The following is a 72,089-nucleotide window of genomic DNA, read 5'->3' as shown; positions in this document are numbered from 1 at the left end:
AGTTGCCCTGTGGGCAGAGCGCCCTAAGTCCCGGATAGGGTTCTGAGCACTATTTAGTCGCCTTTTACGACAAGCTTAGCGCTGCTGCAGGCCTATTCTTTTGACACCCGGACCTGCACTGGTCTTTAACTTTTCGTAGTTATTTTGTCAATTTATGTCTGTTTATATGAGAATATTGCTTTGAAATTCATGTTTATTTGTTAGCTTGTGCTCTGGTTATAGATAACTATATAATATTTTACAGGTAAAAGAAAGCTGTGATTTTGGAGCACAAGTTCAACCATCTACTGTTGATACGTGCCTTCTATATAACAACCCATTGGAAAATTACCAGATTGAGTGTCCAAATTGTATTGCAAGGTTACACGCATTTTGTGTAGTGAAAGATCATATTTATGCTCAGCAAAATTCAATCAAAGCCTACCTAAGAATACTCTAATAAATGAAGATAATTCAGAAAAAAATCGAAAAGACATTGTTGCAATTGTCGGACTTCATAACTCCTACAAAAACCTGTAAATCTGATCCTCTCTAGACTCCTTCTAAAGAATCAGATGCATCTCCATGTTCTCCAAATTAAAATGCTGTAGACCATCATCTTACATGCAATACAAGGATCCTGTTCAAGACACCAAGCTAAGGCCAAGACTTCATAAATTGTAATAAAATTTCAAGTTGTATTTTTAGTCATTATCGGAATCAGATTTATATTCAAATCCTTCATTATCACATTCTGTATCTACACAGGAAAATAAGACAATACTTTTCGTTTTTCCGAGGGATTTTCCTCGTCTAACCCAATTGACAATTGCCTGTATGCCATTAAATTTATTCTAAAGCTTAATAATGTTCATTTACATGAATCAGTTCATATAAATTTTGGTATAAGGTACTTACACATGACTAAGGACATGTGAAACTCGACCAGTCTGTTTTTATAGCGTAAACAAGCAACATAAGCAGTTTCCAGTACGGCTCTTTTAAGACAAACTAAGGAAGTCAGGATTTTTACTTTTATTTATTTCTACATCTGCAGTTGAATTATTACTAGTTTTTTTCCATTCCACTCCACTCTTCTTCAGTACATTCTGGTTCCCACTGATATCCATTTTGTCAATAATCATCATTTTTTTCAATATCACTTTCATTAGAAGACATTTTGCTTTATTATTGTTTTTCCAGCTATATATTTTATAACTGTTTACTGCACAATTGATCTTATGGGGTACATTAAATTTCTTGCATAACAGACTAGTTTCAAATGTGCTCCAACGGCATTTACTTTATTTTGGAAAAGCAATCAATATTTAAAACCCATTCCTGAAATCAATTTCAGTATCGCACCGTCACTTAGTTTAGCTATGTATATGAGATAGATGACAAAACTTTGTTTCCAATCAGATAAATAAACCTAACCAAAACAGACATACACAACAAAGAACATAAAGTAACTAAAATCATACATACAAAGTAACAAAAGTAAATGAGCAACTCGGACTCCACTAAAAACTGGGAGCATGGACCAGGTGCACCGGCAGGGTAAGCGTCTAGAAACACCCGCCGAGAAATCAATCATATAATGGACGACAAATCCAGCGACATGCAGTGCATGATGACAGACGTCAAAGACAATAAAAGATTCACCATTCGACCATTTCAATTTTGAACAGCATAATAAAGTTCGTGAAATTGGAAGATCTCCGAGACGCATATTCAGAGGAGGGTTTAATCGACATTCATGTAGGCGTGGTGGTCAGTACATGGAAGATAGTGATGAACAATCAGATAGACAAAATATTTCCGACGATTGGCATTCATATACCTATCAGAATCGAAGAAATCTTCGACCATGGGCGAAAGAGAAAAACAAAATACTACAAACATGCACCGATGAGGATAAATGTCAGGAGATAGGACGACATCGTGGTGGAAGAAGAGGAGGAAGATGAAAAGAAGCTTACAAAAACTAAAAGTCGATTATTTTCTGTAAACTGTTAACCACTTTATTTTCTCGTTTCGTGATATTGATTCAAGTATTGCTGCTATTTATTTCTGCATGATTACCTATTATCATTCTTATAAAACTATGAATTTTATCCAAGAACTTAAGAAGTTGTTTACATTTCTGAGTCTGTGTTAAAAATGAAGTTACCACAACTTCCAGTCTATTTCATGTCATTCATGACCGCCCATTAATTTGGGTCCCAAGAGACCATTTTAGCCAAATATTTACAGAATAAAATGTAAATACATGTACTGCATGTGAAATATGTCTTGTCATGTAACTGATCCATATCAATCTAATCCTTAAATTGTTCTTTGAAAAATGATATAATCCACATAAAGAAAGAAAAATCAAAGATAGATGAATACATTTTCCTGAAAATGTGTCCATTCGTTAAACACATATGTATACATACATTGTTTCTCTGTTAATTCAAATTAAATGATCATTTTGATTATGATTTTTTCTTATACATATATACCACAGTCTTATACATATATACCACAGTCTTATACATATATACCACAGTCTTATACATATATACCACAGTCTGATACATATATACCACAGTCTTATACATATATACCACAGTCTTCAGTTGTCTTCTTTCTCCTTCAAAATTTGTAGACTCTGTAACATGTACTGTTGCAAACTTTACGTATTTTTGTTTGCATTGATAACATCATATCGCAAACATTTGGGATATATACATGATAGTAGTAGTAGTCATATAGCAGTATATAGGACGTGTAAACTGATTGTTGTATCGTTACTAACATAGAACGTAGAGTTTAATATTGTAGTTACGTTACATGTGCATTATGAATACTTTATAAATACTTTAGTATGATATAAGTTGAGTGAAAAATACGCATCTTTTTGATTTCAATCCAACACAGCAGTGTAATGAACCTACCTAACATCTTATTACATACAATTTAGTAATCTACATTTGCTTGTTTATCATTACAGTGAATCCATCGTCACCATGAGAAACAATTTGTTCACCGCGCCATAGTTTGCCGTTACTCTTACGTGTTCCTGGGTTTAATATTTTTTTAAGCAACTCGGTGCATGGTTCTTGAAATGCAGATGCACCAGGTGCATGCTCCCAGTTCGAGTTGTTGCTTGTTTACTATTGTTTTTTCGTACGGGTTGTTTGGGATATTTCATGTTCTTTCTACGGTGTGTCTGTTTCCTGATAATAAAATATGTGACTCCCTAAAATGGTAATTGCCATGAAAAAATTACCGAACTGATAAAATCTAAGCAGTATTCAAAAGGAAAAGGCAAATAGAGAGTTCGCAAAACAAAGGATAATATCAAGGTAAAAGGAATTATTTTACTATTGACAAATGATGTAACCGAATATCGCTATTTTGATTACTTTTCATAAATCGAAAGAGTTCATTGTAGTAAATCGTAACAAATGCATTTGCGTAAAACCTTAATACAAAGTAATAAATACTTTCAGATATCACCAAAAGGTCTAAAACAAGTATACACACACTTTAAGTAAGCTCCAAGGTTTACCACATGCTTTGATGGATTAAATAATGTGACATAAAAGACGTTTATAGATGCAATAAGTTGTCCTGCAGTTGATATTTCATACACACAAATATATTTATTTCTGATACTACTTTTTATTTCCTTTTATTCTACCTTATGCTGTAAGGTTTTAAAACTATCGTCAAAGTTATGAAACATTTTACTACAGTATAAAAACATTTTCATACTGATTTGACAATTCTCTTATTTGGTCCACAATAATATACAAAAAAAAAATATCCTTTTTCATTAATCATGTTTTGTAAGCAAACTCATATAACAATTTCGAAGCTTAAATTAATTAAAATTATTTTCTGAAGTAAATGTTGTAATAATTGTTAATCCATGTCATTGTATACACAATTTCCAATTGTTTGTGTGAAGTTGGCGTTACACAATAAAACTTTTTGGATTTAATTTGTCTTGACTATATATCTTATTACACTTTTCGTAGCTCCGATCCAATAGTACACCCGTCTTATCGTTCGTTCAGAGGTTATATTCAATATTTTATACGCATATTTCCTTTGGAATATTTTTTAATTATGTAATTTAAACATGTACAAGTATCTCTTCTACTAAATATTTCGTAAATATATAAAGGTTTAGGAAATAACAACTAGTGATAGACTCAGAGAGATTTTCTTCCAGTATGGGAACAGAAATGTACAAAGCCTCAATGTTTCTTGTATTAGTAGAATTTATAATGGAAATATTATGTACGCAGTCAAACATGCAAAACAGTGAACTGTTATCTAATTTTACTTTGTTAAAATGATAAAAGAAAAAAAACAATAAACAAATCATAAATCTTTGAAATAATTGCCAAATTAATTCTCGCTGATTTTTGGCAATACACTTCAAGTGAGGTGTTTTCGCAAGTTACTAGCAATGTCCTTTTCGTATACTGGTTTAAATGTTACATTTATTTGAGGCTTGCTTCCCGAACCCATAACACTGCTTACTAGAATTTTTTTTTCTTTGTCTTCAACTAAAAGTTCTTTACACTTTTTATTGTAATGTGACATTTGGTAGACCAACTTTTCATGTTGTTTTGAACTCATAACAGTGTTATACCATTCGTCGTCGAATTCTTCAGTTCCTTCAACGGTAAACCCAACAGCCATTTTATTACTTGAGAAGTAAGGGCAATCCCAAATTACAAATACACGTCTCTTTGTACAATCTATCTGCCAAGAAACTACGCCATTTGTACCGCTTAAAGTATACCCACGCTTGCGTGCTATCTAAAATGAACAAAAACAAATAAAACAAGAGCAGAAACAAATATAAATAAAAAGAACAAACTTATCTAAACAAAACAAAAAAGTAATATTTTGTGAGAAAACGCACTTAATTAAACTATATTATAACGATACCACATGAAATAATTACTAGAAAAAGGAAATTTCACGAGATCGCAATGATGAATATAATTTATAACGATATAGCAATTTGTACCGTACCTACCATAACTTCTGTTACTCCTGATGGGATACTAGTGGCTGCTTTTGGATTAAAGCCATAAATAGCAGTTGAACTTGGTGATTTTAGATCATATTTCGTTACATTCGATATCTGAATACCGACGACTATGCTGTAATTATGATGTGTCATTAATGTTGAAAGGCTATCCACCCTTTGTGACGAAAAGGATGATCCTTTGGTAAGGGAATCACTCATCGTTTTTTTCGTATGTTCATCAAAGTTGGCTATTCTCTCTCCATGTGCCCCTATGTCAATATATTTTGGAACAATTTAGTAACATGACAAAGAATCCATGTTTATTTTCTGCCAAAAATAATTGGAAAAACTTCGTACGTAAGAAATGCGGGTTGTATTTATTTTTATTACAATGCGTAAACACATTGTTTTAGTAAAGAAACAAGTGTACTGCCGTAATTAACAATATTGCCCCGGCTTCTCAATCCACTTTCAGTTCTTTTGTTTTTGTTATTTGTTTTTGTTAAGCATATTTTTCTATATGAGTCTCGCTTTTGTCTGTGATTTGTTCACTAATTTAGAAACACAGAAAAAAAGAATATGTTAATTGACGAACTAAATGTTACCAAATTTATTTTAACGTACTTATACAAGAGTAATTTCTTAACATCGGGGAGAGCTAATAACGTACCATAAACGTATCATAATTAATATCACCGGCTCATCCTCATCAGCTGAGTTGACGTACCAATATTTGTATCATTGTTGTACGTTAAGACACCTTCGTGAACGTTTATATATAATTATATATGATTTACTAGAATTAACATAATTGTTGTCTTCCTGAGAGTAAAAATTAACGCTATGTCTTATTCATAAAAAAGAACCTAAAACCTTTTTATTTCAATTAGCCTAGAATTCAGCTAGATCAAAGTAATAAGGAAACTTGACAAAAATATACTTCAAGTATCTTATTTTAAACATCAATTCGGAAATATCGTCTTATTATTATATAACTTAAACTTTCAAGGTACTCTGAAACCTGAAATGATTAATCAGACGTGAGAGTAATCTGGTGGTTTGCAGGGATAAGTCGGGGTCCGATCTCCACGTGAGCCATCTAAACCCATACTTAAATTATACTGTGAGAGATTTGTCTCAATAATACCTACGACTGTCTTCATGATCCTCAGTATAATCTGACGATTTTTCCATACTTCTAATCATCGGATTTAATTATTATCAGAATCTAATCAAAATAAAACATACATATTTCTCGAATCAAATATGCATCAGTACTTAACTACAAATGTATATAATCCAATATCAAATCATAAATAAACAGAATAGGAATAAAAAAATATTAGAAAATTAAACATGAAGTATGTAATACTCATTTAAATGCCTCTATTAACATTTGTCAAAAATTTCAGCACTAACATATTTTAATAAGTAATACGCGATCATTATGTTTTATTACAAATTTCCAACCAATAAAAAGTGGACGAAAACTGATTATTTAATAAATCATTTGCATTATAATCGCATGAGATGAACATCTATTTCTTTGACCCCATATATTCAAGAAGATATTAAGACAACTAGTCCTCTGCAGTATCTTAAAAAGACTGAAAGATTCTTCTCCAGACGCATGTAAGGAAACTAAAACTATCGAAAGAGAAAGCCAAATCCACCACCGAAAGGTTCTGCCATATGCATTGCAGTAAATGTTTTCAATTTTGTTTATAACACTAGCTTATATTATGTAGAAATCGATATATCGATTGTGTGTCAGTCTTTGTTCAAACAATGAATAAGATTGAATTAAATCAAAATTAATTACCTAAAAATGAATAATTGAACAAAATTTTCAGTATCAAATAGCCAAATAATCCTAATGAACTTTGACCTGAGTTGGAAGAAAATGTTGTACTAGACAGAAACCGATGTCATGCAAGAATGTCAATAACAATAACTAGTCAGAGTGAAGTGTATTAGAGACTTTAGAATCTTTAGAATGTCTGCCAATGATGGATAAAATAAAATATATACATAAGAGTACGTTTTGTAAGTGAACCAAGTAACAGTTCAAGGATAATTTTGGTGTTCAGAAGGGGAGAAAAGAATAAAAACAAGAGCTTGAGCAACGGAGAAGTAAAAAGTGTAAAGAAGTAATGAAGAAAACCAATATTTTAGCTAAATAAAAAAAAAAAAAAAAAAAAAACGCAATTCAGGTACAAAGGCCAGACATGAAAAACAGGCAAACACAGCAATGAACATGAAGCAATTAAAATATTATAATTAAATGCTTTTTTTATATGGGCAAATAGCTGAAAATTGCCCCTATTTGTTATTTTGTTAAATCAAAGGACCATTTACTCTTCAACAACATTAATCGAATACAAAATTCGTATCAAATCTTATGTATTAATCATTTTAAGTGATTTTGAATTGATACTCAGTTGTTTATTCAAAATTTTGTAGAAAAATATACCCCGACTTCAAAAAAAAAAAAAAAAAAAAAAAATAATTAAAAAATAAAAAATAACAAAACAAAAAACAGATATTGTTCAGTTGGCTGGTGATTCAGATTTTTACAAATAGTATTTTTTTAGACTGTATGGTCAAAATTCGCATGCTGAAATTTATACTACTACAGTTTCATGTATTGTAATATGTACAAATTAAAAGAAAATTAAGTCATGGGAAAATTTTTTGGTACTCCAGGTCTACTACCTTAAAGGTTACCTCAGCATTTGAAGATTACTTTCACCGAAATGTAATTGTGGAATTAAAAAGTGGGAAGTATGTTTAACTGCAATGTTGAAAGTAACACGTGTCAAGATTTAATAAAGTTAAAAATGAATATTTATGTCAACATATCAAAATGGTGCTTTAAATTAAATTTTGTAAGTATAAGACAAGGTCCGGGTGTTAAAAGAATAGGCCTGCAGCAGCGCTAAGTTCGTCGTAAAAGGCGACTAAACAGTGCTCATAACCCTAGGCTGGGACTAGGGTCCTCTGCCCACAGAGCTCTGGGTTGTGTGCCCCAGGCGGTGGAATGGGGTAACCCTGACGTGTTACATGCTGGGGTTGTCATGCTATAATACTGAAAACCTGACCGCAAATCGTATTGGTGGAACGTGTTGGGAAAGATGCCACGTTCCTCGCACGATAATGAACCCTGCTGTTGTATTCGATAGGAGCAGGAACCTTTGCCCTTCTCCACAGGAGGCTAAATTGTCCGACCTTACCCATCCCTCCCTTTTTCTTGTGGCAATCAAAATCGACCCTACTATCCTTGTGTCCTATCCCATTTTTCATTTCATCATTATTTCATGTTCATTTTATCATCCATTTCATGTTCATCCTCTCAGTATAGCTGAAATATCGCTGCTCGGACGTTAAACCCCAATAATCAATCAATCCATCAATCGTAAGTATAAGTATCTATCGTTTAGTACCAAAATCTTATGCGACCGGACAGTTCTGACTGACAAACAAACAACACAATAGCTCATTTCAACGGAACGAAATGCGACCGGACAATTCTGACTGACAAACAACACAATACAAATATACCAACATCATCATGATATTAAATTCGTCCCTTTTTTCCATGTTGTCGAAACGACTGCATAAATAAAATATAAAACAGTTACAAACCTATCATTTATGCTAGAGAAAATAAACTTTCAATACCTTACGAAGTCCCGATTGCGAAGTTGTCTTCATATCATATACGATTGGTGACAATGCTTGAGTCCATATTTTACCTGTGATTTTATTTTTGTCGCCTAGCTCCTTTTCATGTTGATAAGTTTATAACCTTATGCTTATCAAACAATATACCAACCTTGTGTATACTGAATCAATACACCGCACAAAATAAGAAATTACACTTTTCATTTGACATCGTAGTATTTCAACTGTCTACCTGTTATCACTGTTATTAAGGAATAAGGAAGACATTAAGGAAGACATTAATTCGGAAAAATCACGTGGTAATTAACATAACGTACTAGTAATCTTAAACTTGTATTATCATATTTTGCTTTCATTTTAGTAATTATTAATTACAAAAAGAAGTTATGAAGAGTTTTCATTCTGAACCTAAACAACAAATTATGGACTGTACCACACATTGTGATTTTCTTTTTAATTAAAAAAAAAAATGCAAACAGACTAAATTAACTGACACCATTGTCACACTATCAAGCGAGAGAACTGATCAATATACATAGTCAAGTTTTGCAGGTTCGAGGTGAATGGGGTGTATTATTGATCAGTGTTTACACGGAAGGTCATACTACACAGTTGGTATATTTACATATTTGAATATCAAAACTACATATGTATATCGCATGTTGAGATGTTAAATAAATAAGTATAACTCTATAGACTGTATGTTTCTTATGTCACCCAATCTCTTATTAATATTTTTTATAAACAACTTTTAATCGTGGTCAAGAGGGGGAAAAGAAAATTGATGATCATTCAAAGTTTCCTTAGTAAGTAAATCCAGTCAAACTTGTCTGACCCCGAATTATATTCTATTCTATCAACTCTATTTATGAAACATTTTAATACAATATGAAATATTGCAGTATTCCAAATTTGAAAATACGTTAAACACTGAGGCTTCATTCACAGCATAATACATGTATATGATAGAACCTCTCGGTGATTGTTCGACTTTATTAAAACCGTTAAAAGGTTCTCTTTAATACATCTATTTGGTCATTCGGGTGTGGTAATTAAACTCGTAGTTTTAGTGTGATTGATCATCTTTGAACATCTTTATTTCTATTTTTTCATAACATTAAACAAATCAAAGTATATTTACACACAAGGATGACATGAACAAGAAAAAAGATACACATCGGCAATCCTGAATCTCATTTTTAGACAATATTGTCATATTTGAACTCATCATGTATTTCAATCATGTAGTTTGAAATGTGACACATATGTCCGAATTCAGAGCTTGAATTGCTTGTGTCATGCCTAAAAAAATTGATATTACCATATCATCATCGTTTTGGTCGAAGAATACTACGAAATCGTTCAATGATAAATGTCTACTTTTTATAAAAACATTCAGTTGGTATTTTGAGAAGGTATGGTCAGGCTAACACATGATGCTTCAAAAGATTTGGTTCGTGTGAAGTGCATATAGAATATAGTCCTTGTTTTGAGTCTATTTTAAGTAGCGTTAAAAATCCTTCATTCAAAGCGGGAACAGTAACTGTAAATTTTAAGAGTCATGTCATGTTAAGCAAGAATGCATTTGGCAGCAAGTTTCAAGTCAGCGCGGCGCTCAACAGTATATCGGTACTATTTTTCTTCAATTTTCCTCAAACAATTCAATGATTCACAATGTTTTTCCATAGTATTTTTTTTTTGAAAAAAAGCTCCTGAAAGAACAACTTTGTGATATCAATGTAACCTTCAAATGGCGACAGTCCTACATTCTTATAACTTGTATCGGAACGACTCCTTTTGAAAAACCGAAGTGTTGATCGAATAAAATATCTTTGCGACACCAACATTTGCTTTCTTGAAAAGTGATGTTTCACACGCAAACAAAGCTGTTGGGTGATTCCTCTTGAATCCATACCTATTGTAAATAGTGAATGATACACTGCTGGATAAAAATTCGGGGATGCAACAATAATCTATTATTTGCGTCCTTATTCTAAAATAGTAAAGTTGAGACCTTTTCTAATTGGTAACATATGTTTTCATCTGTTCAAAAATTGTTTTTAAGACTTAAGTTTTACATCTGAAGCATCTTGTTTATATCTACATAAAATTACCCCAAACAATTCTAGTCCCGTGCAGATCCGGGTTTTAAAAGAATAGGCATGCAGCAGCGCTAAACTTGTCGTAAAAGGCGACTAAATAGTGCTCAGAATCCTAGTCGGGGGCTACGGCGCTCTGCCCACAGAGCAACTAGGTTGTGTGCTCCAGGTGGTGGAATAGGGTACCCCTGGCGTGTTACATGCTGGGGTTTCATGCTATAATGCGGAAAACCTGACCGCAAACCATAGTGGTGCACCGTATTGGGAAAGTTGCCACCTTCCTCGCAAGTTAAAAAACCCTACTGTGGTAGGGGTAGGAACCGTAGGGCTCCGTCACAGGAGGCTAAATTGCCCGACCCTACCCACCTCTCCCTATTTCCAGTGGCAATCAGAATTTGTCAACCCCATTATCCTTGTGTCCCATCCCTTTTTCATTTCATCATCATTTCATATTCATTTTATCATCCATTTCATGTTCATTGTCTGAATATAGCTGAAATATTGCTGCTCGGACGTTAAACCCCAACAATGAATGAATCAATCATTTATTCTATCATAATAACATAATGATAAATCTTAACATTGAACATATACATCATGAGAATGATTTGTAGATGGACAAAGACGCATAAAATACACGTTAATAAATTTTAGATTATAATACAACACAATACATTCTTTTTCTCAGTATATCCATTTTTTAAACTCTGTAGCCTTATAATTTCCTTAACAACAGTGTAGTATTGACCCCTATATATTGATTAAATATGCATTACTTGTACCTTATGTTACCTGAATATCTTCATTGAAAATTGTAAAAAATCTCACTTGTATCACTTTACAAGTGTTCAGTAAAAAGACAAATATCAGAATTCTGCTATAGAATTTGAAAATAAATTATGTCATACATGGCTATCCTTTTATCCAAGCATAACAACCGAAATATCAAAAATAATTCAATGAACTTTTACATTTGCTCATGATCACCATGACGAGTTTTGCTATACGGTTGTTTTGTACATTATCATTCAAATTGACCTGGAACACTTGTTCGTAGCTTAGGTGATAATTCTGGTCTTTCCTAGTATACATATAATTGCCTGTAAAAGTTTCATCAATCCGGCCATCTTTTTGTTCATCTACCACAAAATTTTCTTCACACTTTTTTCTCAAAGCTATTGATCGTGGGTTGATCCGAACCTTTACAACATTGTCTTTTTCGGTTCCGGACCATTTCGTTTGAATTTTCGTTGATTGCATCTAATTTACTTATTTTTTGTAGAAACACCAACACGAGTGTCTGTATCTCTATTGTCTTCTTCTTGTTCTTTTAATTGTGAATTTTTTAATTTCAGCTATGACAAGTGTCTAGAATTGTGATCTCACAAACCTTCTATTTACGTTTTTAGATTTAATATTTCTTCGTCCTTAGTCTTCAGACTGACCCTTATTTATTCTATATCTTAAGCATGATTCTTAATAATTTGTTCTCGTTTGTTACCTGTTTATTTTACGCTTTATGTGAAAACTTGTTTCAGCTCAAGAATAATGGCTAGTACCACGGCATTATCTGTATGCTTGATATTAGATTAACTGGTAACTTTCGTACAAATTTCGGGTATAACTATCCCGCTTTCATCATACCCGGTTATAACGCGTTAACATTGCCGTAATTCTGTCGCGTTGTTGGCCCCTTTTAGTACTAGAATATAAATGTCGTCGGCTATTTTGTTCACTAATTATTGAACCATTTTCTCTACTTAATCTCTCTACCTGTTTGATCGTTGAAATTTACTGTCTTGTTTACGTACAGTATATTCGCGAATTGGGCACATATCATTTGTATAAGTACATTTTATGAGCTCACTGTTGAAAGTTTTTTTTCTATCTATTCGAAGTTTGAAGAATATGATACATGTCTTCGTCGTTGAATTGACTGTCAGATATTTTTGAAATTTCACTTTGGAAACTTTGCGCATTTTGATTTTTCTGTAAAGAGGTCATTTTCGCTATCGACGTCGTTGTCATTGTTTACATTGTTACCGTCTATCGGGAGTCCCGGGTACATTAACAACAATATATTGGTGCAATGTTGAAGAACACAAACCAGTAGGGATAGAATCATAAGAAATTACTCATTTACTTTCTGTTTCTATACACATATAGTTATTTTTTTTCTTTCTGTGAGCTAAATATCTGCTGCCATGTTGGAATATCTTAACTCATGTAAATGCTCGAACGTGATTTCAAAAGACAGGCGACATCTACATACCCCATACGGTGAACCGGATAAAATACACTTATATTGAAAGACTGAAGATAAGGAAAACAAAATGTCACACATGAAACTAAAGCACTGGCATCATGAACGCACACACAAAAAAAAACTAGGAATGACATCAAGTTGCCAGGAAGGTTTAGCATGACCTGCAACGCAAAGAGTAGCTGTTGTACTGCGTGTGAGTAGAATCCAGTTCTTTTTTAATAGCAGCTACACAAATTAGCTCTCAACGATACTGCGAAGACACAGATATAAAAAGAACTCCGGCCTCAGGTCTCTGAACTCTACATTAAGATCAGACACCTTTTGCGAAAAATATTTTCGTGCAATTCAACACATTTTCTTCAGATGAGTATACATAGTTTAAATCTGAACAATAAGATACGGTTTACAAAATATCTTGGATAAACAAGATTTATTGCTCACTTTGCTAAGTTAACAAATGTATCTCCACCAAAGAACTGATTTGTTGACCGTATCATGGTTTTCTTTGATCTTTATTCTAATCCTGACGTGGCAGTTTCTAGGAAAGCGTACGTTCCTGGTCAATACTGTCAGTTTTTATTGGAGTCTGGGTTACGTTTGTTTCTTTGTATGTGTTATTGTTGTTTTTTATGTTCTTCGTTATACTCGTGTTTATTTTCCTTGCCTGGTTTTTGTCCGTGGATTGTATTCCTTTGTGAAAATTCAATTTTTTGTTCCCTTGATTACTCTTTAACCTCTTTTTGTAAATATATGGACATGAAGAAAATATAAAGCATCCATTATCTCTGGCATTTAATAGTACTTGGAGATTTGATAATAATATATTCGCATTGAAGAATGACAAAAATATTAATATCAGCCTTATTTTTCAGGTTATATGACTCTTTCTCATTAGCGAACACTATGTTCAAAGTCGTCTTAAACTTAGAACTTCATGAGTCCGACCATACAATAAAGTCGGCATCAGAGGGATTTTGCATGACAAAAAACGTAATTATATGATTTATCATTACTTACATATGTAAATAAACTAAGTGAGACTTATTACTTGAAGAAAAAAAAAAAAAAAAAAAAAAAAAAAAAAAACGTTTGGAGCACATACAGATGACTCTTATTGTTAGAAAGTATAGATATGCTTAAAATTTCTCATTTTTTTTGTGAGAAGCTATATTGAACCAAAAAATAATAAAAAAATGATGGTATTCTTTCTTTTATAAAGAAATTACCTAGCTGTCGAGGATTTACCTCAAAAAATATTTTTGAATCCAGATCTTGTTTAAAATTGCGTCAAATAAACACACAGTTATTTAATTCTGAACAATCCAAAAATCGATGAATTTCACTATTTATTGCACTTTTTTCCTTTCGAATATTTTACATTATGTAATATAACCATGTACAAATATTAAACATTCTCTTGGGTATTTTTACTGTGTTAAGTTTTTTGAAATTTAAACTGAAGAGAGATTTTGGAAAGAGAAATGTAACGACTTAGTATCCTATTTTTCCATTATGCATAGAAGTTGTAATGTATCTGTTCCAACCAATGTCTTTGAATAACGAAAAACTCCACGTGAGTTTGAACAGTCTTTCTGCAACGAAAACATAATTTGCGAAGTTTAACATGCAAAACACTGAATGGTTATTTAATTTTAGTTTTTTGTAATGATCGAAACAAATCATAAGTTGTTGGTGTAATTGCCAACTAACGTCTTACTGATATTCGAAAGCACATTGTGTTTTACCAATAGCCTTTCGTGAAAAATAATAGCAAGGTCTTTTTCATACATTGGTTACATTTTTAGGCTTGCTTCCTGAACCCATTATACCGCTACTTATATTTCTTCTTTGTTAACAACTAAAAGTTTTCCACACTGTTCTTGTATTGACATTGTATAGATTAACATCATGCTACTTTTGTCTAATGACAATTTTATACCACTCGTCTTTAAAACTTGTTGTTCCGTCAACAGTAAACCCAACAACAATTTTCTTACTTGAAAAGTGATTGATCTCCCAAAATGACAAATACTCGTTTGCTTGTATCACCTATTTGCCAAGAAACTACACTATTTGTATCGTTCATTTTATACCTATGTTTGTCTGCTATCTACACATTTACAAAAAAAAAAAAGCGAAGTAAAAGAACCACACAAAACTTAAAAAAAACACAAATAAAGCAGTCAAAGTAACACTAAACTTAGGCACCCCCCCCCCTAAAAAAAAAAAAAAACAAACAACAAACAAACAAACAAAAAAAAAACATAACAAAACAAAACAAAAACCAAAACAAAACTCTTTATTATTTGAAGTACACCGAGTATTAGTTTGGTTGTAAGGAAAAATACGGACAGAGGCAATGATCAATTACACCAAACTGAAATTGAGGGTTTACAACGGGTCATAATTTTCCTTTCCTCGTTTGTCTACCCCGGACTTGACTTTTTATGAGCAACTCGGCGGGTGTTTCTAGAAAAGCAGAGGACGCTTACCCTACCGGTGCACCTGTTCCATGCTCCCAGTTTTTAGTGGAGTCCGAGTTGCTCATTTACTTCTGTTACTTTGTATGTATGATTTTAGTTACTTTATGTTCTTTGTTGTGTATGTCTGTTGTCCATGTCTGGTCTTTGTCCCTGGATTACATTCTTTTGATTACCGCTATAACCTTGGTTTCCTTGATTACTCCTACAGTCAACCATTACAGTTATCTTACATATCAGAACCTCTGTGACTCCAGAAGGAACTACTCTGTATACCTGTTCCATTTATCTCATTGAAATGCACCTGTCCTATTGACTGCTGGAAGGCATCAAATACTTCCTTTTTCTGGGTTGTTAATGGGCTACATCTTTACCCAAAACCAGAATGTTTTTCTGTTAAGTTCCTCTTGCAACTCAGGTTTGAGTTAAATGTAAAATCTTGACACATGCGATACCGGTACATGGTGGTCTGTAATATATATTTCCTAACTGATTTTCATCTATGATTAATTAAATATGTTTTGTATTTCTGTGCTGATAAGATATAGATAATATGTGGTAGAACCTCATGCTCCCTTACAATGATACAATAATCATGGAACCAAATTGGTATATTATTATTATAAAGTTTCTTTCTATATTGATGGACCACTTTAGGTTTGGTTTCTGGACTCTATGTACTTTATATATTACATTATTTATTTTGTTTATATCTAAGAAATTTAATAACTCTGTAACCTGGGACACGTTAGTCCTTTTTCACACGTGAGTTATGCAGCGACTGTACAGAACACCTATCAAATTTTTGCATCCTAGACCCCACATCTCTATTTTTTTGCATTCTGTCGCTTAGCAGTTTAAATTTTTTTCGGGCAAAGCCATGTTTTTTTTTTAAATTTTCTTGGACAGTTCATGTAGATAAGTTGATTTCAAGACAATATTGTACTCTTAGTAGGATTTGATCTTTCTAACATTTCGCAAGATTTTGGTCTAAATAGTGTGGTTAGTTCATGTACATAAGTAGATTTTATACATACCCAAAAGAAACACTTATGACTACAAATTAAATCCTTGATCCGAATGCAAGGACAATGGACCCCAAAAATAGTACGAATCTTATCTATGAAGCTTTGCGCGACTGTTGGTGCTTCCATAGCAGGTATTGAAATATTATCTCCCTTGTATTCCCATTAGGTAACGATTATTTTTAAAGCTATTCGGTGACGGACCTTAAAATTCGATTGCTACACTCTTCAATGGAGAACCTACTATGTATTGATGCATGGATGCTTTAGGTTTATTACAAGAGCTTTCTAAGAAACGCAGGTATCACATTTCTCATACCAGGATTGAATTGAATTTTTATCCCCATATTTTACCAAATACATCTAGTTTTGACTTTTGAGAAGCATTTCTTAAAACGATGGTGTCACTAAATTATATGATTCATAACCAACTTTTTGAAACTTTCTGGGATTACTGAAAGCAAATAATATTTGTTAATATGTTTTTCCTGTTTCTTTTCGTTCAGTTTAAAGTTTGCATACTTAAGTCCCTGAAACTTCCCTAAGTTCCTTTGTATATGGGCTGAGAATGATTTTGAATTAACTATTATGACATCCATTGTCTTGAATTGTCATAAACCTCTCCCTGAAAATAAACATGATGTTTTTGGACACTCGCTCTCGGTAACTTGGATCTGTAAATATCTTGCATTAAAATCAACATTTGAAAAAAAAATCGCCCAAGATAAAGCATTTATTGTGTCATATACTCTGGTTAATGTATCGAAGTTCTCAATAGTTGCCCGACTGACTGCTGTAATATTTATGCAGAACCACTAAGTGTTATCCGATTTTTTCAACAATACAACATTAGAATTTCGAGATTGAAGATGGCTATATCACATCTTGTTTTATTATTTTTTGAATTTCAGCTTCGATGTTGGCCATACAGGCTACTGGAATTCGTTTAGATTTTTGCCCGACTGGAGGGTGCTTTTCTGTTCTTATAGTACGTTTTACAAGGTTTGTTAAACCAAAGTCATCAGAAGTAAACGAATATATGTCATTTCATTATATCACAAGATTAAAAAAAAATATTATCTTTGGTTTTCGTCTAGATCTTCCTGGCCAGATTCATACACATCTACCGAATGAGGTTGTAGTTGACCCCCTTTGGGTTCTTATAGGCTTCCCACTGCACTGTTGACAAACTCAGAAGATTTATAACATGATCCCCTATTTTATGACATCACTATTTCAGGGTTATTTTTGATCATTAATCAGCCTTACTGGAATATTATACAAATAAAGTTTTACAATGACTTTTATGCATTTATCAACAAACATTTCTCAATCAACATTTTTCCTTTGTAAATCTACAATGAATCGCCGCTTTCGTGTGACAGAAAAGGAGCGCAGTGTACCTGCGAAATAAAGACTGTACCTATAATTATTTTCGGAAAAAAGGATTTTTAAATTTTGATAAATATTAGTATAAATGTTTGAATAGCTTTATGTCAAGTTTGGCACGCGATTCTTATACAGTATTCGACAGTATTTTCTTAGTTTCAGGTTTCGTTTGGTTTCGTTGGGATTTCGTCTCGTTTATCAGTTAACCGATACCGGCTTTATTTCGCAAGTAAACTAATCCTTCTTTTGTCAGTAAATCTGCGATTTATTGTAGATTAATGTTGACTGTGAAATCTTTGTTAAGAAATGTATGGAATCGAAACCGAATGGAAACTAAATATCGGACATTTGATGGTAAAAGGCAATGTTTAATGTGCTCCTATATTGAGTAAAATGTTGATGAATGACAGAGCAAAACTTCAGAAAGCTCTTTACTTTCCATACAGGATGCTTGAGAAAGATCATCAGGATATTTGTGGCCCCAGTAAGATTACTTACACAGAGCTACACCATCCAACTTGACGTGAGGACATGATAATACTTCTATAAAGAATAAAAGATGTAGATGAATTGGCCACGTTTTAGGAAAAAACCTACTGATTACTTAGCCAAAGGAGCACAAAGATGGACACCAAAAGGGACTATAAAACAGATACGCCCAAGCACAACATGGAGACGAACAGTGGGAGCAGAGGTGATAGAGCGTTTACAACTGGAAAGAGTTGGAAAAGAAAGCAGGAAATAGATGAATGGAAAATACTAGACACTGTCCTATGTGCCCAACGGCATAACTAGGATTAGATGAGTCGATAAAATTTGAATCATCCCTGTTAAGCGCGAATTAAGTTATCAGCAAATATATTAACATAATATCTGTTTTTCGTACTTTCGTCCTATATTATGCGATATTATTCTTTTTTTTTTTTTGGTAAATTATATAACTGAACCAAATTTTCCCATCAAGTTGACGGTTTATAGGAGAAAGCCAAAAGAAGTATGACTAATCCAAGCATATGGTGAATGCGTACTTAAATAGGTATCTTGTTCCATACGTAATATTTTGCAGACGTGTCAATATCAAATTATTTTAAACTAAATGTTCAGATTTACCAGAACAGATGTTCGGAAATCATATTGATTCTTAACATCCATGAAACTTTCATAGCTTTATTCTGTATGTCAAAACCATTCATTGCTAATTCTCTAACCTCATGTGTAAAAAGATTGATTCTTCTAAAACTTCTAGATTTCTATAAATATCTCCATAAATATTTGTACCTATGCATGCAGCCGATTATTTGAATTTAATATCTGATAGGATAACAGATCAAATGACAAACATTCAAATATAGTAACTTCGTTTATGTTATTCTTTGAAACACTAGATAGTGAGTATTTGAAATGTTATTTGGAGCTTTATCTTGAATCGTGTTATCTGAATGTGTCTTTTGGAGCAACATTTTGTTTGCCTAGCATTTTGTATATGTTCGTCGAATTCACTTGGAAATCTTTATGTAGCCTCTACTTAATTGGATGTGCAATTTATAAAAAAAAAAAATAAGACAACTAATACCGCTCTTTAATCTTATGAACATTCAATTTACTCTCTTAACCTATCCCCAATTCTTCATTCCTAATTGTCACCATCGCCGTTCCCCATTAAAAACTCCCCATTCCCCAAAGAAAATTTCTAATCCCCATAGGATTCCTATGGCATTTTTCGTCATTAAATGATAACATTATAAACTTGAATTTTATATGTTTAAATTGAATTTATTTCATTTTTCATATCCATAAATCCTTAAAAAAAACTAATATCCCAATCCTTTCCATTTGAAATCCCCATCCAAATACACAAAATTAATACGGATTCCCAAACCCTCTGTTGGTCAATACCTTTCGTCCATATTCCATGGACTGGAAAGTTTTCTCCATTAAGTACGGTAAATTGAGACTAACCTAGCAAAATAAGGTCCGGAAAACGTATACGTGAAATTGATCTTCCTAAGGAAAAAAAAGGGAAAATTATAGCAAAAGTAAATTCAAATGTCCTACACAGATTTCTTTTTTAAAATGCATGATTTTTATATCAAATTTACTATAATTAAATATAGTGTTGTGAGTGTACGTAATACATTTTCATTGGTAGTTACGGTTTCGGATAGGGAGAATTAGTTTTCTCTTTTGAGTTTGTTCAGAGGTTCATAACGATTCTTCACAAAGGAACACAGCCAATAATTTGACTTATCCATTGAATAGACTCATTCGTATATGATATATTTATTATAATGTTGTCAAATGGTTGAAGTAAACATTTTATGGTAATTCGCTCAAATGTTTTTGTTTAAATAGAAGGAGTAATAAAATGAACCTAGATTCTAGCGGAAATCAATAAAATGTTATCAAGGGACAATGACCAAACATAGAAAACAGACAAACACAACAAGGAACATAAAGTAACTAAAATAATATATACAAAGTAACAAAGGTAAATAAGCAAATCTTACATTCCGTATTTAAAAGCAGTTGTCGGTATTACATTGGTTGTATCGTTATTGTATGACTGATGATGTAAACCGTACTTCTAAATCTGGCATTTAACAAATAGGATTGATATTGCATACGATAAGGACATACGCTTTTGTAGGTTTTAACTGCTTTAAAGCCCGCTTGTCAGATAATTGCTCGAAGTCCTTTGTTTGTACATTGGTGTAATTTGTAATCAGTGTCTTTATTTCTGTTTTAACAAGGGACTCTTTTTGAACTGATTTTTAAATGTGTTTTATCGTGTAATATATCATGATATTTTTTTCCATAGTGGTAAGATATAAAAGAAAAGAAGGGTTTTGATCACGCTAAAGTATTGTGATAACGCTGTACTTTTGCGCCTGTTTCAACTCAGGAATTTATGGCCTCTGAATGTCTTGTTTTATTTGAACTTTTAATTTAACTTTTATGTTGCTTGGGTCTATAGGGTAACACTTTTGCCGTCCCTGTGTATAATAATATGTATAAATATAACTGACGAGTTGTCTACATGTTTTTATGCTGATTATCTTTTATTCGTTATTTGAAGAAAGACATCCAACCCCTTTACTATAATTATATACGAAATCTGGTACAGCGTTTTTAAACTTTAAGATGTATATGTTTGACTGTTTGTAAAGAGTTTCAAATGAGATCAAGTCTAACATATCATAAAACTGTTCTTCAACTGTCAAATGAACGATTCTTTGACAAATTTTGAACAATTCTATGTAATTTCTGGAGTTATCTCTTATGACAGTTCTATCAGAACCAGCTCTTGGGAGAAAATACAGTAAGGAACCTTTTTGGCATTATAAGAGTAATCAACGGTAATCAAAAGAATGTAATCCAGGGACAAAGACCAGACATGGAAAATCATTCTAGGTAGTAGTAGTAAAATAAGATGGTCGCAAAGACAGAATATAAGATGTTGTAGACGAGATTTATGACATTCTTCCAGATGAAGTATGCATTTATATAACTCTTACAAAAACCAATAATTCTTTTCCTTTTTCTCAATGTTTAAGATGGTTTTTTGTGGAATGGAACGGAAGTGCCACACGTCTTAGGATTCAAGATATTTTAAAATATATGAAGCACGAGAGCCAACACGCATGTGGCCATTGTTAAAAGTGAAAAACTTCACAAAATTTGATGTTTTTCCAGCATTTTAACAAATTTCCCCAATCTCAGCCAAGTTTGAAGAGCATATATGCCCGTATTACATGTAACATAAACAAGTCAAATCAACCATAAAACACATTAAAGAGATGGAGAGACAACATAAAATAATTCTTCATGTAGAATGTGTTGTTGATGTTGTTGAAGCAACTTCTTCAGAACATTGAAATACATTTTGTACCCACAGTTATCGACATGATTCTTAATAAAAGAATGACAAAATAGAAATACAGATTTTGTCCGAAAATATAAACTAAAATATTTAAAGTTTTCGTACCAGAATGTATCAATCTCGATGTTAATCTGAGTGTATTTCAAACTTGATAAATTTAAAGTTAGATTTTCAACCCAAAAAAAAAAATGACAATTTTTAGCACTTATTTTGGCTTTTCATGTCAGGTAGAAACATTGAACATTGACTTTTTATCGCAATATTTGAAGTTTTGAGAAATCACACTAGCAAATATAACACAAAAGGTCCAAATGGATTCAAATTATATCTTTTCATATAGCTTTGAGGTTATCGAAGACGATGTATTGGTATAGTCAAACAAAAAATGCTTTTTTATTTTGTCGATTTCATATCTTAAAGATTTATAGGCTAGTTTTACATTCTTGATCTATTTGGTGATAAAAAAAAACCTTTAGACACTGCACATGTATGTTTAAGGTTTTGTATTTTTCTTTGTATCATTTAAATCGTTTAGTGGGAATAGTCGTTATTGAAGATTTAAAATTATTGATTTATAAGCGAGTTGTTCAACAAAGAAAAAATTAAAAATCTTAACAATTGAATAAAAGCGAAGAAGTACGTGAGCGATCGTTTGTCCCACAATATCACTGCGTGTGTAAATGTAAGACAAATAAATAATTGGGAAAGTTTCCCAAGCCGAAAGTAGGCGGCTTTTTATATATTCATGATATCATGACATCATTACTGACCAATTGAAACGCTTATTACAAACACGCACAATGTCCTGCTAAAATGTAAACAAAAATGACGATTGTAAGTTGTGTTTTCTCCAGAAGGGTAAAAGCAATGTTTGCTCATAAAATAATACGAATCATACTCATAATGATCTAAACAGCCTGTAAGAATACCATTCTAAGGAACCATCATCACGAATAGCGTGAACCAACCGTATCTTCTCAGCAGGAAGTAAAAAATAAGCATTCCGGTTTACCAATATTAATTATGAAACCAGACCAAAAGATCAATAAATATTATTTATTAGGTAATTATTCAGGTAATTTTACTTTCCTTGAAGGTAAACGAAATAAATGCACGAGGGATTACAATCTGGTTATAATATGCATGTACTCCTACTACATAACCTATTTGTGTCGTAAAGTATGTCAAGTTTGTTCAAGTATATCATGTCGTAATCAAAAGGTCAATGCTAGAGACGCCTTATCATGATGTGTATAATTTTCCGTCGAAGTTTATAGTGTAAAATAGTAAGTAGGGACTAATGTAAGGTGACCATGGATGTGGGTTTTTTACGGATAACTGGTTAACTCGACTCAACAAGGTATCTTTAGTTTTGTTATTAGAATTTTATACACACCTTTGACTTATGGAGACGTGAATTATTAATCATTCTAATAAAATGATTAATGTAATTGTCCACTTAAATGTTAATGACATAATAATATGTATAAACAAAGACAATTATGTACACTTTTGGACATTCAAGACTAATTCTGGAATTTGTATTGTCATAATAAATACAGACATTCTATTGAGTGTTCAATTATCGATTTAAGGATACGTTAAAGTCAAAATCTGGGACATTTAAGTGTCAAGATAATTTTAGTCAGGATGTTTAGAATGCATTTATGATGTTCCCGAAAACTTTGCCTAATGCTTCTATCTATATTATTCGACATCATATCTACATAATTCATTTCTTCACAAAGAATGTTACTACAGCCATATTTTGCAGACGTGTCAATATCAAATTATTTTAAACTTAATGTTCAGATTAACCAGAACAGATGTTCGGAAATGCATATTGATTCTTAACATCCATGAAACTTTCATAGCTTTGTTCTGTATGTCAAAACAATTCTTTGCTAATTCTCTAATCTCATGTGTAAACAAATTGTTTCTTCTAAAACTTCTAGATTTCTATAAATATCTCCATAAATATTTTTACCTATGCATGCAGCCGTTTCGTTTGAGATTCATCCATGTGGATGAAAGCTTCTTCATAGATTAAATACTTACAACGTATTTATTAAAACCATAGAATGAGTGATATATGATCCGATTATTTGAATTTAATATCTGATAGGATAACAGATCAAATGACAAACATTCAAATATAGTAACTTTGTTTATGTTATTCTTTGAAACACTAGATAGTGAGTATTTGAAATGTTATTTGGAGCTTTATCTTGAATCGTGTTATCTGAATTTCTCTTTTGGAGCAACATTTTGTTTGCCTAGCATTTTGTACATGTTCGTCGAATTAACTTGGAAATCTTTATGTAGCCTCTACTTAATTAGATGTGCAATTTATAAAAAAAATAAGACAACTAATACCGCTCTTCATTCAATTTACTCTCTTAACCTATCCCCAATTCTTCATTCCTAATTGTCACCATCGCCGTTCCCCATTAAAAACTCCCCATTCCCCAAAGAAAATTTCTAATCCCCATAGGATTCATATGGCATTTTTCGTCATTAAATGATAACATTATAAACTTGAATTTTTTATCTTTAAATTGAATTTATTTCATTTTTCATATCCATAAATCCTTAAAAAAACTAATATCATAATCCTTTCCATTTGAAATCCCCACCCAAATACACAAAATTAATACGAAAAAATAAGGTCCGGAAAACGTATACGTGAAATTGATCTTCCTAAGGATAAAAGGGAAAATTATAGCATAAATAAAGTCAAATGTCCAACACAGATTTTTTTTTTTAAATGCATGATTTTTATATCAAATTTACTATAATTAAATATAGTGTTGTGAATGTACGTAATACATTTTCATTGGTAGTTACGGTTTTGGATAGGGACAATTAGTTTTCTCTTTTGAGTTTGTTATTTATTATAATGTTGTCAAATGGTTGAAGTAAACATTTTATGGTAATTCGCTCAAATGTTTTTTTTTAAATAGAAGGAGTAATAAAATGAACCTACATTCTAGCGGAAATCAATAAAATGTTATCAAGGGACAATGACCAAACATAGAAAACAGACAAACACAACAAGGAACATACAGTAACTAAAATGATATATACAAAGTAACAAAGGTAAATAAGCAAATCTTACATTCCATATTTAAAAGCAGTTTTCGGTATTACATTGGTTGTGTCGTTATTGTATGACTGATGATGTAAACCGTACTTCTAAATCTGGCATTTAACAAATAGAATTGATATTGCATACGATAAGGACACACACTTTTGTAGGTTTTAACTGCTTTAAAGCCCGCTTGTCAGATAATTGCTCGAAGTCCTTTGTTTGTATATTGGTGTAATTTGTAATCAGTGTCTTTATTCCTGTTTTAACAAGGGACTCTTTTTGAACTGATTTTTAAATGTGTTTTCTTGTGTAATATATCATATTTTTTCCATAGTGGTAAGATATAAAAGAAGGAAGGGTTTTGATCACGCTAAAGTATTTTGATAACGCTGCACTTTTGCGCCTGTTTCAACTCAGGAATTTATGGCCTCTGAATGTCTTGTTTTATTTGAACTTTTAATTTAACTTTTATGTTGCTTGGGTCTATAGGGTAACACTTTTGCCGTCCCTGTGTATAATAATATGTATAAATATAACTGACGAGTTGTCTACATGTTTTTAAGCTGATTATCTTTTTTTTCGTTATTTGAAGGAAGACATCCAACCTCTTTACTATAATTATATACGAAATATGGTACAGCGTTTTTAAACTTTAAGATGTATATGTTTGACTGTTTGTAAAGAGTTTCAAATGAGATCAAGTCTAACATATCATAAAACTGTTCTTCAACTGTCAAATGAACGATTCTTTGACAAATTTTGAACAATTCTATGTAATTTCTGGAGTTATCTCTTATGACAGTTCTATCAGAACCAGCTCTTGGGAGAAAATACAGTAAGGAACCTTTTTGGCATTATAAGAGTAATCAACGGTAATCAAAAGAATGTAATCCAGGGACAAAGACCAAACATGGAAAACAGACATGCACAGCAAAGAACATATAGTAACTAAAATCATACATACAAAGTATGCAGATGGATACACCATAACGATCCACGAGTTCATGATGACGACCATAAAACTTCTGTAGTGATGACTTCAATCTTGTAGCAACATAACCCTGTTCCAGAAGACTATTTGTTAGAGTTCTAGCGCGATACAAAAAGTTTGCGTAGTTTCGGCAAGCTCTCGTATAACGTATGAGTTGGGATATGAACACTTCATACGCAAGTGCTGAAGGGATGTTGCCACAGATGAAAGGAAAGTTGAGCAATTTGGAACATTTGATTAACGCTGATTTCTAGGTAGTAGTAGTAAAATAAGATGGTCGCAAAGACTGAATATAAGATGTTGTAGACGAGATTTATGACGTTCTTCCAGAAATAACAGTATGCATTTATGTAACTCTTACAAAAACCAATAATTCTTTTCCTTTTTCTCAATGTTTAAGATGGTTTTTATGTGGAATGGAACGGAAGTGCCACACGTCTTAGGATTCAAGATATTTTAAAATATATGAAGCACGAGAGCCAACACGCATGTGGCCATTGTTAAAAGTGAAAAACTTCACAAAATTTGATGTTTTTCCAGCATTTTAACAAATTTCCCCAATCTCAGCCAAGTTTGAAGAGCATATATACTCGTATTACATGTAACATAAACAAGTCAAATCAACCATAAAATACATTAAAGAGATGGAGAGACAACATAAAATAATTCTTCATGTAGAATGTGTTGTTGATGTTGTTGAAGCAACTTCTTCAGAACATTGAAATACATTTTGTACCCACAGTTATCGACATGATTCTTAATAAAAGAATGACAAAATAGAAATACAGATTTTGTCCGAAAATATAAACTAAAATATTTAAAGTTTTCGTACCAGAATGTATCAATCTCGATGTTAATCTGAGTGTATTTCAAACTTGATAAATTTAAAGTTAGATTTTCAACCCCAAAAAAAAATGTCAATTTTTAGCACTTATTTTGGCTTCTCATGTCAGGTAGAAACATTGAACATTGACTTTTTATCGCAATATTTGAAGTTTTGAGAAATCACACTAGCAAATATAACACAAAATGTCCAAATGGATTCAAATTATATCTTTTCATATAGCTTTGAGGTTATCGAAGACGATGTATTGGTATAGTCAAACAAAAAATGCTTTTTTATTTTGTCGATTTCATATCTTAAAGATTTATAGGCTAGTTTTACATTCTTGATCTATTTGGTGATAAAAAAACCCTTTAGACACTGCACATGTATGTTTAAGGTTTTGTATTTTTCTTTGTATCATTTAAATCGTTTAGTGGGAATAGTCGTTATTGAAGATTTAAAATTATTGATTTATAAGCGAGTTGTTCAAAAAAGAATTTATGTGTATAGATTTACGATATATTTTATCAAGAGACATATCTAGATCTTCTTACAGTTCAGCGAGCCGGCTCGTCTAACAGTTCTAGGAAAGCTGGCTCTACGAGAACAGAATTACAGTCGGCTCTACTAGAACAGCTGTCCTGACAGTTTCACTGAGAGGTTAGAACTAATCTCATCTGTATTGCCTTCCATTTCTATATGTTGATAGAGATAACGTCTTTCCACGATTGTCTAGTTATCCATAAATAATAAATAAATCATTTCTCAAAAAACAGTGTTTAATACTATTCAATATGTTTTTATGCTCTACATATCTTGAGGACAATTGATGTCAACAAACTTTATTTCCGTTTCAGTACCCTCAGTCAAAAAAAAAATCTAAATTGCATTCTTTATTCAATCACAAATAAATAGATATAACTCATTCAGTTATATTTAACTGTTTGTCATTGATACCTAACATATTTTGTGTTTTTCTATCACAATAATAGGATACTTTTGACTTTCATGTTTTCAGGAAATGGCACAGATATCTTTATCAAAATGTTGTAACTGTGAAAGTGAAGGCAGTTCATACTGTTACAACTGCAAAAAAATGCTATGCGAACATTGTAAACTAAATCACAATACATTCACAAGAGGACATACATTAACTTTGTCAAAAAACGTGGACAAAGTTATAGTGGGGGCTGAAACGTCATGTCTGATTCATGAACAGGAATTGTCAATTTTTTGTCTAAACCCGTCATGTAAACGTTTGATTTGTGATAAGTGCGCAATCGGTTCACACAAGACACATAAGTATGAAACAGTTGCAGAACATTCAAAAACACTCCGAGGACAGATGCAAAAACTGATAGCAGATTTCGATTCTGCAGCAGATTTCATGTCTAAAACCATTTATGATATAAAGAATGATACACTTAAAAGACTATCCGGGGACTTCAACTCATATTCGAGTGCAGTTAAAAACGCATCGGATAAATTGGTTGATATCATAAAGAGCACAAAAGACATGAATGTGAAAGCCATCGAAGATAATCTAATGCTAAAGAGGGAAAATCTAAATTCTAAAATGTCGGAACTTACGTCACTTTATGAACATTTCATGACCAGGAGAAGAGAACTTGGGCAGTTGTTAGATATAACCCATGATACAACATTCGTAGTGCTTCTTGAAATGGCACATAAAGACAAACCAGATATACCCGACGTTTCAATACCTTCTGTACCAAATCATCAATTTGAGGAAGAAATATTCGTGAATGCTGTTGTTGAACGTATTCATCTGTATAAACCAATCAGGTATGTTATCTCTTCTTCTTTTCAACATAACTGTTACTTTCTGAAGTTTCTGTGTCGTTTTCAAACGAAAAAGACTATGAACCAAAAGGTTTTACTTGGTTGTACTAGCCCTACATACTATTTAATAAAAACAGCTAATGGCTAAAAAAAAGTATTTACTTTTAACCTTTTAACATGTTTAATAAAACGCATTTGTCGAAACAACTGCCATTATTATACAATTGTAGAAAAATTCTGGTTATAAAAGTATTTTTTGCTTTTCCAATTTTCAAATTCCCTAAACTGATTGACTGACTTATGTATTTATCCATTAAATTGACAGGGAAGTTGAAACCGTTTTTCCATGCATCACCTGTGTGTGCGATATCTGTGTTGCCATAAAAGTCACACTAGTACTATTACCATATAATTTATTTATATAAAAATGTTTACAGTATGAAAAGTTAAATGTTCTTATTATTGTCGCTTCAGAAGTCGAGTTTAAAGGAAAGGTAATTTAATTGATGGCTGGAATACCTCTGTGAACAAACTGTGCGCAACTTCTCGACGAACTGTTTCTATGTAGATAGGGTTTAAGAAGGGTACTTTAAAAAAAAAAACGAGAAGTGACTAGCCCAGTCTTTTTATTTCAGTTTCTTTTGTATTTAGAAAGTATTATCCCTGATCAATCATTGCTATGTTGATGACTTGAATGTGATCTACGCAAATGGAATTAAATTTGAAGAAACAACTAATTCAATCAACTAAATATAATCTGAACCTACAAAAAGATGACACCGGTCGTTTGAAAAATATTTGGAAAATAAACGTTCACAAACGCGATGGTTTTCTTTTTAATTTCAAACGGTAAACGTCCCCTCTTCCCTTTATTCGCAATGCACTGACAACTTCAGCAGTGCACAATTCTTATTCGTAGAAGAGCAGATACCGCAAAATAAGTTTCTTTTGAGGCTTTAATCACTATAAAACAGTTGTTTTTATAAACACGACTTGATTGACCGATGATAAATTTCTATTGTACAGATAAATTAAGAAATATTAGGTACAGTTTTCTTCAATTTTACCTGATAACGATCCCAAAGACTTGACTCTTACTTCATCTTTACTAACATGTAGTATGACGGGGGCCGAGAAGGACATGTTTCCGTTTAAGAGAGATATATATTACTCCCGGTTTTCTTTAGGAATTCATATTGTAAGTGCTATCTTGTTTTTCTCTATCTTCAGTTTAAATATGTAATTGAATTTCATTTTATTGTTTACATTATATTGGTGGATTGTACCTCTTTCTTATTTTTACGCTTGTGTCGAAAGCGACGATGTGATCTTTTCCACATTGTTTTCCCGCTACTTGTACTAATAGGGACATCATAAACGGATCGCTAGAGTTTCCGTCATAAAAGATGCCAATTGCCAAGCGGTAAAAATAAATATAACTCATCAGTCTCCTCATACCAAAATAACGTCTTAGGGAAGAATATTTCTTAACAAATTATTAAGAAATTATAATATATTTACGCATATTGTAAAATTTCATCTCATTGATTTATTTATCAGTTTATACATCTACCTTAAAATAAAACAAAAAATATATTTGTATTAAAAAAATCACAACGTTTTTAATCATCACTGGTTTGTCACTTAATAGAGTACGATATATATGTCCGATACTGTTACAATTTAATAATTAGAATAAATATAAAGGGGAGATAGCAATGGCAATATTGATCTTATATAGAATTCCCTTTGCACAAATAGTGTACAGACTGTTTGTTTTTATGTGAATAATATATATGCAATTGGACATCGATGTATTGTCTAACATGTACCTTGTAGCTATTGTGTTGATCGGAAACAAATTTGCAGTTGTAGTTATCTTTTGCTCGGTCTTTGTACAGGTGTATTGAAGATAGAGATTTAAAAATAGCTAGGCAAGGTAGTGATATAAATGAACTTGCAAATAAAGTCAAGGAGAAAGAATCCACCCACAAAAGGTAATATTTATTTGGTTAACTCAAATGTTTTTTGAATAACAAAATAGTTGCAGAGACTTAATGTTATTAACTAGATAGTTACGTCATTAGGACCCCATTGTTCAAAAAATCTTTCCATTGGATAACTCTAGTACAAAATATAAAAAAGTTATCCCCCGGATAACTGCAGTACGATCTATGCAAGTTATCATATTTCAATCTACATTAAGTATCGACTGGGATTATCTGTGTCAATCTTTTCAGAATATTCATTGGATAAGTTTAGTACAACATCTACTGGATAACACTAGTATAATCTATAAATGTTTATACGCTGGATAAGTCTAATTTAATCTATACAATGTATACCCCGAATAAATATTTAACCAGTGGATAAAATGTTGGAAGACTTGGCCCAGCTTCAAAATTGTACGCAAAAGTATGCATGTCTTAATTTTACTATAACGGTTTAATTTTAAACTGGATATGCCAGAATGTGGACATGTTGCTTTACGTGAAGTATGCTAAACTGAATTTTATGGGAACAGAATAATTCCATTACATTTTCCCGAATATCTTATCTACTTTTGTTTTTTATAAATTGTTTTGGTTTTTTCCTGTTGTTTATGTCTGTTTTTTCCTGTCTGGTCTATTTCAGCCCTGGACTACTTTTTTTTAATGTCTGCTAGAAATTTGGTTCCCTTGATTACTTTTTTATTTGACAATATTTGGTTAGAATTCTTACTTTGTGTCTGCAATCTTCATTTTATCGAATATATTATAGGTCTTTAAAGGAAAGAAATTCGGAAATAACGAGACTAGAAAGTAAAGTAGATGAACTTGAAAGTGAAATCAGACAGAAAGAATCATACCACATTAGGTATTACATGTGTTATAATAGATATTAATGATCTACCGAACATCATAACATGTATATCAATCCTTCGTTCACAAAAGTTGGATTTTATGTTGAAAATAGCAACAAATAAGGAAGAAAATCTGGATAATAAATAGTATAATCAATTGGATATCGTGATTAACCAAAATATAATCTCTCGTGCCAAGAACACCATAAAATTCAACTCGTACTTGGAACAAGTTCCGCACATCCGTCACATCTAGGCGTTCTCTGGCACTCGTGTGTGATATTTTGTTATGATTTTAGTTATTTACTCTTTCCGATTAGTTATCCTTTTAATTACTTATACAAATATGCTATTTGAAAGGGTGTTGTCAAGTCAGTTGAGTTGTGACTAAAGAACATAGGTAGCCATGAGCTGATATTTATAATCTTGGTAGAGGTGTTGTCTCTTTGACATGCTAACAGCATCCTTTCTTCTTATAATGAAAGTGAAAACTGGTCCAAACCAGATTATTAAGTATATATAATCTATTAAAAAATTAGAAACATTCCTTGTTATTTAATTTCTAATGGATGACTGTCCGAATGTTCATAATTGATTAGTAACCAAAGTGTTAACTTTGTTTGGGATTTTTCATACGTAGAGTGCAGACGAATCGACGCTAATGACGTCATATTACCAATCCAGGTTATACAAAATAACTAAGTTTGCTCACAGAGAATTAAAGTAACCAGAATGATAGTTACAAATCAAATTATTTTTTTTTAAAATTTAATGGTGTACAAATGAGAAAACAAAACCGAAAAATTAATTTGTTTTGTAATATATACCTCGTTCATGCAACTTGTTCTCGGATCCTGTATAGGTTTGCAGAAGAAAAAGATTCGACAATAGCTCGGCTTCAAAGAAACATTGATGAACTGGCAAATGAAATTAAGGAGAAAGAATTTTGCCATCTACGGTAATTTAGTTATATCTCATATTTTTAAATGCGTTACAGATACATACATGGTATTTGAATGGACGTCGTTTCTGTTGAGTTGTTGTTTGATTTAATTTGATATACAAACAAAGAGACATCACCAGGTCAGTAATAGCTATAATTTTATATAGCATAACATACCACCAAGTGGTGAACAACGATCGACAGTGCAAGTGATGTTGCCATAGATATCATAACAGTTTGAGGTTGAAAAATATAGACATTATATTCAAAATAGATTACTAGGTCTACATATAACTCACCAGTTTCCTCTTAGCAATACGACTTTTAACGATCTGTGCAAGAGTAATCAACAGAACCGAGATTATAGCGGTAATCAAAAGAATGTAATCCAGGGACAAAGACCACACATGGAAAACAGACACACACAACAAAGAACATAGAGTAACTAAACTCATACATACAAAGTAACAAAAGCAAATCAGCAACTCGGACGCCACTAAAAACTGGAAGCGTAGACCAGGTGTAGGGTAAACGTCCTCTGCTTTTCTAGAAACACCCGCCGAATTTCTCATAAAAAGTCGAATCCGGGATAGACGAAAGAGGAATGGAAAACGATGACACGTTGAAAAAAATCAGTTGTCATGGCGCAGATGGATACACCGTAACGATCCACGAGTTCATGATGACGGCCATAACACTTTTTATGTTGTAGCAACATAACCCTGCTCCAAAAGTCTATTTGTTAGAATTCCAGCGCGAAATAAAAAGTCTGCGTAGTCTTGGCAAGCTCTAGCATAACGTATTTATCACATAGTTGTGATATTATCAATCCATACGCAGGTTCTGAAGGGATGTTGCCACAAAAGGAACGTTGACAATTTTGAATGAAAAGTCATCACGTTTGTCGTAAAGTTTGGTCAATAGTTTTCCTTTACCATCGATTTGCAAGTTATCCAATGAATAAGTATATTACAATCTATACTAGGTATCGACTTGGTGAGTCTTTTACAATCTATTCAAGGTATTCATTGGATAGGTTTAGTATAACAGCTACACTTTATCCACTGGATAACTCGAGTATATTCTATACAATTTGATATCCACTGGATAAGTCTAGTTCAATCTATACCATTTATCCACTGTATGATTATTTACCCAGTGGATAAAGAGTTATAAAACGGGATCCAGGTTTGAAAAGTGTACATAAAAGTAGATATGTCTTAATTACAGACTTTTGTTTTGTTACTCCAGTTAAAGTTTAGACTGAAAGTGCCAGAATGTAGACGTGTGGCGTTACGTGAAGTATGCTTAACTTAATTTAATGGGAACGAAATATTTCTTCAACACTTTCCCGAGTTGGTTATTTACTTTTTTCTTTGTACATATTATTTTGGGTATATTTTTTTCTCTATTGTTTGTGTCTGTATTCCCTGTTTTGTCTATGTCATCTCTAGACTCTGTGTTTTTTATTTATGCCAAAATCTTGGTTCCCTTTATTACTCTTTGATTGAAATATTTTTGTACAAATTTTATCTTTTTGTGTGCAACCTTCATTTTATCGATTATCTTATAGGTCTTTAGCGGAAAAAGGTTCGGAAATAACGAGACTAGAAAATAAAGTAGATGAACTTGAAAATGAAAACAGGAAGAAAGAATCATGCCACATTAGGTATAACATGTCTTACATAGATATCAGAGATTTTCCGAATGTTCCCCTTGATTTTCACCGACATAAACGTTACAAAACATCACAACATATAATTCAATCCGCTAATCACAAAATTTGGATTTTATTTTGAAAATAACAACAAATAAGTAAGAAAAGCAGGATAATAAATTGGTTGTCGTGAATAACACACATATAATCACTAGTACCAAGAACGTATTGAGATTTAACTTGTGGACATATTTTGGTTATTCACTCGTTCCAATTATTTATCCTATTATTACAGATAAAAATATGTTATTTTAATGGGCGTTGTCAAGTGAGTTGAGTTGTGATTAAAGAATGTTTTTTTTTTGGGGGGGGGGATTTCTAAACAGGCGACATTTATAAAAAATAAACTGATTCGGCATTTTACACTTATGAACCGTATAGCTGTTTAAAGAGGCAACTAATTTTGCTGCAATTGTGTATAATTTTGTTTTGTGACCAGCTGCAGTCTGCAAAGTGATGTGAGGGTTTCTGTGTCGTTTATGGAAGACAAGACTCACGGGTGGCCTTGAGTTTACATCTATCACCCCGGTAGAGTTGTTCTCTCTTTGACATACTAACCACACTTATTCTCTTATATCGGTCGTGAAAACTTGCCCAAACCAGGTTATTGAATAAGTAGAACCTGTTAAAAAATTAGAAACATTTCTTATAATTTAATTTATAATGGATCATCGTCCGAATATAAACAATTGATAAATAACCAAAGTGTTAACTTTGTTTAGGATTATTTGAATCACATAGTGCAGACGAATCAACGCTAATGACGTCATAGTACCAAGCCAGGTTGTTACAAATCAAATTAGATTATCTTGATTGAATGTTATACACTTACAAAAAAAATGTTTTGTTTTGTACGATAAAGCTCGCTATAACGTTGATGTACTGGGAAATGAAATCAAGGAGAGAGAATTATGCCATCTACGGCACTGTTCATTTAGTGATTTCACATGTTTTATTCAGTTACATATACATCTATGTTATTTGAAAGGGCGTTGTTTCTGTTGAATGGTTATTTGATTTAATGTGATATATATTGATTTTTTTTATTGTTTCATCATTTTTTGTATCATACAAATATCATCTTCGCATTTTCATAAAACAGATTTGTCTTGTTTTATGTTTCTAGTTGTATATGCACGTTTTTTTGTAAGAAGGTTTCGTTTGTCTACCCCGGACTTAACTTTTCATGAGCAACTCGGCTGGTGTTTCTAGAAAAGCAGAGGACGCTTACCCTACCGGTGCACCTGGTCCATGCTCCCAGTTTTTTAGTGGAGTCCGAGTTGTTCATTTACTTTTGTTACTTTGTATGTATGATTTTAGTTACTTTATGTTCTTTGTTGTGTATGTCTGTTTTCCATGTCTGGTCTTTTTCCCTGGATTACATTCTTTTGATTACCGCTATAACCTTGGTTCTCTTGATTACTCCTTTAGCATAATGCAATCTGTAATACATGTATGTCGAATGAAACGTGAACATGTACTGTACTCGAGGTAACATAAGGTATTGTTAAAGTACGTTTTATTGCCATCTACTTATTTAAAAAAATATACTTGCTCATTCATATCACAAAATGGCTTCTCCATGAAATGTGAATAGTTAAAAATCCGCTGATATTTAAAATCTAGCATCACTTTGTTTACATGGTCAAATCAAGATCTTCTGTTGTTAATTATTTGACTGTAACAATGATTTACCACCTTTAAACATTCTTTTTAAGGTTATTGTTACTACCAATTATTTGTTTACTTTTATATTCGTTAGAAATTAAGTTTTTGTTAAAACAGAAACTGAAAAATACAACTATCAGTTCTTTGTCAACAATCGGTACTTATCAACATAACATTGGATTTTCTCGTAAGAAATTTTTGAGTTTGTTTTATGTTTTTTGTTGAGTCATAACAGATAAAAAGAAAGACATCATTGCCTCGATAAAACACCTGCTGAAGAAATTTATCATTCAATACAAATTGTCTTGAACTGACGTCGAGTCAATGTTGAAGGTGCATGGATTTTTTTCTCTCAACTATACACCTTTAACGTCTATTCTATAGTTGTTTAGAGGAAAGAGATTCGAAAATAACATGGCTAGAATGTAAAGTTGATGAACTTGAACATGAACTCAATACGAAAGAATCATACAATAGATGGTAATATTTTTGTTACTTGGTGAAATTTTGAATCATAACTTATTTGTCTTAATTAAAATATCATCAGGCGAATTGAAGTACTATTTGCCACAATGTTATAGAATAAAATGGTTTTAAAACAATGTCATGTATTTAAATTATTTGCAAAAATGAATAACTAATTATATTGTTTTCATCTTCCACAATTTCGTGCCTACCCAGTTGATCGTTCATATTGTGTTTTTTTATAGAGACATTAAGCATTACACGAAGTTAAATAGGTAAATTTGTCTATTGGACTAAAGATTAAACGTGTGATTACGACCTCTTTAAATTGTATCCTTTTCTCTTTTCTCTATTTCATACAGGTGTATACAAGAACGAGAGCCGGGAAAAGCGAGAAAAGAAAGTAATGCTGATGGGCAAGGAAATGATCTTACGGAGAAAGAATCATCCCACACAAGGTTAAATTCATTTAGTTTGTTCTCATTTGTTTTAGTCAGTTTTGAAACACATGTTTTTGAAATTAATATTTTCGAATGAGTTGTAGTTTACTTCAATGTTGCTTCTGTAATATGTACCAATAGCAAGTACAATGCTACCTTTTCAAATGCACACTACATGTTTTACGTTTAATCAGAGTTTTGGTACTTTTGTTTGTGAGACGTTCTATGCAGAAATTTGTTTAGAAAAAAACATTTTAGGAAAAATGTTGTCGAGTAAGACTTTGAATTGTAATTTATTGTGGTATAACATCAAATCTATTTATTATTTATCAACAATTATTGCGTCAATTCTATGACAATAAACATCATGTATCAACAGCAGGTGCATTTCGTATGAAAAAGAACATCTTGCTATTGCACATTTTGTGTTGAGTTGCTAAAGCAAATTGTTTTTTTTTTAACTTATTCGTGCATTTTTATGGACCTTTATGCATGAGTTTAGAAATAAAATTGAATTGAAGAGCTGAAATACCATGATTTTCCGCTATATTTCTGCTCTTTATCTTTAGTAAAAGAAAAAACCAGAAGTTCCAAATGAAAATGCTACAACTGGTACTTAATATGAGACTTACCAGAAATATGGCGGGAAATCATGGTATTTCAGCTCTTCAATTGGGAGGTAATAGGGAACATCTCAAAATATCCATAGAAACAAGATGGCGGATAAACAATACGTTCAGTGCTAAATTCTCGAGGGAAAAATTTTGAATTTTTCCAATCTCGGAAGTAAGAACGAGAAGTAATTGTATGAAAGTTGTAGTACAGAACGACATGAATTAAATGGCAAATTATTTAAAGGAACTTATGAGAAATAAAAAAAATAACCTAAAAAAAAAACTGCAAACAGGCTGAGGTGAATTCGAGTATAGAAAAAAAACATAATGGGTCAATTAGCTCGTTTTTGAGATATAAGCATTTGAAATTATGGCGGGTGACGAATTATACTGGAAAACGGTCCTATTTCAATTAGAAGTGAGTTTAAGTTATTTTAATATTTCAAGAAAAATAGTTCAGTGACCTCCAATTTTCTTTTTGAAATATGGAAGAATGTGAGTTAATAGTTTTTAATAACAAATTTTTAAGACATCTTATCTACTAGTGTTATAATAGTACTCGAAATGGTGAAAATTTTGTACAGAGTTCATGTAAAATGTTAGAGGAAATTGCCTTTATCAAGGCTCAATTATCTCGAAATCATGTTCGGATACTCATATTTTTACATTAAAAGTCTGAAGTGTCTTCATTCAAGATAATCTTCGAGAAAAATCAGAAAAATCTATCTACTAGAAATATTAAGTATGACCTACATGAAACTATATATTAGAGAACTATTAGGCAATCAATAAGTTAATCTCCATTAACAAGATTAACATATTCTAAAATGAAATATCAAATTAGAAACAGTACAATTATCACAAATACGTACCATACTGAATGTGTTCTGATATAAATGTGATATATATCGTATATCAGTAATGCGTGCCTGCAAAGAAAGATACCACTAGCTGATTTGGGCGACTGAATACACCAAACCATTTATAAAAAAGTAACACTTTATAAAGTCCAGTCCGGGCATATTACGTCACTTGCTTTATCACAGGACAATAAATCTTTTCGTTTTGTACAAATTATACAAAAATCTCGAAGTAAGTATTAAACATAAGGAATTTAGTGATTACATCTTAGCCCTGAATTTAATAATTTCAGAAAGGAAGTAGATTTAATACGCCCATTCATGACAAAAATATGAAATCTATCTTAATTTTCAACCTTTTGTAATAAACGTTTTTTATATGAAAAGAAATTTGCTTCGCTCAACATGTTTTGTTTCAGAATCAAACTAAAGAGTGTACAATCATTATTAAATCCACAGTCAACAGAAAGGTGTTGAGAAATCACAACAAGTTGTAATTTTGTAGTAGCCCTTGAATGCTGTTCGACATTTTCAGGATGCGCATTTTCCTGTGCTAATGATTCTTCTAACGTTTTTACGCTTCCACTCCGAACAAACACAAGTCTCCTGAACACAGGTGATTGTTTGGTTCCTACGAATGTATTGCTTGATAAAGAACGTATTGAGATTTAACTTGTGGACATATTTTGGTTATTCACTCTTTCCAATTATTTATCCTATTATTACAGATAAAAATATGTTATTTTAATGGGCGTTGTCAAGTGAGTTGAGTTGTGATTAAAGAATGTTTTTTTTTTTTGGGGGGGGATTTCTAAACAGGCGACATTTATAAAAAATAAACTGATTCGGCATTTTACACTTATGAACCGGATAGCTGTTTAAAGAGGCTACTATTTTGCTGCAATTGTGTATAATTTTGTTTTGTGACCAGCTGCAGCCTGCAAAGTGGTGTGAGGGTTTCTGTGTCGTTTATGGAAGACAAGACTCACGGGTGGCCTTGAGTTTACATTTATCACCCCGGTAGAGTTGTTCTCTCTTTGACATACTAACCACACTTATTCTCTTATATCGATCGTGTAAACTTGCCCAAACCAGGTTATTGAATAAGTAGAACCTGTTAAAAAATTAGAAACATTTCTTATAATTTAATTTATAATGGATCATCGTCCGAATATAAACAATTGATAAATAACCAAAGTGTTAACTTTGTTTAGGATTATTTGAATCACATAGTGCAGACGAATCGACGCTAATGACGTCATAGTACCAAGCCAGGTTGTTACAAATCAAATTAGATTATCTTGATTGAATGTTATACACTTACAAAAAAAATGTTTTGTTTTGTACGATAAAGCTCGCTATAACGTTGATGTACTGGGAAATGAAATCAAGGAGAGAGAATTATGCCATCTACGGCACTGTTCATTTAGTGATTTCACATGTTTTATTCAGTTACATATACATCTATGTTATTTGAAAGGGCGTTGTTTCTGTTGAATGGTTATTTGATTTAATGTGATATATATTGATTTTTTTTTATTGTTTCATCATTTTTTGTATCATACAAATATCATCTTCGCATTTTCATAAAACAGATTTGTCTTGTTTTATGTTTTTAGTTGTATATGCACGTTTTTTTGTAAGAAGGTTTCGTTTGTCTACCCCGGACTGAACTTTTCATGAGCAACTCGGCTGGTGTTTCTAGAAAAGCAGAGGACGCTTACCCTACCGGTGCACCTGGTCCATGCTCCCAGTTTTTTAGTGGAGTCCGAGTTGTTCATTTACTTTTGTTACTTTGTATGTATGATTTTAGTTACTTTATGTTCTTTGTTGTGTATGTCTGTTTTCCATGTCTGGTCTTTTTCCCTGGATTACATTCTTTTGATTACCGCTATAACCTTGGTTCTCTTGATTACTCCTTTAGCATAATGCAATCTGTAATACATGTATGTCGAATGAAACGTGAACATGTACTGTACTCGAGGTAACATAAGGTATTGTTAAAGTACGTTTTATTGCCATCTACTTATTTAAAAAAATATACTTGCTCATTCATATCACAAAATGGCTTCTCCATGAAATGTGAATAGTTAAAAATCCGCTGATATTTAAAATCTAGCATCACTTTGTTTACATGGTCAAATCAAGATCTTCTGTTGTTAATTATTTGACTGTAACAATGATTTACCACCTTTAAACATTCTTTTTAAGGTTATTGTTACTACCAATTATTTGTTTACTTTTATATTCGTTAGAAATTAAGTTTTTGTTAAAACAGAAACTGAAAAATACAACTTTCAGTTCTTTGTCAACAATCGGTACTTATCAACATAACATTGGATTTTCTCGTAAGAAATTTTTGAGTTTGTTTTATGTTTTTTGTTGAGTCATAACAGATAAAAAGAAAGACATCATTGCCTCGATAAAACACCTGCTGAAGAAATTTATCATTCAATACAAATTGTCTTGAACTGACGTCGAGTCAATGTTGAAGGTGCATGGATTTTTTTCTCTCAACTATACACCTTTAACGTCTATTCTATAGTTGTTTAGAGGAAAGAGATTCGAAAATAACATGGCTAGAATGTAAAGTTGATGAACTTGAACATGAACTCAATACGAAAGAATCATACAATAGATGGTAATATTTTTGTTACTTGGTGAAATTTTGAATCATAACTTATTTGTCGTAATTAAAATATCATCAGGCGAATTGAAGTACTATTTGCCACAATGTTATAGAATAAAATGGTTTTAAAACAATGTCATGTATTTAAATTATTTGCAAAAATGAATAACTAATTATATTGTTTTCATCTTCCACAATTTCGTGCCTACCCAGTTGATCGTTCATATTGTGTTTTTTTATAGAGACATTAAGCATTACACGAAGTTAAATAGTTAAATTTGTCTATTGGACTAAAGATTAAACGTGTGATTACGACCTCTTTAAATTGTATCCTTTTCTCTTTTCTCTATTTCATACAGGTGTATACAAGAACGAGAGCCGGGAAAAGCGAGAAAAGAAAGTAATGCTGATGGGCAAGGAAATGATCTTACGGAGAAAGAATCATCCCACACAAGGTTAAATTCATTTAGTTTGTTCTCATTTGTTTTAGTCAGTTTTGAAACACATGTTTTTGAAATTAATATTTTCGAATGAGTTGTAGTTTACTTCAATGTTGCTTCTGTAATATGTACCAATAGCAAGTACAATGCTACCTTTTCAAATGCACACTACATGTTTTACGTTTAATCAGAGTTTTGGTACTTTTGTTTGTGAGACGTTCTATGCAGAAATTTGTTTAGAAAAAAACATTTTAGGAAAAATGTTGTCGAGTAAGACTTTGAATTGTAATTTATTGTGGTATAACATCAAATCTATTTATTATTTATCAACAATTATTGCGTCAATTCTATGACAATAAACATCATGTATCAACAGCAGGTGCATTTCGTATGAAAAAGAACATCTTGCTATTGCACATTTTGTGTTGAGTTGCTAAAGCAAATCGTTTTTTTTTTAACTTATTCGTGCATTTTTATGGACATTTATGCATGAGTTTAGAAATAAAATTGAATTGAAGAGCTGAAATACCATGATTTTCCGCTATATTTCTGCTCTTTATCTTTAGTAAAAGAAAAAACCAGAAGTTCCAAATGAAAATGCTACAACTGGTACTTAATATCAGACTTACCAGAAATATGGCGGGAAATCATGGTATTTCAGCTCTTCAATTGGGAGGTAATAGGGAACATCTCAAAATATCCATAGAAACAAGATGGCGGATAAACAATACGTTCAGTGCTAAATTCTCGAGGGAAAAATTTTGAATTTTTCCAATCTCGGAAGTAAGAACGAGAAGTAATTGTATGAAAGTTGTAGTACAGAACGACATGAATTAAATGGCAAATTATTTAAAGGAACTTATGAGAAATAAAAAAATAACCTAAAAAATAAACTGCAAACAGGCTGAGGTGAATTCGAGTATAGAAAAAAAACATAATGGGTCAATTAGCTCGTTTTTGAGATATAAGCATTTGAAATTATGGCGGGTGACGGATTATACTGGAAAACGGTCCTATTTCAATGAGAAGGGAGTTTAAGTTATTTTAATATTTCAAGAAAAATAGTTCAGTGACCTCCAATTTTCTTTTTGAAATATGGAAGAATGTGAGTTAATAGTTTTTAATAACAAATTTTTAAGACATCTTATCTACTAGTGTTATAATAGTACTCGAAATGGTGAAAATTTTGTACAGAGTTCATGTAAAATGTTAGAAGAAATTGCCTTTATCAAGGCTCAATTATCTCGAAATCATGTTCGGATACTCATATTTTTACATTAAAAGTCTGAAGTGTCTTCATTCAAGATAATCTTCGAGAAAAATCAGAAAAATCTATCTACTAGAAATATTAAGTATGACCTACATGAAACTATATATTAGAGAACTATTAGGCAATCAATAAGTTAATCTCCATTAACAAGATTAACATATTCTAAAATGAAATATCAAATTAGAAACAGTACAATTATCACAAATACGTACCATACTGAATGTGTTCTGATATAAATGTGATATGTATCGTATATCAGTAATGCGTACCTGCAAAGAAAGATACCACTAGCTGATTTGGGCGACTGAATGCACCAAACCATTTATAAAAAAGTAACACTTTATAAAGTCCAGTCCGGGCATATTACATCACTTGCTTTATCACAGGACAATAAATCTTTTCGTTTTGTACAAATTATACAAAAATCTCGAAGTAAGTATTAAACATAAGGAATTTAGTGATTACATCTTAGCCCTGAATTTAATAATTTCAGAAAGGAAGTAGATTTAATACGCCCATTCATGACAAAAATATGAAATCTATCTTAATTTTCAACCTTTTGTAATAAACGTTTTTTATATGAAAAGAAATTTGCTTCGCTCAACATGTTTTGTTTCAGAATCAAACTAAAGAGTGTACAATCATTATTAAATCCACAGTCAACAGAAAGGTGTTGAGAAATCACAACAAGTTGTAATTTTGTAGTAGCCCTTGAATGCTGTTCGACATTTTCAGGATGCGCATTTTCCTGTGCTAATGATTCTTCTAACGTTTTTACGCTTCCACTCCGAACAAACACAAGTCTCCTGAACACAGGTGATTGTTTGGTTCCTACGAATGTATTGCTTGATAAAGAACGTATTGAGATTTAACTTGTGGACATATTTTGGTTATTCACTCTTTCCAATTATTTATCCTATTATTACAGATAAAAATATGTTATTTTAATGGGCGTTGTCAAGTGAGTTGAGTTGTGATTAAAGAATGTTTTTTTGGGGGGGGGGGGATTTCTAAACAGGCGACATTTATAAAAAATAAACTGATTCGGCATTTTACACTTATGAACCGGATAGCTGTTTAAAGAGGCTACTATTTTGCTGCAATTGTGTATAATTTTGTTTTGTGACCAGCTGCAGCCTGCAAAGTGGTGTGAGGGTTTCTGTGTCGTTTATGGAAGACAAGACTCACGGGTGGCCTTGAGTTTACATTTATCACCCCGGTAGAGTTGTTCTCTCTTTGACATACTAACCACACTTATTCTCTTATATCGATCGTGTAAACTTGCCCAAACCAGGTTATTGAATAAGTAGAACCTGTTAAAAAATTAGACACATTTCTTATAATTTAATTTATAATGGATCATCGTCCGAATATAAACAATTGATAAATAACCAAAGTGTTAACTTTGTTTAGGATTATTTGAATCACATAGTGCAGACGAATCGACGCTAATGACGTCATAGTACCAAGCCAGGTTGTTACAAATCAAATTAGATTATCTTGATTGAATGTTATACACTTACAAAAAAAAATGTTTTGTTTTGTACGATAAAGCTCGCTATAACGTTGATGTACTGGGAAATGAAATCAAGGAGAGAGAATTGTGCCATCTACGGCACTGTTCATTTAGTGATTTCACATGTTTTATTCATTTACATATACATCTATGTTATTTGAAAGGGCGTTGTTTCTGTTGAATGGTTATTTGATTTAATGTGATATAGTGATTTTTTTATTGTTTCATCATTTTTTTGTATCATACAAATATCATCTTCGCATTTTCATAAGACAGATTTGTCTTGTTTTATATTTCTAGTTGTATATGCACGTTTTTTTTTGTAAAAAGGTTTCGTTTGTCTACCCCGGACTTAACTTTTTATGAGCAACTCGGCTGGTGTTTCTAGAAAAGCAGAGGACGCTTACCCTACCGGTGCACCTGGTCCATGCTCCCAGTTTTTTAGTGGAGTCCGAGTTGTTCATTTACTTTTGTTACTTTGTATGTATGATTTTAGTTACTTTATGTTCTTTGTTGTGTATGTCTGTTTTCCATGTCTGGTCTTTTTCCCTGAATTACATTCTTTTGATTACCGCTATAACCTTGGTTCTCTTGATTACTCTTTTAGCATAATGCAATCTGTAATACATGTATGTCGAATGAAACGTGAACATGTACTGTACTCGAGGTGACATAAGGCATTGTTAAAGTACGTTTTATTGCCATCTACTTATTTAAAAAAATATACTTGCTCATTCATATCACAAAATGGCTTCTCCATGAAATGTGAATAGTTAAAAATCCGCTGATATTTAAAATCTAGCATCACTTTGTTTACATGGTCAAATCAAGATCTTCTGTTGTTAATTATTTGACTGTAACAATGATTTACCGCCTTTAAACATTCTTTTTAAGGTTATTGTTACTACCAATTATTTGTTTACTTTTATATTCGTTAGAAATTAAGTTTTTGTTAAAACAGAAACTGAAAAATAAACTATCAGTTCTTTGTCAACAATCGGTACTTATCAACATAACATTGGATTTTCTCGTAAGAAATTTTTGAGTTTGTTTTATGTTTTTTGTTGAGTCATAACAGATAAAAAGAAAGACATCATTGCCTCGATAAAACACCTGCTGAAGAAATTTATCATTCAATACAAATTGTCTTGAACTGACGTCGAGTCAATGTTGAAGGTGCATGGATTTTTTTCTCTCAACTATACACCTTTAACGTCTATTCTATAGTTGTTTAGAGGAAAGAGATTCGAAAATAACATGGCTAGAATGTAAAGTTGATGAACTTGAACATGAACTCAATACGAAAGAATCATACAATAGATGGTAATATTTTTGTTACTTGGTGAAATTTTGAATCATAACTTATTTGTCTTAATTAAAATATCATCAGGCGAATTGAAGTACTATTTGCCACAATGTTATAGAATAAAATGGTTTTAAAACAATGTCATGTATTTAAATTATTTGCAAAAATGAATAACTAATTATATTGTTTTCACCTTCCACAATTTCGTGCCTACCCAGTTGATCGTTCATATTGTGTTTTTTTATAGAGACATTAAGCATTACACGAAGTTAAATAGTTAAATTTGTCTATTGGACTAAGGATTAAACATGTGATTACGACCTCTTTAAATTGTATCCTTTTCTCTTTTCTCTATTTCATACAGGTGTATACAAGAACGAGAGCCGGGAAAAGCGAGAAAAGAAAGTAATGCTGATGGGCAAGGAAATGATCTTACGGAGAAAGAATCATCCCACACAAGGTTAAATTCATTTAGTTTGTTCTCATTTGTTTTAGTCAGTTTTGAAACACATGTTTTTGAAATTAATATTTTCGAATGAGTTGTAGTTTACTTCAATGTTGCTTCTGTAATATGTACCAATAGCAAGTACAATGCTACCTTTTCAAATGCACACTACATGTTTTACGTTTAATCAGAGTTTTGGTACTTTTGTTTGTGAGACGTTCTATGCAGAAATTTGTTTAGAAAAAACATTTTAGGAAAAATGTTGTCGAGTAAGACTTTGAATAGTAATTTATTGTGGTATAACATCAAATCTATTTATTATTTATCAACAATTATTGCGTCAATTATATGACAATAAACAGCATGTATCAACAGCAGGTGCATTTTGTATGAAAAAGAACATCTTGCTATTGCACATTTTGTGTTGAGTTGCTAAAGCAAATTGTTTTTTTTTAACTTATTCGTGCATTTTTATGGACCTTTATGCATGGGTTTAGAAAATAAGATTGAATTGAAGAGCTGAAATACCATGATTTTCCGCCATATTTCTGCTCTTTATCTTTAGTAAAAGAAAAAACCAGAAGTTCCAAATGAAAATGCTACAACTGGTACTTAATATATATCTCAAAATATCCATAGAAACAAGATGGCGGATAAAGAATACGTTCAGTGCAAAATTCTCGTAGGAAAAATAAATTTTGAATTTTTCCAATCTCGGAAGTAAGAACGAGAAGTAATTGTATGAAAGTTGTAGTACAGAACGACATGAATTAAATGGCAAATTATTTAAAGGAACTTATGAGAAATAAAAAAATAATCTTAAAAAAAAACTGCAAACAGGCTGAGGTGAATTCGAGTATAGAAAAAAACATAATGGGTCAATTAGCTCGTTTTTGAGATATAAGCATTTGAAATTATGGCGGGTGACGGATTATATTGGAAAACGGTCCTATTTCAATGAGAAGGGAGTTTAAGTTATTTTAATATTTCAAGAAAAATAGTTCAGTGACCTCCAATTTTCTTTTTGAAATATGGAAGAATGTGAGTTAATAGTTTTTAATAACAAATTTATAAGACATCTTATCTACTAGTGTTATAATAGTACTCGAAATGGTGAAAATTTTGTACAGAGTTCATGTAAAATGTTAGAAGAAATTGCCTTTATCAAGGCTCAATTATCTCGAAATCATGTTCGGATACTCATATTTTTACATTAAAAGTCTGAAGTGTCTTCATTCAAGATAATCTTCGAGAAAAATCAGAAAAATCTATCTACTAGAAATATTAAGTATGACCTACATGAAACTATATATTAGAGAACTATTAGGCAATCAATAAGTTAATCTCCATTAACAAGATAACATATTCTAAAATGAAATATCAAATTAGAAACAGTACAATTATCACAAATACGTACCATACTGAATGTGTTCTGATATAAATGTGATATATATCGTATATCAGTAATGCGTACCTGCAAAGAAAGATACCACTAGCTGATTTGGGCGACTGAATGCACCAAACCATTTATAAAAAAGTAACACTTTATAAAGTCCAGTCCGGGCATATTACGTCACTTGCTTTATCACAGGACAATAAATCTTTTCGTTTTGTACAAATTATACAAAAATCTCGAAGTAAGTATTAAACATAAGGAATTTAGTGATTACATCTTAGCCCTGAATTTAATAATTTCAGAAAGGAAGTAGATTTAATACGCCCATTCATGACGAAAATATGAAATCTATCTTAATTTTCAACCTTTTGTAATAAACGTTTTTTATATATGAAAAGAAATTTGCTTCGCTCAACATGTTTTGTTTCAGAATCAAACTAAAGAGTGTAAAATCATTATTAAATCCACAGTCAACAGAAAGGTGTGGAGAAATCACAACAAGTTGTAAATTAGTAGTAGCCCTTGAATGCTGTTCGACATTTTCAGGATGCGCATTTTCCTGTGCTAATGATTCTTCTAACGTTTTTACGCTTCCACTCCGAACAAACACAAGTTTCCTAAACACAGGTGATTGTTTGGTTCCTACAAATGTATTGCTTGATAAAGACAGAAAACTTGTTGCTTTTGGATATGAAGCTATAAACCTGCATTCACAGTTAATTGTTGGTAATGAACATCAGGAGTTCTACCTGTTTCGAGACGTTGATATGTTCAATGCAATTGAGGTAAGATTGATTTATTTTTCTCATTTTAAGCATACTTATTACTTAATTTACGACACTAAAACACAAAAATATATGAATCAACCCAGTTGTTGGTCCCTACTGTTCTAAAAAAAGGGCCCATAAGGGTAAAATACGTGTGTGTTCAAAATGAATTTAGTAGGCACACTTTGTATAATTTGTTCTTGAAAAACAAATCGCTTCTTTTGTTAATTTTGTTAAACGAGATTCTTATAGTTAGTGGGAAGCTTTTGGTGTTTTCAAATGATTGGGGATCAAAGTGTGATCGCATCCTTAACATCCACTTTGTTATTTCAGCTCTAGATATTGGTTTTCTTTTTCATGGAAATCCCGCTTTTAACTTAAGATGACATTTTCAAAAATAAACATTTCACCTTTTTTTATACAGTATTTTCAAAAGGTATGCCGTTTTCAGCTAAATGGAAGAAGACATTTATTTTTCATGTATTGACATTTTCATAGACTTTATTGATTAAAAATTTTCATTTATGTGTGCATACCAACCCCCAGAAATATTGTTCTTCTTACGTATTTAAGAAGTGTGTTTTTGGTTTACAAAGACTCAGTACTTAAAAGATTGTTAACTTTATTGCCGTAATTTTTTATCAACCATAAATATCCCAAATTGATCTCAAATATTTCCTCGATGTTCAAGAAATGACTGTATTCCATTGTCTCTTCCTATTACCAATATAATAAATAATTGACATGCAAATCCTGACAAGTAAGTCAAATTTAATTTGACTTACTGATCAGGATTTGCATGTCAATTAAACAACACATAGTCCGAAGGTACCCGAAGTTATTTAACATCCCAGTAGTCACATTTGTCTTACCCGAATATATTATACAATATTTTACCGAATTTTTAAGTATTCCAAAATAACATTGATGGACTTATAGTTAGATGAAACTTAAGATGTTTGTGCCTTAGAGTATCCTGCACAAAATGACCGTTCCAATTTTTGATAAGTAAAATAAAAAAAAAACATGGCCGCAGAGAGCAGATTTTCGCATATTTTTTCCAAAATCGTTATGTTTAACTAAATACTGACTAGGTAAAATAATTCAGCATAATTCCATGATGTGTGGTAAAATTTTGGTGAAAATCTGTTGACCCATGCTGGAGTCATTGCCTCTTTTGGACGTTTTTTACTGTCAAACTTTCAAAAATCTTCTCCTCAGAAACCACTATATAGAATTAAATGAAAGTTAAAAACATGGCTACCGTTACTATATATAGAACATAGGGGTCAGAGAGTATTTGTTTTGCATATATCTCCCAAACGGTTAGGGTAATCCAATATCTTTCAATTGCTGAAATGATCCTACAAAGGCCTACAAAAGTGCCTCAGGGATCAAAGTTGTAAGACGACTCCATGTAAGAGTTATTGCCCTTGAAAGGTTAAAAATGATTTTTTTTTTACAGTTTTCAGCCAATATCTTGAAAACTATAATAGTTAGAACAAAACTTTCAATTGTTAAAATGATTCTTATTATAAAGCCTAAAGATATCCAGGGATCAAAATTGTCAGACGACTACATGTAAGAGTTATTACCCTTGAAAGGCAGAAAAATATGTTTTTTGCAGTTTTCAGCCAATATCTTGAAAACTATAATAGATGGAATGAAACTTTGAATTGATGAAATTATCCTTTTGATTAGTCTTACCAAAGTCTTCATGGAGTTAAAATTGTTGGACAACTCTTTGTTAGAATTATTGTCCTTGAAGGGCAAACACAATTAACAAGGTGATTGATTCAGACTCATAGGAGACTCTTGTTTATTATTTTTTGTCGTCATTGTGAGCAGATAAATTAAGCATCTATTCTAGACAATATTATTGTTACATAAAGATTTTAATGATAAATGGCAGTAAGACATAATTGTGTACAGTTGATATATGATATAAACGATCATTTTCTTTCAAATGGGGACAGATTTTACCTACATGACCTTAAAAATATAATTATACATTACTTTGGTCATTAAGTACTCTTAAAAAATTCAATTTACAGGTAAAATGGAAGTATAATGATTTTCCGAAAATTCCCATATTTATAAAACAAAGTCATCATTGGCAACATAAAGCTGAGAAATAAGCGCCTTCAACAAACAGATATATTGAATATGTTGATAATTATAACCATTCTTTTTGACTTTTTTGAGTTTATATGTTTAATATTATGGTTCATGTTTCTTTTTTCCGGGGTTTAATTGCCCACAATCTGTAACATATTAAAAACTGATAAAAATATTATCTCTACTAATCTTACGAAGATATTGCATATAAATTCAAAAGTACATTATCACTCTACTTTAACAATATCAAAAATGCCTTTTTGAGGTAAGGATAATATTTTAGAAGATGAGTGGCACATTTTAGAAAAATCATTTTTATTTTTCTCTTGCCCAGAAGACAATTTATTTTCTAAGAAGTTAACATAAATAATCAATCTAGCATTTCATAAATCAGTCAATATTAAATATAATAAATATATATTAAATCATCTACATTTTATCATTTTATCTTCATCATTGTGAACGTGAAAACTCCCATCTAACACATGAAATGATGAGCAAAGATCTAGATTATTATTGTTTGTTAAATTGCCCATAGTCATAGTTTGTGTCTTTTCTGCCACTCCATATAAAATCCGGACACTGTCACTATCAAAGCGATTTATAATAAATAAAAACCCACAAAACGAACAACGTTTTTTTTAAAATCTATATAAAACAATGAAACTATATCTTTAAAAATATAAAATTTTATATTTTAGAATAAAAATTATGGTAATATATTGGGTTCGTTCATTTGGAAATCCTTAACTTTACTTGAACCGACCATCCGTTATTTTATATAACAAAAATTGCGATCAAATCAGTCATCGATCAATCAGTCAGCGGTCATCGATCCGTAAGATAGTTGCAATGATCGGTAACCTCTGAAAAGCAAGGTCTCACTACCCACTTCCGGGTCAAATGTAGTACCAAAAACACACTGAACCTAGACATATGCATTGTAAGTGCATTATTTGAGTGTATTATGATTAAAAGTAGTCAAAATAAAGCTGAGAATGTGTACTTTAAAATAATATATGTAATTAACTACAAAAGTGTATTAATATTGTTTACATGTGTGAGTAATTTGCCTCCATGCTGTCAGTTAGCAGAACAGGTAAAAATTGGGATTTTCAGTATTATTTATTCAAGTAAATTTTGTGAAGAATTTCTACAATCATCGTTCTATTAGCATAATGATTTTGGAAGCCTTATTTTCCTAGCTTCGCAACATGTAAAGTAATGGAAACATTACAAGTGGTTAGTGAGACCCAACATACGAATCACACACGTAGGAATAATTAATTGTACATGTATACAACAAGTAATAATAAGAAGTACTAAAATATAATATATTGTATGCATCCATCTTAAAACGCATTTACTAATTGTATTAGGAAAGCAAAACAGTTAGTAATCTATCTTATATATAATATTAGCAAGTTAAGATAGTCAAATACATTCCAGGAAGTGGATCTGTGTTCCCCTATGACCCATATATTATTATACGTGGGCTTTGAATAAAAAAATAGTATGCGTCATACTGAACTTATGAATATCCATTTTTGGAGTAAGGTAGATATTTACAACGTCTAAGCAACATAGGCGGATCTTAGTTCTATTTAACTATAAATATTCTTATTCTTTTAAATATAACATTATACACATGGTTATATGAGGTATCCAAAGTACAATTAAATGAAATGTTTGATTTTTGCTGAATTAAGGGAAATATACAATTCTTACTTTTATCACAAAAAAGAAGTAAGACATTGAAATTACCACTGAATGAAACCGATTCAACATTACATACACCACGCTTCTAACAATCCAAATTGATACCAATTTATAATTAAACTACATGCATATGTGGAACAAACAAATAATCGGAACGTTGTTACAGTGTAAGCAAATGAAGTAAAGTTTTGATTCAAAAAGATGAAGGTATGACAGATACACATTTTTGAAGAAAAATGAAAAATATTATGATGTCCCATATTTACTTTGACAGAACATCAAACTTTTTGTTCTTCTTTTTTAAAGGCCAAACATGTTAGAACTAAAACTTTAGAGAATTATTTGGTTTTTTTGTGATTCTTACTGCCAACGTTTACCACTGACCTTTTTGTTATAAATATTCACAATGAAGTATGAGAGTAATCAAGGGAACCAAGGTTACAGCGGTAGTCAAAAGAATGTAATCCAGGGTCAAAGACCAGGCATGGAAAACAAGACATACACAACAAAGAGCATAAAGTAACTAAAATCATACATACGAAGTAACAAAAGCAAAATCAGGTTAAGCAACTGTTTAAGTTATTTATTTCGTAATCATTTGAATCACAGCCTCTTTCGTCGGACACAATGATGAAAGATGACACTAGAAACCAGGAGATGCCTGTCATAGAATTTTTCAGCATTGTTATACAACATTTAAAAAATCATGTGCAAGAAATTCTTGAATGTCAAGTATTGACAGCGAAAGATAAAATACGCTGGGTGATTCCCGTTCCAATTGGTTTGTCCGAACCTTCAAGGCAGTTAATACAAGGAGCCACAGAAATGGTAGGATTTTTTTATATATTTTTATTAATATTTTATTTCAGATATAACCGACAAATGTTTGTATGGGGTTAAGTTATTCTTTTCCTATATGAAAAAAATTAAAACAGGGTATTAAAATTCATTGTTTGCGACTAAAAGAAGGATGCAATCAGTTTCTTCTAAATTAACGAGTAATGTAAAACCTATATTTAACAAACCATTTCATTTGAAATGCATATGCCAATTCAGGACCGGTGCGGTACCAGCTGCTCTCTGGTGGTGTAATATCTATTTTGCCTGATTTATTTTGGACATGACTTAATTAAGGATGGGATTAGTGTTCGGTAATTCTGTATATGACTTTACGAAAAATACATTTTTACAAAAGCATTTTGTTCTAATCTATTAGATAAGTTTTAGTTTTCAATCGAAATGTTGTTTAAGGCAAAATGAATCTAGAATAAACAACAAGCTTTAAGCCTGCCCATCAATAATTTTACCTCTGCTACATGAAACTAATTTCTAACAATGAAGATGGCATACAGTGTATGCAATTACGATGAGCTGAGCAAAAACAAAGATTTAGAGCCTTAATGAATTTCAACGTGTTTAATTTCAAAACGAGTTTGGTCATTATGTATGGTTTTGCTGTTTCAATTCCGTTTTTTTTTTTTCATAAAGGCTGGAATTACAGAAGATCAAATACGATTGTGTGTCAACCATGAAGCTGTTTTGCTTTACTCCCATTATAGGAGTAATGGAGAGAGTGACTCGAACTCGTCGGAAATGTACACCACAATATTATTTGGTAAGTTTCTTTTCTACTGTTTGAGCTAATATCTTACAAAATATATTATTCCTACGAAAAAAAAAACAAAACGGTTCACTATCTATCAAAATTATAGTGGATGCTTTCATAAAATTTGAAATGGATGATGTATATCTCGGTTAGCTAGATAAGGATGATGTGTTCTCTTTAATTGATAAATTAAATGTACAGTCAATAAGATCCCCTACATTAATGCATGGATTATTATGCATGCAAAACCAAATAAATTTTTTAACTTGAACATTAATTAAGAAAAACTTACAAACTAAAAATGTAACATATACACTATTACTTCTTTCCATACAACTACACAGAACTATTCAAAGCATAGTTAAAAAAGCGATAGGGTCTCCTTGATCCTTGAACATTAATGAATAACTTTCTGAGTATGTAAAAGAATGAAACAAAGCGTTTTATATGGTGCTTTATTGCACATACACAAGAGGTTTTGATTAAGATGAACAATCAACTACTTTTACGGATAATTTACTGATGTTTGTATCAGTTAATGTCACAACTTTTGAATCATTAACTGAACAGTCACCGTCTGAGCATTCTTTGTTTAGATCAAAGTATTTCATAAATATACCCATTGTAACATCTTTGTTTTTTATCAAATGGCAATGATGGTTAAATTCGCTGTGTGGATCTAAATATGTAAAATAAAAGCAATTACTTTAAAATATAATTGTTCGACTCATGTTTTTTTTTTTATTTTGTCATTAATAGAAACAATATATTCATTAGACATCACTCTAATACGTGTAACAGGAAGCCTTGTGGATGAAAATTTCGATTTATGGGAGCTGAAAAACCGGACACCTATTCCGCTCATTCATTATCATGAAGGATTTATTCAGATGTTTAGGCAAATCATAGGAGAAACATGCTGGACAAAGATTGTACAAGAGAATAAACAAGAATACTGTGATCTTTACACAGACATTACTCTTGTAGCTAAACGTATATCAAGGGATGACCAAACATGTACATTCAAAGTACCTTATGCTCTAAGTAAAAACGAAACCTTCAGCCATGCAATACAAGAATTGCCGTTTGGAAATAATATAAGGTTGATTGGCGATAAAATGCGTTTGAACTCTGAATTTCTCCGCTCGTTGTACGATGAATCTATTCAAAGTTTGATAGCAAATATCAAATTGTTATTGTCTGGGTGCGAATTTAAAACTATTCTCTTAGCTGGAGAACCTGCTGAATATCTATTTCTTAAAGCGGCCATTGAAAAAGCATTTCCTAGGAAAAAAATAATAGTGCCAAAAGATCCGAGTTTTGCAAGTCTATCAGGAGCCATCTTGTATGGACATTTGAGGCATATTTACCCTTGATAGAAAGCCCTGAAATAATGAGATTCATATTTGAATACATCACAAATCCATTCGTGACTAACGGGCAATCGAACAAAATAAGCTTTTCATTAGCTTTAAAGTAATAACATCAACGACTGTGTGATATTTACGTGACTTTCAATAGATTTTGTGATTTCTAAGAACAGTAGAAATATATTCTACAACATTTATGGGCTTTTCTCCACTCCTGAATAAAATCACACGTTTTTTTTTTATTTCATTGGAAAACAGAAATTATGAAGGTATATGATTAATTAAAATTAATTCGAAATGCTAGTTCAAATCATTTGAAATGAACAATTTTTGAATCTTCAGAGTTTATTAAATTTTTCCATTAATGCAAAAAATATATTTGTGTGACATTATTTTTAAACTATTTGCATTATGCTGTGCCCGCCAATATAAAGCATCATAATTTGAGTATAGGATATCCTATTGAATACTTACATGATTTTAGCTATTTATTTGACTTGGTAATTATTTCCTTTTCAAGGCATCACCCTGAGGTCATTTAGTATTTAAAAACCAATTTCAAAACGTTTTTTGAAAGTTTGTATATTAAGAGGCTATATCTTCGAAAACCGTGCAAAATCGTCCAAAAGTGATAATAATTAATAGTGTATTGGGTAAGACCCGATGTGAAACGAAAAACTGCAAAATGTTTTTTTCTGTAAAATCCAAGATGACAGAGATATGACAGCCATTTTGTTTTCTAAGAATTACCTAGGTAAAAACATGCAAAATTAAAACATTATTTACTTAGAAAGTTTTTAATATAAGTGGAATGGTCTTAATTTACTAAATAAAGTATAACTAGCCCTTCCTAAAACATCAGGCAGATTTTCACAATCAGTGACTTAAAAACTATAAACAGGTTTTAAATTTTGGCAAGTCCTTATTTTAACCACATCTTAACTTCTTATAATTGCCGAAGTAATGCTTTTTAAATTCATTTTTATAGAAACATGAAGATGCACCTTAGTAGTATAAAGAAACAAGAGCTGCGGCTGGGAATTTATCAAATGATAATTTTATAGCATGAGGGAATTTGCATGGTGTGGCGATAACTACTAGAAATCAAAACCATTCCGGTGTCAATCATTGATCTTTTACCTCATTTAAAATGTATTTACAAGTAAAAATCTAGAAAAAAGTTTTGCAACTTCATACTCTTTAGGGTAATAGCATAATTAAATCATACATGTGTATATTGAAATATAATAGCAGAATATATGTTATGGGGGTTGGAATGGGAGGGGGTAATTTAGGCAATTTTCCTGCATGTTCACCTGAAAAGAAATTATCATGCATAAATTATCTGTCTACATCAAACGCATTCATCATCATTAAACATATTTTCCACATAAAATCACTAATATCAAATATGGTACATCAACAAAATTGACAATGAATCTTTAATAGTATCATTTTGTATCCTTTAAGAGGAGATAATTTGTTAGGAATGGATTATAGAAATTAAGCAGATTTGGGTTTACATGTACATACTATACAACGTGTGTCTCTCACTGAGATCTTGATTAACTTTTTTAAAAATAAAAATATTAAGACAATATCTCTCTTTTAGTTTCTATATATAACATGACATACATATTATACTATTTGACAGTCTTACTTGCCAACATACATATACATTTATGTGCATATATGAAATATATATATTTCAAACACATGTGCATTTGTTGTGTATAGTTTGTTTCCAATTTTCATCAAAAGCTCCGGAATTCAAGGTCCGAATCTATCCTTTTGGTTCTTGTTTTATTGAAGGCTCTTAGGTCTTCAACTCTCCACGACGAATCCTTTTCCTGCATTAGAAATGGACAAGTTCTTTATTTTACATGTACATTCTTTTAAAAAATCTATTTCTCTCCTTTCGACATCTTTTAACAATTTTAGAATAATGCAACTTTAGTAAACAAATTGTTTTACTCAGAATCTGAATAAATGAGTAATCAACTCGGCGGGTGTTTCTAGAAAAGCAGAGGACGCTTACCCTACCGGTGCACCTGGTCCATGCTCCCAGTTTTTATTGGAGTCCGAGTTGCTCATTGGTATGTATGATTTTAGTTACTTTATGTTCTTTGTTATGTATGTCTGTTTTCCACGTCTGGTCTTTGTCCCTGGATTGCATTCTTTTGATTACCGCTATAACCTTGGTTCCCTTGATTACTCTTCCAAACAAACAAATAAGGAACAGAGTGTAGAGCATATGAACATTTTTTTCCAATTAATTATGTCGGACCACAGTCATCGTTTTTTTTTTTAAAATAAGATGTTGTGTTCCAACTTGTTTGTAAATGCTTCTCAGTTCCTTTCTGATTACAGTCTTTTAGTTGACGCTCTTTACTATACAAATTGAATGAAGATGGGCAAATGGCATATATATCATCTGGAAAAAAAAACAAAAAAAAACTGCTGAACAAATTTCGAATTTTCTCGAATACTCTTTTTTCAAGTGCATAAACTTATGCTAATATAAAAAAAACAGACTTGACATTTTTTTTTACCAAAAGATAATTAAAAGCATTAGTAATTTTTAAAAAGTGACCATAATTAATTTAAAGCGTTAATCCGACTATGACATGCTTCCGAGATACTCACCAAAACAGAAGAAAAACCTCTACAATATTCAATAACTTGGACGCATGCGAATTTTCAAAATTAACTATAAAACTGACATTATTTACTTTAAGGGAATATGGTTCTTAGACTTTTTTCAAAATTAATTTGTATTTAACATTCTAACCCATTATTTTAAACAACGAAATTAGTCCAAATTTTATCGTGACAAATACTTAAACATGACTGTCACTTTGAATAGAATAATGTTTGACAAATCCTTCCAATCCAAATATAAATTTCATGACACTGAAAAAACGACTTTAGGACAAAATGAGTTTTGCACAGCCTAATAATAGTATATTGATTTCATCTGTATAAAAAGTGTATAGCTAAAAGTCTATATTTATTGATGCTTGCTTTAACCCCGTTCTGAGAATATTCCAGCTTTCACCCAGACATGGACGATTGAAATGTCTTTGACAAATGACGTAACAAAATATTTTATCGCATTTTAATCTTTCATCATGAAACTAAAATATTTTAATTTCAATGTCGACCAAATGCTTTGATGAACTGACTACATTTATAAAAATGAACTTATAGTTGAAATAACAGTCTTGTTGTTCATATTGTCACATTAATAGCTATTGTTCATTTTCTTTTCTTGCATTGTATGTATTGTTTTAGTTACTTTATGTTCTTTGTTGTGTATGTCTGTTTTCCATGTCTGCTCTTTGATTTTGTATTTTAGTTATTCTATGTTCGTTGTTGTGTGTGTCTGTTTTCCTTGTCTGGTATTTATCCTTGGATTACATTCTTTTGATTTCCGCTAGCATCGTGGTTTACTTGATTTCTCTGATATCTTACCATACTTATTTTTCCCTTTTATTCTACTTTGTGATGTATGCTTTAAGAAATGAACATATGTCCTGTTGTCAAAGTTATGAACTCATCTCAACTTTAAATGTTTTTTTTCAAACTGATGTGACACTTCCGTTTTTAATGTTCTAATATAGTATAAAAACATATCTCTTCCATCGTTTTATTATGTAAGAAAACGCCTATTACATTTGTGACAATTCTTTTCTGAAGGCACAGCATTTGCAGTAGATTGGATGAAATAAATATACAGTTTGATTTCATAAGTTCCATTGAGTGAATCTTGTTTAGTAGTCTATTCATCCTTCTGTTCCCTCGTTGTTTGCGATGACTGACTGTAATGATCTCTCAACGCAATTACACAGGTGGATTGATTTATAAGTACAACACAAAACAAATGTAACAGAAACGATTCTGTACATTTTAATATCTTTTGTCTTTAATAGTATTTTTCTGAAATTCTAGAAAGCGACCTTCTCGGGATGCATTAATCTAAAGACTGGTGGTTAGAAAAAAGAGTTATTGCATGTACCTTTTTAGTTAAATATTTTCGAATAACATACATTCAAAGTTTATTTTAGTATTGGCCAATTCTGAGGCTTCAATGATATTATTGATATTAGTTGCTTCAACTGCATTACTACCATTTTATTTCATTGATTCAACAAAATTTAGCAGCTAAAGCAGCTTTTTATTAATATAAAATCAAATAGTTCTTATATTTAATGTACATTTTTTCCTTTAAAAATAAATTTGTGTAAAATTACAATTTACAATTATCTCATCTTCTATTAAGCATTTTGAAAATATCACTTTAAGGTTTATAATAGATTCGGAGAGATTTTCAATAAAAAAAATAAAAAAAAAACACTAACATTCTCATATTTCCTTTATTGCATATAAACAATAAATAATATCTTTGAAATCAAAATCTTAATAACAGGAAAACAAATACAAAAAAAGTGAGACTGATTAAACTGACTTTTTTCAACGAAAACATACTGTGCACTGAACAAAAGACAAAACATTGAATGGTTGTCTAATTGAAGTATATTCAAAATGATGGAAACAAATAATAAGTCATTGGTGTAACTGGCAACTTACTTCTCGCTGATATTCAGAAGTACTCTAGGTGTTGACATTAGACTTTTCCGAAGGTTACTAGCAAGGTCCTTTGCATTTATTGGTTGAAATGTAAAGTTTATTTGGGGCTTGTTTCCCGATCCCATTACACTGCGTACTCGAAATTTCTTTTCTTTGTCTTCGACCAAAAGTTCTTCACACTTTTTCTTGTAATGTGACATTTTGTAGACTCACTTTTCATGTTGTTTTAATCTCATAACAGTGTTATACCATTCGTCGTCGAATTCCCCAGTTCCTTCAATAGTAAACCCAATAGACATTTTATTATATGAGAAGCAAGGGCAATCCCAAATTACAAATAGTCGTCTCCTTTTACCACCTATCCTCCAAGAAACTATGCCGTTTGTACCGCTCAGAGTAAACTCATGCTTGTGTGCTATCTAAAATATAAAACGAAACAATAGAAACCAAAAGCCAAAACTAGATATGCAGAACAGAACAGAACAAATCCAAACAGAACTAAACAGGAAGACAAACACAAGCACATCTCAATTAAGCAGCCACAGGTAACAATAACAAAACAACGGAAATGTCACGAAACCACGATGATGTGTAAAACGTGAACCATTAGGGTATTTTATACCTACCATAACTTCTGGGACTCCAGATGGGATACTAGTAGGTGGTTTCGGATTGAAGCCATACAAAGCAGTTAACTTTGGGACATTTAGATCATATTGCGTTGCATTCGGTATTTGCATACCGACAACTATACTGTAATCATGACGCGTCATTAATGTTGAAAGGCTACCCTTTGTGACAAAAATGATGACCCTTTGATAATGGAACTTCTCATCGTAGATTCCATATGTGCATTCCAGTTCGCTATTCTTCCCTAATTTGCTCCTATGACAATTAATTTAGGAACAAGTTAGTATTATAAATCAGAATGCATATTTTGTATCTCCAACAATTTGAAAATAGAAATTGAGACAAGGAAGAAACGTCCGTAATATTATTATTGTCTTATCATTTGTCAGCTGCCTTATATTTCTAACAAGAAACAGGTGTGTTCCAAAATTTGACGATAAGAACCTTTTGCTTTCCTTTCCAATTTCGGTTCTTTTCTTTTAGTTATTTGTGTTTTTGGCATTCTTTTTTTTTTTATAAATGTAAGTCTCATCTTGATCTGTAGTTTGTTCACTTTTTTACAAAAACAAATTGTTGATTGTCTAATCTACGAATGAAATATTACGATGTCATTAATTTTACATACTGTTCGTAGTAACTTTTAGAAAATCAAGGAAAGCGTATAAACACATGTTTCATTTTTAATAGAATCGGCGAATGATCATAGGCAAACTTTCCTTACAAATATTTTTCCTGTTACTTTTACACAAACTAAATTTAATATATCCAGACATTCCCATGAATGTGTTCTCTTACTAAGACAAATATAATGTTATATGACTTACTCGTTCAGAAATGATATTTGTCATAGTGTCTCATCAAGAAGAAAACAAATGAAATGAAAATTACAAGGTAATCTGAAATGTATCATTAGAAGTGAGAGTAGTTTGGAAGTAGAGCTAGATTTACTTTGAAAGTATTGTCTAAATAGTACTTACGACCGTCTTCGTTATCCTCATTATAATCTGACGACTTCTCTATACTTCCTGCTATCGGATTTATCCATCTTTATCAGGATCTGTGCTGGTTCAATCTACTCAAAACATTGATATATATTCATTGCATCTAATATACAATATGTACGTAAACAAATATAATAATACAATATTATATCATAAACAAACATTAAGAAAAAAAAAAGAGTTGTTAGATTTCGAATGTCATATGATATTATAAGATCAAGTTCAAAATATTCATTTAGAATGCCTCTTTTCATATATGTCTAATATTTCAGCACTTTGGTATTTTACTTTGTAAGGCGCGATTCACATGTTTTGTAGGAAAATTCCAAGCCATGAAAGCGGACGAAAGTATTTCCTTTTCATAAACCGTTTGCATCATAAGCAATTGAGATGAAAGCTTATTTCTTTTTCCCTTTGTAAGATGATATATAGAAACGAGCATTTTATACTCCACGTTACCCAAAACAAGATCAAATCCCTTTTTACTTGTTTTTAAGGCCCAGAGAGATATATATAGCCATTGTCTCAAATTTTATTTATAAACTGGATTATTTATAGTAGAATTATATTTGTGGAAATATTTATAGCGGCTCAAAATCAAAAAGAATAGACTAATTTTTTAAAGAGTAATCATGGGAACCAAGGTTATAGCGGTAATCAAAAGAATGTAATCCAGGGACAAAGACCAGATATGGAAAATAGACATACACAACAAAGGACATAAAGTAACTAAAATTATACATACAAAGTAACAAAAGTAAATGAGCAACTCGGACTCCACTAATAACTGGGAGCATGGACGAGGTGCACCGGTAGGGTAAGCGTCCTCTGCTTTTCCATAAAAAGTTAGTATTAACTGTTCAAGTCAGCAATTTTAAGTTGATTCTTCGAAATAAGATCAAATACACAATAAACATTTATGTTACTATATATAAACTATGTTTTTAAGTCAAATATTGTTCATATGTCAAAGTCAATGAGTATCGACCATCAACCACAATGATCTTACTGATCATATCAGGTGTCGCTTACACAATTTTGTTTTTTTTTCTTTTCCTTATTATAATCTTTTTGCATAATGAAAGAACAACTTAAGTTGTAACAACGTGTTTTGTGATCTTTGTAGGACTATATATAAAAGTGAATATAATGCACTAAAAGCGCTTCTGGTTTCACAGATCGAAAAGCGCCCGCACCGTTTTGACTGCAAATCACAAATAACAAATGGTGTAGCGTCATCAGGATATCAAGTTTGTCCACATATTTCGAACGGACACACTGACTAAATATGGAAGTACAGCTTTATTCAAATTATGACAGAAATGCAAATAATGTTAAACTTATGTGAAGAAAAAATACTCAAATGCTCATTAATCCCGATTACGAAATTGTCTGTATATCATTTGGATATGATTTGGGGCGATTGGTGACCGTGTTTGTGTCTATATAGTTTGATTAAGTACGATTGTATTTTTGTTGCCTGAGTAATGTTTTCTTTTTATGTTGATAGTCTTGTAACCTTACATTAACAGAACAATATATTTACGATGTGTATACATGATCGTATGACTCTGTGAAAAATCAATAAAGTCGCACAGAATTTAGAATATACACTTTTCATTTCACAACGTAGGACTTAAACTTCATACCTGTTATCTACGGTGATAGGGACACTTTGAAGTACGATGACAGATTCGGAGATGTTTAACGTTATATTATCTTACAAGTGCATAATCAGGGTTTGTTCATTTTAGTTCGTTACATGTAAAGCAAGTACATCATCAACTAAAGCAACAAACCATGCATAAGGGCTATTTTATATCTCAATGACCTACAAGTCTCCTGATAAATTGACAATAACATCACACTGTTAAAGCATGTTAAATGACCGATTAATGAAGTTTTGTATTGAGTGTAGATGGAGAATGGCGAATGTGTCATGGACCACTGGTTAGACAAAATGTCAGAAAAGACAAATTGTATAAACACCTACACAATGTAATTATGAATCGTGTTTTAGATGCAAACAACGAAACAAGGATATCTCTATAAAAATGTATGTCCTTAATATCCATCTATTTCTTAATCATTATTTTGATAAAATTAAACGCTTTATTTTGGTCAAGAGGTTGGTGATCGTTTATATTGATGATCGGGAATAATTTTAGAATACTTACCCAGTATTCAGTAAAGATATTTAAGTTATATGCAAGAAATGATAGATAAGTAATAAATAAAAAAAAAACAGTGTTAAAAAGATGTCGCAATATATGTAAATAAATTAATTTGAGATAAATTCTGATTGGTTAAAACAATTTTGGTATGTCTCAATGGATAAAAAAATATTGACACGCCACCATTCAGTTATATTCAGAGCTACTTTTCTCATGTTTAAAGATAACAATATGTTTTAAAAATAATTTATAAGAATTGGCTATGACAAAAATTTTGTCTATTGAAAAATAACATAGATTTCGCGCATTAAACAAAATGCACAGGGAAAAGAGTAATCAAGGGAACCTAGGTTATAGCGGTAATCAAAAGAATGTAATCCAGGGACAACGACCAGACATGGAAAACAGACATACACAACAAAGAACATAAAGTAACTAAAATCATACATACAAAATAACAAATCAAATGAGCAACTCGGACTCCACTAAAACACGAAAAACTGGGAGCATGGACCAGGTGCACCGGTAGTGTAAGCGTCCTATTTTGCGTCCTTAAACGTTTTTTTTCAATAGACAAAATGTTTGTTATTGCCAATTCTTAAAGAATGATTTACAAACGTGATTAAGTCATTTCTGAATCAAAAAGATAAAAGTGAAAACTTTTTAGCTATTTCATTAAAATTTCAATAATGGCGATGCGGACTGCTGCTATTCCATGGCCAGGTTTCGTGGGTTTTATATCGGTTCAAAGGTATATACAATGTGAATCATAAAAAATTAAATGATACAGCAAAAGATAAAACGCCTTACAATTAACTCTGAACTCGAATAGAGCCACCAAAAATAAAGTAATAACAGTAAATATTATGGTATCATTTATAACTAAGGTGAAAAAATTGTAAATAAACTGATTAATTTTTTTATCGTTATTTAACATCCCATATAACAGGTAATTTATGCATTTCATTAGTCCACAATTCTTTGTGATGTGATTTCCTTTTGTCAGTTCTATTTATCTTATTTAGGTTTGTGACCTCTTGTGTTTGTTTCGTGTTAGGAAACATATCAGTGCGATCTACTTTATTTATGTTGTTATGATTTTGTTAGTTTCGACCAGATCTGTCCTAATTCTTTTATATTTGAGAGGTGTTAGCCAAAGATATTTAAAAATTAGATCATGGATATCATGTTGCTCTTCTCTGCACATTTTCAATAACATTGCTTTGGTTTTTTTTTTTATTAATTACTGACAAAACTGTGCTACCATATTCGACGAGCGGTCTAACTAGACTATTGCATAATGTAAGAAACATCCTTCTCTATGTTATTAAAGTCTTGTTGATAAGTCCTAGTTTTTTGGTTTGCTATTTTAAAATGGACATGGATATGCAGTTGCAAATTAAGAGCAATCTAGGGAACCAAGGTTCTAGCGGAAACCAAACGAAAGTAACCTACAGACAAAGACCAAGCATGGAAAATAGACATACACAACAAAGAACATTAAGTATTTACAATAATAAATACAAAGTTACAAAAGCAAATGAGCAACTCGGACTCCACTAGAAACTGGGAGCATGGACCGGGTGCACCGGTAGGGTAAGTGTCCTTTGTCTATCTAGATACACCCGCCGAGTTGCTCATAAGAAGTCAAGTCCGGGGTAGACGAAAGAGAAAAGGAAAACCATGACACATTGAACAAATCAGTCTTAATGGTGCAAATGGATACACCATAACTAGGTTGTCATCTGAGGTGATTTTACTGTTGTTTTATTTTATGAATGGGATTCGTTATTGGACTAATATGGACATATTTTCATTTTTTTGTAAAATGTCTGTAACCACTCGTCTGACCGTGACAATAGGTTGTTCATATCATTTTGATGGCTGCTTTTTTCGTTTTCATTAGTGACTTTTGCAGATATATTGGCGTCATCTGCGAATACTTTGACCATGGTAAATCTGGCAAGACATTTATGTAGATAATGAAAAGGAAAGGCCCAAGGACACATCCTTGTGAAATTTCACTTGTAAAAGACGACCATATTGAGCCTGCAAATTTTGCACTACTCTTTGTTTTCTATCATTTAGGATGTTTTTGATTCACTTAAGAAGGTTACCATTTTTACCATATCCTTTTTTCAAGTTAGCTTCTATTAGGAATATTGTTAAAGACTTATTTGAAGTCCAAATATATACAGTCTAGTGCGTTTTATTCGTTCAATTATACAGTTCATTTTTCCGTGATTTCTATTGCTTGCGTTGCGCTTGACCGCCCTTTTCTAAAGCCATGTTGATATACACTAATTAGTTCATTTGCTTCCACGTGGTCCTTAATTGTATTATTTATAATTTTTCCATACTTTTACGGATAATTGATGTGAGACTGATTTGTCGATATTTTGAGTCTCGGGACTTTTTGTGAAAAGGAGTAATATTTGCTATTTGCCAAACTCCTGAAATAATTTTTTATTGATTTTCTGAAGATATCGGATATAGTTTATCTCTTTTTCAGTTCCCTTTATCAGTTTAGGATGACTGGAGTCTATGACCTGTGATTTTGATTCTTTGCTGCATTCAGTGTTATCTAGTTTTTGGTCAGTTCTTACGTTGCAGCAAGGTATGGCCTCCGAATATAATTCATTGTGGACACACTTTGGAAGAAATTGGTTAGGTGGTTTTTTGGCGATTTTACCATTTTCTGTATGAATGTCACCTTTATTCAGAACAAATAACAAGATATTTACATAAGAGTTGCAATATTGGTTGACAATAATAATTATAGACTACAAATTAATTGATCACTTCAAAGACGAAGAAGGATGACTTATTTTAGTCAATGTTGAAATCGAATATATAATCTACTCAATAGCAAATACTGACATGCAAAATAAGAAGGAGAACTTAATAATTTTGTTAAAAGAGCAAATGATTCAATTAACGAAAACGCAATAGGAAATTTGATACTACAAATATATGAACGATGCATTTGACCAAATCTAGATCATAAAGATTCTACTCATAAAAATTGGAAAACAAATTAGTTAATAGTCTTAAAATCCTAATAAAATCAAATTGATTTAATTGACTTATGGTGTTATCCAAACTAAAGAAAGCTACAAATCAAAAGGAGAAGGAGAACTCCACTGCAAACTAGTCGAATTGACATGCTTTTGTTAAAACAGATTTTATACAAAACGTTGAATCTTGCGACACAAAACCAGTAATAATCAAATCCATAGATCATCATCTCTAAAAATTCAGTATTTAAAAGAAAAATGAAAAGGACCAGTTTATTGGAAAATAAATAACTCAACATTAGACGACGATAACTATGCCGGTCAAACAAACAGTTTAATTGAAAACCTTAAAGTCAAGAAGATTTGATCCACGCGTGTTATGGGAACCTTATACTCAAATATAAATAACACTGTATTAAACAATGGGTGCCTATTTGCGATGTAACTTGAACCTGAGGGATCCGACAAGTATTTCGTGTGCATCCCTCATTTTTGTAATGGGGTAGATATCATAGCATGTAAGCTTCGGGAAAATAATGATATTATGGGAATAGAAATGAAATTAAAACATATCACGTGTGGTATAAAAATAACTCAATAAACATACGATACAACTAAATTCTTTGAAACTATGGATAATGTCCGCAAAACACTAAAGTAGATGGAATTCTTCAGTAACTGTTTTGGTCTTAAGATAAATAATAAAAAAAATACCGATGGAATATGGATAGGTAAGCTAAAACACAGCAAACAGAAGGTCGTTGAAATAAAATTTACCGAACAACCCGTGAAGTTTCGAGGGATCTATTTCGGAAATGATAAATATGAATGAGACAAACTAAATTGGGAAAACCAATTTGAAAAATCCAAACACTTACTCAAATTATGGACGAAAAAGAAATTTGTCAATAATAGGTAAAATAATAATAATTAAAACGTTTGTTTTATTCCTTTTTAGCAAAACCGTAAGTATAATTTAAGATAATTTACTAAACAATTAGAAGATGAAATATTCCAAATCATTTTGAATAGTAAAATTGATGGAGTTAAAAGACAAACCATTATATTCAGTTAAACATGACGGACATAAAAAATACTTTGCTTCGGTAAAACTCAAATAAATTTCAACAATCATAGAATCATAGGAAGACAGTTGGGCCTGTAATATCAAGAATGTATTTGAATAAATTCGGAGATAACTTTCTTATCTTTAGAATAAACTTAAGTTTGAAAGATGTGAATAGAATTTAACTATAAAAGAAAACACCAGATTTCTATACTGACATAATAAAAATTTGGCTAATAATAACTGACCCTAGTCTCGAAAAGCAACCAAATTTTAGGAAAGTGTGAAAATAGATAATTTGGGGCAATAAACTTATTAAATTAAAAAATAAAATAGTTTCGAAATTGGATTTACTGTAATATTTTTTATGTAAATGACATAAAGAAATCACGTTGAAACATCTAGTTATAGGATATAAAATAAATGATCAAAACTATTGGGCCATCATCATTATATTCATCGTGATTGGCTTTACTATATATAAGTATTATTGCATGTCAAATCTGAGAGAAAAAAACAAAGTAATATTCTAAGTCTGTTTAAGAATGAAATTATTCAGTATGTCACTATAAAAAATGGATATATTTTGGTAAACCACTTTTTATATTGCGATGAATCATACTTGAGATATTTGAAAGCAATCACACTAAGTCACATGGCGCCAATTTAAAAAAGAAGATAAATACCAACTAATTCATGATTGATTGATTGATTGTTGGCGTTTAACGTCCGAGCATCATCAACTAATTCAAAGAATAACTTAGTCGGTCACACATTACATTAAAACTCAATCAAAAGTCATCCCAATTAATTTATTTCCACCTCTAACGGAAACAATTGCGGGTTAGTAGTGAGTTCCGTGCCTATTTTCATTTAAATATAAATAATATTTCACATCAATATACAAAGTTTCATCTTAAGGACTTCACAGTCACTATTAACAAGCGGTACACAGCAATTTATACTGTCGGTTATACCTTCTTTATCTGTAAAGACAAAATCTGAATACTCGGTGTATTTTTGCCTCCATAGCTAGAAGGTCTGTATACATGTTGTAACAGAAATACATCAATTACAATAGAAATTTAGAAGAGATATGTTCATCGCCAACAGATGTGCACAGGCAAAATTATTTCACACGATTTTCACCTGAATTGAGCAAATAAACTAAGTGACAGTGTTCACGTGATATTCAGGTGAATGGAACCTTCACGTGAAATTCACACGAAATTTTCACATGAAATTTGTGTTCAGTGTATTTCACACGAAAATCATGTTGATTTCATATGAATTTCATGTGAAGCTCGATTAACATGAATTTCACGTGAAAAATATTTGCCTGTGTGGTGTTTGTTAGCCAGTTTATTTCTTTGAAATTTAAATCTCCCATCTGCAGAATACAGTTCAATTTGTTTCCGGACTTTGTTTCCTTTCATGATTTAGGATAATTCAGTTGTTCTATTGCATTCGGACTTTTTCATAGTTTTCCTTTCCTCTTTCGACTACCCCGGACTTGACTTTTTATGATCACCTCGGCGGGTGTTTCTAGAAAAGCAGAGGACGCTTACCCTACCGGTACACCTGGTCCATGCTCACAAGTCCGAGTTGCTCATTGGTATGTATGATTTTAGTTACTTTGTGTTCTTTGTTGTGTATGTCTGTTTTCCATGTCTGGTCTTTGTCCCTGGATTGCATTCTTTTGATTACTGTTATAACGTTGGTTCCCTTGATTACTCTTTACATCGCATGCTCCATTGGACACACTCAAACAAAATAGGGGCTCAATTCTATGTACATTTTTCTCTATGAATCATCTTTTTTTAAAATGTTTACTGTCATATTTAAGCAGATACAGCCAAACGTTGTAGTAAGTGCAATAAATTTAACAAGGAGTTGTCCAACAATTTTGATTCAAGAAGACTTTGGTAGGACTATCATAAGGATCATTTCAGCGATAGAAAGTTTTTTTTCTATCTATTATAGTTTCAGGATATTGGCTGAAAACTGTAAAAATTCATCTTTCAAGGGCAATAACTCGTACAATATAAAAAATTCCCACATCAGTTCTATGCACAATACCCCAAGGAACATTCCTAGTTTGGTTCCAATTGGTCAAGTAGTGTGTCAGAGGAAAAGATTTTAAGAAATAACATTAAAAATAGCAAAAAAAAAGGTAGGAAAAAGGGCAATAACTCCAACATGGCTTAATGTAAATTTGACCAAAGATAGATATCATCATGCTGAACACTTTAACCCAGTCAAAATATGGCTAAAACTGATGGTTTTTGAGATGTATGTGAAAATCTTCTGTCTGACCCCTTTCATCCTATTTAATAACGGCGGCAATGTTTCCATGTTTTTCGACGGATCAAAATCCCCAAGTCAGTTCTACGCACGGGGACTTAAAAAGGGCAATTTTCAGAATGTCAGAATTTCTTCTATATCACCCGTTATTGCAAAACTTTTGTGTGATGCAGTACATTCATAGTGGTTTTAGCTTCCAAATGAGCCCAAGTAATAAATATTATTGTTACCATATGTGCTTTGTATAGATGGAGCATACATTGTAAGTGATTGTTGGCGTTGTCCAATGTCAACTTTCTGTTTCAAGGGACTTAGCTATTTTTCATTATATTTTTGGAATGAGCTGATAGAGAAAATTTTCTTCGCAAAAATATCAATTCTCTAATGGAAGAATTTGAATCTCTTCCAAAATATGATTCTTATCAATCCACAAAAATATATTAAAATGAAACATGAATTCTGCGAGTGATGGAACTCTAGTGATTCAACCGGTTTCAATTACCAAATAAGGAAAATAAAAGTTCTCGGTAAGCAGTGAGTTTTTGTTAATTTTTTCCGAAATGTATCCCACCATACAATGTTAAAATTTCAAGCCACTGTAATGAGTAGTAGCTGAGAGCACTATAGTGGAAAAAAATATGGTAACATAGGCAAGAGTAAAACAGTATATCCTCCTCTTATATGATTTGACGACAACACTTTTTAAATACAAAAAATATTTCAAATTAAAGCATGCATAGACTCCCCCTAAAAATTATAAAAAACAAAACAAATGCTAACAAACAAACAAAACAATTTATCTTTGTTGCAACATGGATAATACTGATTGGTAGAGTCGAAATAAAACTAGTAGCCCCCTCCCCCCACCAAAACAAAAAGGAAACCAGTCGACGTAGAGATGCCACATTGAAAAAATAGCCCCCCTCCCCCCGAATTTAAAAACAGGAGCCATACCTGGACAAGAAGGTAAACAGTAACACCCAAACAAAAAGAAGGTAAAAAAGACCCATTTGAAAAATAACACTACCACACAGACTATTACTCATCTCGCATTCCAACTGAGGCAGGTGATCTACTTTTACTTTAAGCAAGAATGGCGGCGCTGTATCTGCTGAAATATGCAGTAAACATTATCAACCAAGATGATTCAAAGAGAAAAATGTACATAGCATCGAGCCCCTACCTTGTTTTAATGTGTCCAATGAAGCATGTGGTGTAAAACGTTCTGTTCCGAGGTGATGTAAAATTTTCCAATTTTCCAGAATGATTTTTTTTTGTGGCGTTGATAAAGGATTCAGTGGGCGGCCAAATCTGAAAATAGCTCCGCATACTGAATTCCAAAAGGGATTACCAGCTCCCGTGATACCTAATTTCCAAACACCTAGTTTCTGAGACACCTAGTCTTTGAAACACCATGTTTCAAGCAAGCCCATAAATAGTTGTAAACTACCTATTCCATGGACTGTGACCATTCCTTAGCTAGAGAAATTACAGTATCAAACAACCTGGTAGCTTGTTACTGTCATAAAGTCTTATTGAAAACTGCTTGCTTTAAACCACAAGTTCCAGAAGATGAACTTTTGGACTATAGTTTGTAGAACTTACTCTTCTCGGCTTTCTAACCCTTTCAACTCTTTGCTTCTTTGGTTTATATTAATTTCAATCATTCCCTAGCGATTTCCAACCGACAAACTGCTACAAATTTGCAATGAATTGCCGTTTTATGTACCAAAAAGCGCGTACCTTTTCAAAAGCACCCAGACACTGAGAAAGTGTCTATAACAACTGCAAGTGTAAAGTGACCATTTCCAATAATCTGCAAATTAGTTCTAATAAATGAACTGCATTTTTGTCACACTACGAGTACCTGCATGAAAATGTCTAATGTTTTCTTTGGAAACAAACCAGCACTCGTTGTAGATATCATTCGAGACCCTTAACATATTGTAACAAAGTGGGAAGTAAACGTAAATGTAGTACCAAGGAAACACAACATATTAAAACAAAAACAATAAACACTTAACATTTGAGAGTAATGTCTGCATTCACACACAGTTATATGCATTCAAGCACAGTTACAAAGTTTTTGTTCTGTCTGAAAATGCCAGTTGAACCAATGCACTGTGCCCTGGACCTTATTACTGGAAGCTAGTTCTCGACGTTGTTTATGATCAAAACCTAATACAGACGACTAAGCATCAACAGTAAAAACCAATTAATATGTATGACTGCCGGAAATATCTTGCATTTAGCGGCATATGAGATTTTAGTATCAGGTAACAAGTTTCTTGTTAGCTAGAGACAACATCAGTGTTAATTATAAGGTTCTTGCAAAAAAATAACAAGAAATATTCGAAACGAAAGTCTAGATATACATTTATCAAGATTAAACATCATAAGATGAATTATATTCAGTCGTCAGTTACATGTACAGTGTGGATATACTGAATCCAATATAAAATCGAAAAAAATTTAAAAAAAAACCAAATACCAACAAATATACAATTTATTTACTCAAACTAAAACGCTATAAAAGAACAAAGTTTTCAGAAAAATATATGATATTACTATTTCGTTCAAGCCAGTCAGTGTTTTTAAAGCACTTTACATAAAAGAGGATAT

General features: G+C 31.7%; 3 protein-coding genes and 1 long non-coding RNA gene across 20 annotated transcripts; 1 reads left to right on the top strand and 3 right to left on the bottom strand.

The window, feature by feature from the left end:
- Window positions 1-4,077: 4,077 nt before the first annotated feature.
- On the bottom strand, window positions 4,078-9,002 carry LOC148604752 (conoporin-Cn1-like). 6 transcript variants are annotated; one of them, XM_088550239.1, is made up of 4 exons: window positions 8,856-9,002; window positions 6,168-6,248; window positions 5,027-5,289; window positions 4,078-4,803 (listed from the first exon to the last, which is right to left on the bottom strand). In XM_088550239.1, exons 2-4 carry the CDS (start codon window positions 6,181-6,183, stop codon window positions 4,417-4,419), a joined length of 666 nt encoding a protein of 221 aa, XP_088406365.1. In that variant the 5' UTR covers window positions 6,184-6,248; window positions 8,856-9,002; the 3' UTR covers window positions 4,078-4,416. The 6 variants fall into 6 exon arrangements, with proteins under 6 accessions (XP_088406365.1, XP_088406362.1, XP_088406364.1 ...); XM_088550236.1 differs by having other exon boundaries at window positions 6,172-6,248; window positions 8,856-8,971; XM_088550238.1 differs by lacking the exon at window positions 8,856-9,002 and adding an exon at window positions 8,702-8,800.
- A 5,147-nt stretch (window positions 9,003-14,149) lies between these two features.
- LOC148604751 (uncharacterized) lies at window positions 14,150-22,820 on the bottom strand. The gene is made up of 3 exons (XR_015916203.1): window positions 22,742-22,820; window positions 15,826-16,018; window positions 14,150-14,661 (listed from the first exon to the last, which is right to left on the bottom strand). It is a non-coding gene; the product is annotated as an uncharacterized LOC148604751 (long non-coding RNA).
- LOC148604750 (uncharacterized) lies at window positions 22,660-62,488 on the top strand. Of its 12 annotated transcripts, none has more exons than XM_088550878.1 (17): window positions 22,660-22,677; window positions 27,308-27,411; window positions 27,770-28,557; window positions 30,456-30,551; window positions 31,315-31,410; window positions 32,259-32,354; window positions 33,913-34,008; window positions 36,109-36,204; window positions 36,552-36,647; window positions 40,649-40,744; window positions 41,092-41,187; window positions 45,186-45,281; window positions 45,629-45,724; window positions 47,536-47,890; window positions 52,319-52,537; window positions 53,198-53,324; window positions 54,075-54,753. In XM_088550878.1, the coding sequence occupies exons 3-17, from the start codon at window positions 27,773-27,775 to the stop codon at window positions 54,689-54,691; spliced, it is 3,063 nt and encodes a 1,020-aa protein (XP_088407004.1). In that variant the 5' UTR covers window positions 22,660-22,677; window positions 27,308-27,411; window positions 27,770-27,772; the 3' UTR covers window positions 54,692-54,753. The 12 variants fall into 12 exon arrangements, with proteins under 12 accessions (XP_088407004.1, XP_088407005.1, XP_088407007.1 ...); XM_088550879.1 differs by lacking the exon at window positions 22,660-22,677 and adding an exon at window positions 22,699-22,906; XM_088550887.1 differs by lacking the exons at window positions 22,660-22,677; window positions 54,075-54,753 and adding exons at window positions 22,956-23,203; window positions 62,033-62,488.
- Window positions 59,346-62,579, bottom strand: LOC148604749 (conoporin-Cn1-like). Its single transcript, XM_088550888.1, has 4 exons — window positions 62,556-62,579; window positions 60,883-60,977; window positions 59,902-60,160; window positions 59,346-59,694 (listed from the first exon to the last, which is right to left on the bottom strand). Exons 3-4 carry the CDS (start codon window positions 60,046-60,048, stop codon window positions 59,485-59,487), a joined length of 357 nt encoding a protein of 118 aa, XP_088407014.1. The 5' UTR covers window positions 60,049-60,160; window positions 60,883-60,977; window positions 62,556-62,579; the 3' UTR covers window positions 59,346-59,484.
- Window positions 62,580-72,089: the final 9,510 nt, after the last annotated feature.

This window comes from Perna viridis, chromosome 10 (genome assembly GCF_037379345.1).
Source record: "Perna viridis isolate PV_CMFRI_1.1 ecotype Kerala chromosome 10, ASM3737934v1, whole genome shotgun sequence".
Classification (NCBI taxonomy): domain Eukaryota; kingdom Metazoa; phylum Mollusca; class Bivalvia; order Mytilida; family Mytilidae; genus Perna; species Perna viridis.
This window is presented reverse-complemented; position numbering and strand designations above follow the sequence as displayed.

Bases quoted from the DNA above. Each gene is read 5' to 3' on its own strand.
- LOC148604752 (XM_088550236.1), bottom strand. From the start codon at position 6,226: ATGATTAGAAGTATGGAAAAATCGTCAGATTATACTGAGGATCATGAA. The intron at 5,290-6,171 runs GTAGGTATTATT...ATATTGACATAG, and splicing joins TGAGGATCATGAAGACAGTC to GGGCACATGGAGAGAGAATA. The intron at 4,804-5,026 runs GTAGGTACGGTA...TGTTCATTTTAG, and splicing joins CAGGAGTAACAGAAGTTATG to ATAGCACGCAAGCGTGGGTA.
- LOC148604750 (XM_088550878.1), top strand. From the start codon at position 27,773: ATGGCACAGATATCTTTATCAAAATGTTGTAACTGTGAAAGTGAAGGC. The intron at 30,552-31,314 runs GTAATATTTATT...AATATATTATAG, and splicing joins AAAGAATCCACCCACAAAAG to GTCTTTAAAGGAAAGAAATT. The intron at 45,725-47,535 runs GTTAAATTCATT...GTTTTGTTTCAG, and splicing joins AAAGAATCATCCCACACAAG to AATCAAACTAAAGAGTGTAA.
- LOC148604749 (XM_088550888.1), bottom strand. From the start codon at position 60,048: ATGACGCGTCATGATTACAGTATAGTTGTCGGTATGCAAATACCGAAT. The intron at 59,695-59,901 runs GTAGGTATAAAA...TTTATATTTTAG, and splicing joins CTGGAGTCCCAGAAGTTATG to ATAGCACACAAGCATGAGTT.